The 72,089-nt window shown below is 45.5% G+C and overlaps 1 protein-coding gene and 2 pseudogenes across 5 annotated transcripts; 2 read left to right on the forward strand and 1 right to left on the reverse strand.

Moving 5' to 3' along the window:
- The first annotated feature begins 5,749 nt into the window (after positions 1-5,749).
- LOC123064962 (L-type lectin-domain containing receptor kinase SIT2-like) lies at positions 5,750-11,398 on the forward strand (annotated as a pseudogene).
- Positions 11,399-13,273: 1,875 nt separating this feature from the next.
- On the reverse strand, positions 13,274-42,250 carry LOC123068859 (uncharacterized). Of its 5 annotated transcripts, XR_006432078.1 has the most exons (10): positions 42,001-42,244; positions 36,498-36,598; positions 35,709-36,189; positions 18,493-18,669; positions 18,276-18,345; positions 15,592-15,845; positions 15,429-15,500; positions 14,983-15,351; positions 14,685-14,824; positions 13,274-14,436 (listed from the first exon to the last, which is right to left on the reverse strand). XR_006432078.1 is itself a non-coding variant. In XM_044491538.1 (6 exons), exons 3-6 carry the CDS (start codon positions 35,949-35,951, stop codon positions 14,402-14,404), a joined length of 525 nt encoding a protein of 174 aa, XP_044347473.1. In that variant the 5' UTR covers positions 35,952-36,189; positions 36,498-36,598; positions 42,001-42,250; the 3' UTR covers positions 13,274-14,401. The 5 variants fall into 5 exon arrangements, 2 of the variants coding, with proteins under 2 accessions (XP_044347473.1, XP_044347472.1); XR_006432077.1 differs by having other exon boundaries at positions 18,276-18,669; positions 42,001-42,245; XR_006432080.1 differs by lacking the exon at positions 18,276-18,345 and having other exon boundaries at positions 42,001-42,243.
- On the forward strand, positions 39,014-41,165 carry LOC123068858 (L-type lectin-domain containing receptor kinase SIT2-like; annotated as a pseudogene).
- Positions 42,251-72,089: the final 29,839 nt, after the last annotated feature.

Consider the following 72,089-nt stretch of genomic DNA (forward strand, 5'->3'; position numbering starts at 1 on the left):
ACCCTCCTCCTCTCCGGCGACCTCCTCCTCCTCTCCGGCGACCTCCTCCTCCCTCCTCTCCTCTCCTCCCCTCCCCTCCCCTCATGGTTTCTCCTCCCTCCTCTCCCGTGAGCTCCTCCTCCCTCCTCTCCGGTGAGCTCCTCCTCCCTCCTCTCCTCCCATCCCCTCATGGTTATTGTAGGGTACGAAACCACCTCAAAGTTATTCTTTCCGATCAATCCAGGGCTATTCCTATAAGTGTCACAAATAGCCCTAGAGTTCGTAGTAAAATAACACCTTAAGACACACATCAACCAAAACCCTAATGTCACCTAGATACTCCAATGTCACCTCAAGTATCCGCGGGTTTGATTATACGATATGCATCACACAATCTCATATTCATCTATTCAATCCAACACAAAGAACCTCAAAGAGTGCCCCAAAGTTTTTGCCGGAGAGTCAAGACGAAAACGTGTGCCAACCCCTATGCATAAGTTCGCAAGGTCACTAAACTCGCAAGTTGATCACCAAAACATACATCAAATAGATCACGTGAATATCCCGTTGTCACCACTGATAAACACATGCAAGACATACATCAAGCGTTCTCAAATCCTTAAAGACTCAATCCGATAAGATAACTTCAAAGGAAAAACTCAATCCATTACAGGAAGGTATAGGGGAGGAACATCATAAGATCCAACAATAGTAGCAAAGCTCGCGGTACATCAAGATCCTGCCATATCAAGAACACGAGAGAGAGAGAGAGAGAGAGGGAGAGAGAGAGAGAGAGATCAAACACATATCTACTGGTACATACCCTCAGCCCCGAGGGTGAACTACTCCCTCCTTGTCATGGAGAGCGTCGGGATGATGAAGATGGCCACCGGTGATGGATCCCCCCTCCGGCAGGGTGCTGGAACAGGGCCCCGATTGGTTTTTGTTAGCTACAGAGGCTTGCGGCGGCGGAACTCCCGATCTAGGTTTTGTTCTGGAAGTTTGGGGATTTATAGGAGGGGTTGGCGTCGGTTTCACGTCAGGGGGGCCGACAGGGAGTCTACGAGGCAGGGGGCGCGCCTAGGGGGGCGCCCTACACCCTCTTGGTGCCCTCGGGAGTCCCCTCCGGTAGCTTTTCTTTCCAGTATTTTTTATATTTTTCAAAAATATTCTCCGCTGATTTTCAACGCATTCCGAGAACTCTTATTTCTACACAAAACAACACCACAGTAGTTCTGCTGAAAACAGTGTCAGTCCATGTTAGTTCTAACCAAATCATACCAAAATCATGTAAAAATATTATAAACATGGCATGAATACATCAAAAATTATAGATACGTTGGAGACGTATCAGTCGGCATCGGGGAAAGTGCAGTTTGTCCGTCGGCTGCAGGGATACAAGGCCAAGTGCTTCGTGTTCGTACCCGATGATTTGTGGGGCTCGTCCGGCAGCGTCACCCTCACCGTGTTTCTCTTGCGCAAGTTCAGCTGACATTCGTCAGCCAATCTGTGTCGGTTTGTCTAGGGCGTGTTTGGTTGCAGTAGTGAACAGTAGCAGCATTGCATACACATCTCAACCCAGCCTGGCTTTGAAAAAACAGCCCCATATGCGACATCCGCAAGTTGTTTGGTTGCCTGCATATGGACTTCCTGCATTAGGGAATCAACTTTGGCACGTTATTTGGTTGCCTGCATTGTCTCGACACATACAACTACCCGCTGTTTGGTTGCCCACATGGGGTATGATTAAGAGCTCGCACTTGCACTTAGCACATAGTGTTAAGAGCTAGCAGAGGAAGGGGGAGAAGAAATTCAGTGTGCGCCGGACCATGGCAACCGCGGTGGATAGTGACCGTGGCGCCGTGTCCAACATGACGAGCACGAAGTCATGGGCGAGCGACCCCGTCAGCGAACTAGTTGGAGTGCTCGCGCAAAGACAGTGGACAGAAGAGGGAGAAATGCCGTGCTCACGCCATGGCATCATCAATGTAGTAGGATGAGAGAGAGGAGCTGAGATGATCGACGCCGAAAATGACTCCAATATAGTAGGACGAGAAAGAGGAGCCGGGAGGAGGCCAAGATGATCGACCCCGTCGGTGGCAGAGAATAGAGGAGAAGAACCCCATCAGTGTGCGCGCCATGGCGGCTTAACTACAGTAGGATCATGGAGAGAAGGCCCAGATGAACGACGGCGACGATGATGCTACCACAGCAGGACGCGGGAGAGGAGATGGAGAGAAACCACACTGGCTAGAGGAATAATTAAGCAGTGTCAAACAATCGATCGTGCGCGGCGAATCTGATAAAATTCGTCCAAAACAGCTCCAAACGGGAACAAGAAATTGAGCATGTACGGTCAATGAAACTACCAACCGATCGCCTCAGTGGTACTGTAGCATCGAGGTGCATCTTTTTCGTGTAGAACTTACCTCGAAACAAAGCGCCGTTGTGTAGATCAGAGGGAGGAGATTAGATAGAAGCTTACTGGAGGTTGAAGAAGACCTCACATAATCACCTCGCATCCCTCTCTTCTCCACTCGTGCAAGGGCCCGCTTGCTTGCCCTCGCTTCGGCCTGGCTCGCGAGAAACTGCCGATTTGAGCATTTCCAGCTTTAAGAAGCTTTAAGATGCAAGCCCAATGGTGAAACCAGACAACCAAACATGCCTCTTCCTTCTCGCGCGGGCCTGGGTGGGCTTGATGCGGGCAACCAAACACGCCCCTAGTGGGCGGTGGCCGATGTTTCCTTTCTGCTCGATCGAGAGGTTGAGTTGTGTTTCATTCTCTGACGTTAGTAAGTCTAGTACTCCTCGGGTATCTTTTGGTTTTCGCTGGACGGTCTATTGGTGTTGCCCTGTTATCTTCGAAGTCTGTAGTTGTATATGCAGTTGCCAATGTGGGATCATTCATTCATGCATGAATGGTCTCTTTTGCTTTGTGGCACCTACTTGCACACCTGTGATGGTATTATGTATGGTTGGATCATGCACCAATGTTTTCTCTTGCAGAAGTGCTTCAGCACTTAACACTGTTTGTAGTCTGGTAGTTATATATGGCCATGTTGTGACAATCTACTACCCTAGTATATCATCTCCGGTCTGCAACACGAAAATACAAAGGTGAACATATATGGTTTTACGGGGAGAAAAGGACACCTTGTAACTCTGAATATTCATTCAGCCAACTATGAACTCGATCGGGGCTTGAATAAAGTGGCACATCACAATGTATTTTCATGATACAACATGTCACACCATTTCTCCTCAAATTAAAGCCTTGATGCAGATGCCTGGCAACACTAATACAACACTAACTACTACTCCCTCCTTTCCGGTTTATAGGGTTTATTTCAACTTTTTTTGTTTTTCCAATTTAAAGGGTTCATCTCCGTCTCATTTTTAGTTTTTAAGGCGCGTTAAATCTTTGCATGCAAGAATTAAAAAGGAACACACTAATGCATGTAATGTTCCTACTCATCTAGTGGCCAAGCATGCGTGCACTGCAATTAATCCAAATTAATGCATGAGTTTAATTTAAGTAGTTTTGTAAAGTACGAGATACATTCCTCCACTCACAAAATGCCTTGGTTGATGAGATTTAAGAATTGAGCCCTATAAACCGGAAAGGAGGGAGTACCTCCTCAAAAGAAAACATTAACTACTAGTTTACTGCCAATGGTGTAGTACATATGTTATCATACTGCTAGTCATCTTCACCCCAGAAGAAAACATTAACTACTAGTTTACTACCAATGGTGTATGTTTTCCCACTGGTTCCAAATGAAAACAGAGCACCATTTCAACTTCTCTTACTAATTGGAAGAACCCATGTCCCTATGATTACAACTGCAAACCCAACACCAAATCCCAATCCAGAAAAGAGAAATAACACAATGTCCGCAGGGTTTTCCTTCGAACGATCAACCGTGGTATATGGTGTTGTCTCATTGCTGCATTTTTTGGATAATGGAGGTCCACATAACCCATCGTTCCTCAGAAACGAGTTGTTGGAAAATGACTGAAAATGAGGTGATCCTGGTATTCTTCCCTCCAGCTTATTGTTGGAGAAGTTTAGTGTCCCAAGGAAGTCCAAAGATGCTAGCTCTTGTGGAATCACTCCCGTAAGCTCGTTCGAGAATAAATCCAAAGACTCTACTTTCTTCAAACGACCAAGTTGGGGTGGAATTCCTTCAGTCAAGTAGTTGTGTGACATGTTGAGAATGTTGAGCAAAACAAGTTCCCCAATAGCTTGGGGGATGCTACCATGGAATGCATTGTTGGACACATCAATGTGTACAAGGGTCCTTGCGATCTTAGGAAGTGCGATGGAATACCCTTTGTAAGTGAGTGTAGTGGCGACTTGATATTCTTGTCGGAGCCTTTGTAGGTCAGATATGTATTTCATCAATGATATCCCGTTAGCAGTATCGACCATCATGGACTTTAGATTCATAAACCAGTCCTTTGTTAATGTACCGGAGAAGTTGTTGGAGGCGAGATCCAGAATTCACAGACTTGGAAATTGAAAATTGTTTTTATTATTAGCAATAGATGGCGCCACTTGTCCAAAGAATTCGTTAGAATTCAGGACAAGTACTTGAAGACCAGGAAGTCCACTCATCCAGCATGGAAAAGAATCATTGATCCGGTTATTTCCCACATCAAGAACCTCCAGCTTCTTGCAAGAAGAGAGAGATCTGGGCAATTGCCCTCAGATCCAATTTCCACTAAAGTCTAGCACCTCAAGCATGCAATTGTTGTTGACATCATGAGGCATCTCTCCTTGAAGTTGATTTTCTTTCAGATTTAGAACCTTCAATGCATTTGCATCCTCCATTAGGCACAAAGGGATTGTACCATGGAGGATATTGTTAGATAGATCAAGAAATTGTATCTTTGTACCACAAAAATATGGTAAAATATTCCCAAAGAGTTGGTTTCCCGATGCCTTGAAAATGGCAGTTTCTTCAAGTTTAGTAGAAATATTATGTGGCATGGATGAGAAATGGTTGCCTGAGTAATCTAGCACGCTGCCAAAGGATCTTGGTATGGGTGTAGGCCCCTCGAACTTGTTGAAACTGAGATCCAAAACGTCTAATGGGCCCAAAGGGAGAAAGGTGTGATAGCCAACACTATTAAATATATTGTGCGGCGGTCACGTACAGGAGCCCGCAGCGTGGCGTCGTTGCGGTGCAGCGGCCTCAAATCCGGCGTGGGGTTGGCCCTTTGCAGCGGCTTGCACGGCGGTAGTGGTGGTGGTGTCCTTGGGCGCGGTGGAGGTGGTGCGGGATCGATCAGGGCGAGACTGTGATTGCCCTGTTTTTGGATCGTTGGCTCGGTGTTGGCGCAGGTGGAGCTACTAGATGCCCTCCCTCCCACTGCCGTGGTCGGCTCGCTTGAGCATCTCCCACTGCGGTGTACCCGAGCAAAAGTCATGCAGTGAAGATGCAATGGAGGAAAAGAAGCAATGAGATATTGACAAATGTAGTTGCGAGATGTACATGCGGATCCTAAAGTTCTGTGTTTGAGATTATTAATATTAAACTATTAGAGTAAGTATACCTCCGTTGCAGCGCACGGGCAATTACGTATTCTAGAAACAAAAGAAAATCAGCACAAGGCGTGCCGCTCACGGTACAACGCGCGCCTCCACTATGGTTACAAAAAAAAAAAAAAAGCGCCTCCACTAGTGGGGAGGTCCCACACTGAACCATGTTTCCATCTATACTGAAACTGCTGCTCGCCCCCATACCTTTTACTTGGAAAAATCTTTGTGAGAGGAGCTCCTTCCTCCCGCTGGGCGCCTCACACTTGCCAACTAGGTGCACTGCACCAAACATCCAAAAACGTGCCATTTATCCGTAGCCAGTCCGTCCGGCCGGGTCCTCTACAACACATTAATTCCCCTCGTGTTCGTCTGCTAACCCGTACGTCCTCCACCATGGAGAAGAGTGTGTTCATGCTTCACCGGCTCCTCTTCCTAATTTGCCTTATTCTAGCAGCCCGCACCATCGGAGAGGGCAATGGCCAGCTCCTCTACTCCGGTTTCACCGGCGCCAACCTCACCCTGGACGGCGCGGCCACGGTGACCCCAGACGGCCTCCTGGAGCTCACCAACGGCACGGACCAGCAGAAGGGCCACGCCTTCTACCGGACTCCCCTCCGCTTCACCGGCTCTCCCGGCGCCGTCGTTCAGTCCTTCTCGGCCTCCTTCGTGTTCGCCATCCAGTCCATCTTCACCGACCTGAGCGCCCACGGCATGGCCTTCGTGGTGGCGTCGAGCACCAACTTCTCGTCCGCGCTGCCCGGCCAGCTCCTGGGCCTCACGGACGTCCAGAACAACGGCAACGGCAGCAACCACTTCTTCGCCGTGGAGCTGGACACCATCCAGAACAAGGAGTTCGGCGACCTCAACGCGAACCACGCCGGCGCCAACGTCAACGGCCTCAGATCGCTGCAGTCCTACTACGCCGGCTACTTCGACGACGAGGACGGTAGCTTCCGCAACCTGAGCCTTGTTAAACACGTTAGCTTCTGTATCAGGGTACGGTAGTTAGTATCTCTTATCTACCCGTAGTCATTATCCCTTGTAACAAACTTGTGTGTACCGGACTGCCGGCTATGCCCTAGGGCATCGATATATATAGACTCCGAGGCCACCCTTTGGGTTGTGCCGTTCCAATCTCTCAATCTCCAGTTTCACATGGTATCAGGCCATCTCGCTTCATAGCTCGATGGGTTCTCCTTCTGCCGGCGCCATGACCGACTCTGCCATGCCCTCGCTTACCCTGCCGGCATCTCTCTCGGCTCCCTCCACCTCCGTTGTGCCCCCTCCATCTGCTAGCCTCATTACGGCAAAACTCACCACCTCCAACTACCTTCTCTGGAAAGCCCAGATCCTTCCTCCCCTTCGCATCGCCAACGCCGCCGGCTATGTCGATGGCACCTCCCCTACACCTCCTCGGCTCCTTCCACCTGATGACAAAGGGGAACGCGCCGTCAATCCTGACTATGCCGTCTGGTACCGGCAGGACCAGATCGTGCTCAGCTATCTCCTCGCCTCTCTCACCGATGACGTGCTCATGCAAGTCATTCGTTTTGACACCTCACGTGCCATCTGGTCACACCTTGAGGAGATGTACTCTGCTCATTGCCGTGCTAGTGTCGTTCAGATCAAACTGGACATGGCAAATTTCCGCAAGGGCAATCTCTCCATGGTAGATTACTTCGCCAAGATTCGCTCCTATGCCGATCAGCTAGCGGCGGCCGGTCGTCCCATGCGCGACGACGACATCATCACTACCGTCATCACCGGGCTCGAGAGCGACTACGAGCCCCTCATCACCGCTGTTACCACTCGGATTGATGAGATGGCCCTTGGGGAGCTCTACTCGCACGCTCTCTCCTTCGAGCGTCGTCGGGAGTACCACGCTGCGCGTCTTCACCTCCACGCTGGTGGATCTTCTGTCAACTACGTCGCCCGCGACAAGTCCGGCACCAACAACAACAATCGCGGCGGCAAAGGCAACTACCGTGGCAAGGGCCGCGGTAACCAAGGCGACCGCGGTGACTACAACAACAATAACCGCGGTGGCAACCGCGGTGATCGCGGTGGCAATCGCCCGCAAAGTGACTACGGTGGCAACCGTGGTGGTGGTGACCGCGGTGACTACGGGGGTGGCAATCACACCCGTGTCCAATGCCAACTCTGTCGTGGCCCTGGGCACTATGCGTGGGAGTGTGCTCAACGCTACAATCATGCTTTTCAGCCACAACACTCCAAGATGGTGGGTCTCGCTGCTGCCTCACCTCCTTCCATCCTCGGTGACCCTGCGTGGTTCACGGACACGGGCGCCACCGACCACATCACCTCTGATCTGGACCGCCTCACCATACGGGAGAAGTACCCTGGACGGGACCGCATCCACACGGCTGATGGCTCGGGTTTGCACATAGCTCATCGTGGTCATGCAATCCTTCCCACACCCTCTGCTAATCTTCAACTTCGCAATATTCTTCATGTTCCCAACGCTGATAAAAACCTACTTTCTGTCAATCGTCTTGCTGTTGATAATCATGCCTATCTAAAATACTATCCTACTCATTTTCTCATGAAGGATTTGACCACCAAGAGGGTACTTCTTCAAGGCAGATGTGAAAACGGGCTCTACCCCATTCGGCCAATGCAGTCCCGTGCCTTGTCCTCTGTTTGGCTCTCCGCAGAAGACTGGCATGCCCGGTTTGGTCACCCGGCGTCTCAAGTTGTCCAACATATTTTGGCGTCCAATAAATTAGCATCGTCGAGTCGGTCTTTGACCAATGTGTGCCATGCATGTCAACAAGACAAAGCACATCAGCTTCCCTTTCCTAGATCCTCGAGTGTGTCTTCTTTTCCTTTGGAATTAGTGTTTTCAGATGTGTGGGGACCTGCTAAAACTTCATCTAGTGGGTTCCAATATTATGTTTCGTTCATTGATGATTATAGCAAATTTGTTTGGATTTATCTCCTCAAACGAAAATGTGATGTGTTTGATGTTTTTCGGGATTTCCTTGCACATGTTGAACGCCTCTTATCACGTAAAATTTTATGTGTACAGTCTGACTGGGGCGGGGAATACGAAAAACTTAGCAACACATTTTTTCGCCAACTTGGCATTGCTCATCATGTTTCTTGCTCACACACGCATCAACAGAACAGTTCCGCTGAAAGGAAACACCGCCATATCGTTGACATGGGGCTTTCACTTTTATCTCATGCGTCTATGCCTCTCCGGTTTTGGGATGAGGCGTATCTCTCTGCGTACTATCTTCATGTTGGTGTATGTTGATGATATCATCGTGGCAAGCTCCTCTCCGACTGCCACAACCAAGTTGCTTGCGGCTCTCCAAGTCTCTTTTGCTCTCAAGGATCTTGGTCCCTTGCATTATTTTCTTGGAGTTCAAGTGACGTCATCGCCAGGGGGCATTGTTCTGTCTCAACAGAAATATATTGGCGATATACTTCGGCGTGCCAACATGGAAAACTGCAAGATATCAACCACTCCCATGTCTTCAAGTGAAAAACTCAGTAAGGACAGTGGATCACCTCTTGGACATGATGATATCACCAAGTATCGAAGTCTGGTTGGGGCACTTCAATACTTGACTCACGAGACTGGATATCTCGTTTGCCGTTAACCGAGGTTGTCAATTCTTGCACACACCAACCATAGTACATTATTCAGCTGCTAAACACATTCTGAGATATTTGAAACACACACGTGATATGGGTCTTTCCATACGGAAGTCACCCTCTCTATTACTAAGTTGTTTCTCGGATGCGGATTGGGCTGGATGCAGTGATGATCGCAGATCCACAGGTGGCTTCGCAGTATTTCTTGGGCCAAATCTTGTGTCTTGGAGCTCAAGGAAGCAAGCCACCATTTCACGTTCAAGTACTGAGTCTGAGTACAAGGCTTTAGCAAATGGAACAGCTGAAGTAATCTGGATACAGTCTGTCCTTGGTGAGCTTGGTGTCTTCATGTCGCGACCTCCAGTTTTGTGGTGTGATAATTTAGGAGCTACGTACTTGTCAGCCAATCCAGTATTTCATGCCAGAACAAAACATATAGAGGTGGATTTTCACTTTGTGCGTGAAAGGGTTGCGGCTAAAGCACTTGATGTATGGTTCATCTCCTCCAAGGAACAGATTGCCGATATCTTCACGAAGCCATTAGCAGAAGCGGCGTTTGTCTCAAAGAGACACAATCTCAATCTTCTAGCACGAAGTTTGGATTGAGGGGGGATGTTAAACACGTTAGCTTCTGCATCAGGATACGGTAGTTAGTATCTCTTATCTACCCGTAGTCATTATCCCTTGTAACAAACTTGTATATACCGGACTGCCGACTATGCCCTAGGGCATCGATATATATAAACCCCGAGGCCACCCTTTGGGTTGTGCCATTCCAATCTCTCAATCTCTAGTTCCACAAGCCTGATCAGCCGTGAGGCCATGCGGGTGTGGGTGGATTACGACCACAGGGTTGCTCAAATCACCGTCACCATGGCTCCCCTCAAGGTAGGCCGACCAGTGAAGCCGTTGTTCACGGCCACCTACAACCTCACAACCGCGGTGACAAACGTCACGTACGTCGGCTTCTCCTCGGCGACCGGCACGATCAACGTGCGACACTATGTGCTCGGCTAGAGCTTCGCCATGAACGGCCCTGCTCCGGCCATCGACATCACAAAGCTACCAAAGCTTCCGCGCATGGGACCGAAGCCACGATCCAAGGTACTGGACATAGTTCTGCCAATAGCATCCGGAGCGTTCGTCCTCACCTTAGGTGCCATTGTTCTCCTAGTGCTTCGGAGACGTTTCCGGTACGCCGAGCTGCGAGAGGATTGGGAGGTCGAGTTTGGTCCACAGCGGTTCTCGTACAAGGATCTGTACCGTGCAACAGAAGGTTTCAGCGACACGCACCTGCTAGGAATTGGAGGATTTGGGAGGGTGCACAGGGGCATCCTTCCGGTGTCTAGAATGGAGGTTGCTGTGAAGAAGGTTGCACACGACCCCAAGCAGGGCATCAAGGAATTCATCTCGGAGGTCGTGAGCATAGGACGTCTTCAACACCGCAATCTTGCGCCATTGCTTGGCTACTGCCGACGAAGAGGCGAATTGTTTCTGGTGTACGAGTACATGCCAAATGGGAGCGTTGACAAGTACTTGCACGGCAGAGAAGACAAACCCATTTTGAATTGGGCTCAAAGGTGGCACATCATCAAAGGCATTGCATCATGCTTGGTCTACCTTCATGAAGAGTGGGAGAAAGTGGTTATCCACCGCGACATCAAAGCCAGTAACGTCCTCCTCGATGGTGGCATGAATGGAAGACTTGGTGACTTTGGCCTTGCAAGGTTGTACGACCACGATGCCGACCCGCAAACCACACACGTGGTGGGAACCATAGGATACCTAGCTCCTGAGCTAGGGCATACTAGCAAAGCGACACCTCTCACCGATGTGTTTGCCTTTGGAGTGTTTGTTCTTGAAGTTACTTGTAGGCAGAGGCCCGTCAACCCAAACTTAGAGGATAGACAAGTATTGTTGGTCGAATCGGTGCTCGACCAGTGGAACAAGGGATCGCTCCTTGATCCCGTGGATAAGCAGCTTGGGGGCAACTACAACGCCGACGAGGCATGTGTGGCTCTAAAGCTGGGCCTGCTATGCTCTCACCCATTCGCCAATGCAAGGCCTACTATGCGGCAGGTGATGCAGTACCTTGATGGCGACATGCCATTGCCAGAGATGTCACCAACATATTTAAGCTTTCAGATGATGACTATAATGCAGAATGAAGGATTCGGCCAATTCATCATGACGTATCCTTCATCAACAGCGAGTATTGACAGCACATCCGTCCTTAGAGTTGGGAGGTGAATTGCATGATCCTCACTGTGATATGTGACTGAGCCATTGTGTCTTCTTAGTGCCCGGTTAATTCGAGCTTTGTGTTCTTTTTGCTTGTCATTTTTGTACGATGTAATGGATGTTTGATACTCTAATATTAACAAATATGGATGTGTGCATCATCTGATGCAGAGGCGGGGTAATCCGTCATTAAAAAAAACGGCTCTATCCTTCACTACACTAACATATAGTTACAATGAAGGACATGTAGTAAAACTGCTTCCCCCCCCCCCCCCCCCCCCCCCTCCCTTCGAAAAAAAAATGTAGTAAAACTGCTAGCAAGTGTAATAACTGGTGCATACATACTATGAAGAAAAATATGTGCATATATAGAGTATACTTGTTGGCAAAATGCACGTATTCGTTGGCCAGAATTATATGGACAACACATACAATTACTGCCCTTGTGACTAATTCTAAAAACTCAATACTCGGTCATATTTTATTCAAAATAACTAGCTTAGTTTCCCTGTTGAAAGATGCAACAAATACTGGCTTTCTATAGATTGAGGAGATAATTTCTACGATAACGTGGATATATTAATAGCAAGAAGATGCAAATTATATCCAAGTGCTGCACCAACAATATGAAAAGCTAGTCAAGAGTCAAGACACTGGGAATGAAGAAAACCAAATCAATAAAAAATTGAAAAGAAAAATGCATGGCTCACGCATCAACACGCAACAAAACCAACCACGGACCTTGACCACACAGATATGGCATCTTGAGAGTTGAGACCACCCTAGCATCTCCCTGTAACCAAACACATCCTTACAAAGTTGATCTCATCCAATGCTACAGTCTCCTCAGTGGACCGACTCCTCCCTTCGCTTTCACATTTCTCTCATGCTTTTCCCGAAACTCCAGCCATGCAACCGGGTCGCCCTGGGTTAGCCACAGAAAAAAATGGCTGTCGCGGTAGACTTTTATCAGAGAATAGACAACCTCTTCTGGAGGCACCCATTTGACTCTACAAACAACACATCCATCAGTTTGGCGTTTGGGAGCATCCAACACGACATGGAGACGTACGTGAGGTAGGTGTCCACCGTGTAGCCATGGCCCGGTCCTTGGTGTTGTGCGGATGAGGATGCCCTTACGTAGAGGACGAGACTTGCCTGCTCCCTCCGCGTGCGCCCATCCGTACTCCCGCATACGTGGTTTAATTTGATTGGAACAAAATAAAGCTCGGCCCCACCCCCTTAAAATCAGGGGGAAAGATGATTAGATTAGAAAGGAAAAAAGAAAAAAAAAAACAGCCGTAGGATGAAGTGGGAGCACGGATAGAAGCATGGGAAGGGAGCAGGCAAGCCGGATCCAGCTCGAATGTCCTATTCTGAGCCCGAGCGCAGATACGCTCGTTATCTATTCCGTCGAATAGCTATGAGATTCCCACCTCAGTGTGTATAGGCGCATGTATTCTTTAAGTATCCCTATTTTCTTTCAGGGTCTGTGGCCCGCATCTGATTGGTTATAATTACTACGCCGTTACTTGCTCCTCTACCGGATCAGAGCATGGCTAATAGAAACGCCTGCTGCCGGCTATATAGCTGTTCCACGTCGCATAAAGTCTTTGCATACGTACGCTTGTATAATAAGCTGGCTATATGTGGACTACTAGACTGGTTATAGTATTCAATGCATGCAGGTTGGAAGAAAGAGAAACGAACAGTAATTGGCAGCGAGGAAAAAAGGAGCTGCATGCAGCCTCCTTTTTCTCGTACACTGTGCTGCAGCCCGGCGATAGCTGAAGAGCCGGCTGTACTCTCTCTCTTCCCTTCTCACTCATGTAGGATTTTGTTGACGTGGTGAATGTTATAGCCGGCTGACTAGGATCTACTATATTTGCTCTCAGATGTCCTTCCTCGATCTGTGCCGTGACATCACAAGATTCTGGACTAACGGCCTTAATTATATCCCATTTATTGCGGCCCATAGCTGCAGGTAGCTAGCAGCCTTACCCTACACGATTCTTCTCTTTCATCACCTGCTAAATCACAAACTTTTCTTTTACATGGGCTAAATCACAGCCTTGAAAATTAAGTACTAGTCAGCACTGTACCGTAAAAAAAAAGACCATGAATTTTCGTTTGTCTATGCCTTTCCAAATGTCTAGATGTGTCATGTGTTTGCAAAACATGCCCTTAGTTTTCCCGTCGCTATTCCATCAAAATACCAATTGTTCCAAATAGCATCTGTAGCAATTTCACAAGCATCTAGTCACAACTGAAAATCACAACCATGCTAATTTTGGCCGAACATCGTTCGAAACTCAAAAATCTCATGATGCACAGCAAAACCACACACCCCAGAGCGCATCATCAGCATAACCTTATAAGTACTTAAAACGCACCACGTATTGAAAGTTTCCAGTTTCCCTTTTTGCAAAACACGACATGAACTCATCAGAAGCCATTCTGGCAAAATACCAAGTCACCGTCCAGGTCTCCTAATTGAAAACCACAGCCATCCTTAGCTGGAGAGTAACTCCAAATGGTTCTGAACAACATTAATTGCAAAATGAACACCTTAAAGAGTTCTGCACTACAATCTTAACAGAGCACTCGCAAATCTTAAAAACCAACGATTCATCATCTGCTGGTTCAGTTACCACCTTCAACATGTGGCATATCAATCCTTACATGCAAATATAGTATAGCTAAGCACAGAGTGATCACAAGCACTTCCACGCCAGCTGACTAGGATGTAATCTAGCTTGCCATGTCTTGCTCAAAATACAGGTTAAGCTCAATGTGGCAAACACTGGGCTTAGAATCACTACCACACCACAAAATGAGATGGTAGCTAACATTCCCCTCCAATGTCTAATGTACACAACGTGTTTCATAATCAATCTCGCAGACACCGGATCTAAAATACTACATCCGTATAACTCATACCTCAGAAAGAGCACTTCAAGCATGAAATCTGGCAGCTCAACCCTGTCCCCCTCATCAAAATCACCTCATACACTATGGACCTCGTACATTGGCACCGGCAGCATCATCTACAAAATGTATCAACCATTCACTTGGTTATCAGTTGAACAATGACATGTCTTTTCAAATTGTCTTTGCATAAAATAATTTTGTCTACTGAAGCTTGTAGCCGAGCACTTCATAGCTCATAATCATATTCATAAGTTCGTAGTCCAGGCTATACGAGCTATACATCAGTGCCAGTTGTAAAACCCCGGATCGCTAGTGTAAACTTTGATTTGTACAAAAGACAGTAAGACATTTCTTGGTCAATCACCACAAACCGCAAGTCAAAGACGTGGTGCCACCTGATCTGTCAACTATCAAACATCCGACCTTCCTTGTAATGATCAGCCGCGACACACGAATCCACTGTCAACAGCCCGTTTGGTCCGAACTCCCTCACGAAGTCTTCTCCTGATAGGACCACAAGATTATTATTTTTTAGATCAGAGCGCCACTAGGACCACAAGATATAGACCTATATGCTCGAACCACTTCTTGCGCGTGTCGATGGTAGACACACAAGTTAACAATTGCAAACGCTGTACTAACAACACTCAAACTTAACTTACTTGCTAAGTTCTCTGGAAGTGTATGACAACATCCTGTCATAGAAAGTAGCATGTCTCTTGTGTTTGGCTCTTCATCCTTCAAACCAGCTTTTCCTCAGAACTTATCACCCATCTCACCCTTCACGATGTCCTGACCATGCCTATCTGCAACCTTAGGTTACTCCTCATCCAGCCTGACACCACGCACAATCCCCTACCCACTTCATCCTCATGCTCATGGATGTCGGCAAAGAACTATGTTAACTGAATGCAAAGATAACTCAATTTTTAGAACAAAGCGAAATGACAGATGATAACCTGATTGTCTAGCAACATCATTGCGGTCATATTGCATCAAGGCTTCAGGCACATCGCAAGGTGTCCCATCCCCTGCAAATTCAAAATGTTGCAGCAAAATTTCAATGATCTCACAACACTCGGTCAGTCCATCTGAATGATCTCACAACCTGTCACTGCATTGTTGACACAACAACTCTTTTTCTGCCCCCTCGTACCCCTCCCAGAGCCAGCATCAGCACCTGATTTGCACATAATATATTTAATATCCCAGAGACGTAAGCGGGCCTCCAACACATGGAAATGACCTGGGTACATTATTAGTGCCAATACCTCCACTAGTATGATTACTACCACGGGTTACTTGCCTCAAACTCTCTCCTGCTTCTCTAACTGTGGATTATCTCGCCAAATTCAGTGAAAGCGAATGATTATGACTCTCTCTATGCTTAATGTACTCCCTTTGTAAAGAAATAATATATTTCTTTACAGAGGAGTATCAAACATTGTCCTCTGCTTGTAAAAGTCTTTATCAGAGCCAGACATTCGCAATGGCAAGACCTTCTGCTCTGAACACCAGCTTTACCCTACAATATGTTTTCAATTCTTGAGAATGCAGGAAATAACAAGAACTGAGGACACGGCTAAAATATACCGGAGTAATTGCCAACTGTACAAAGCAAAATGTCTAAATCATACACCTTGCCAAGTGAGTCGAAAGTACTGCCAAGAACTGGAGCGGTCACACTATCAGCTGGCTTTTCTATAAAAACACCTGACAGCCTTCTCGAAGTCACTAATGCGAGATGGGCAGTGTCCTGCTGGGTGCGGCAGCACCAATTCTCAGCCAGCAAACACAAACACACCTGTCATGAATTATCTAAATACTGTTGACACACGGCAAGCATAGCAATTCGCCATCGCTGTATGATTCGCTCATCCATGTAAACCTAAAATTCAAAAATTCCACCATTCTTGATGGAATCAGTGAGCTTTCTCCTCACCTTTTATTTCAGCCGGGGCCTGGGGATTCATCTTCCCCGTGGAGAGCCTGGTGGTCGAAGGCAACTAGGCGAGTTATCCCTTTTGTTCGCCACCACCGCAGCAGGCCCGAAGATCCTGCCGTGGGATGCTGCTGCGGCACCTCCACCTGATTCGGCAGTCCCATTTGCAGCAAATCGCATGGCACCAAACTTTCCCTACTTTCTGAATAATATTGGATCTGGCATATGAAAAACTCAACCTTCAACTACCAAGCATCTAGCCTAAAAATCGATTCCAGACCGTCGGATAGCTACGGATCCACATACCTGCCGATTCCGATCCGCAGTTCAGCTGCCCGGTCTCGTTGCCACTGCAGACGCTAATGGCAGGATTTTATCCTTACAAACTTTGTTCTTACCTATAGAACTACGTTTCTTTGCTAACCATAAGATCAAATCCAGCACTAACCTACTCCATCCAAGCGCTCGGGGATTCATCTTCCAGTTGACAGCTCCGAGGTCGGTGGCAAGTTGTCCCTCATGTCAGCCGACGCTCCCTTGGCTGCCAAGATCTGGGCGTCCACGCTGCCCATCGGAGCCTCCTGCGCCGCCACCACCTGTTCCACCACCACCTGATGCTCCACCACCGTAGCCACCACAGTCGGCTCCGCCGGTACTGGTGGCGGCACCAAACTCACTCCCACCACCTCTAGGAAAGTGGATCTGATCCAGGCCAAACCAAATCTTTTCAAAGCACACATCTGGTCGCTAATAAACCGCAAGGACAGCGGGGGGAAGAAGTACCCGCGTATAGGCTGCATCAGAAACTCCATGGGGTCGTCGCCGCCGCCAGCCTCGAGCTCTGAAGTGAGGTCAGGAAGGAACCAGATCACCCGCACAATTTCCGCCTGGGCCCATCGAACGGAAAGCCAACTTCCTGGTCCACGGATCAGACGAGAACGCCGAAACTGATCCACGGCCCACCTCGTCAGCGACAAACGGACATCGCACCGCGCGTTAAAATAAGGCCAAGCACCAGCCCCTGTCCCACTAGTATTCAACTACAGTGTCCATTATCTAGCACACCGCCAGCGGGCGTATAAAGTAATGGCGCAGTTCCAGATGCTCTATTCAACGCCCAAGATAGCGAGCTCATTTGAGCCCGCGTGCAGTTACTCCACGCTCAGGCTAGCTACATTACTTGTGCGGTGCATACCTACCGCGGGCCACCTCAGGTTGAGCAGAAAAGTCCAACACATGCGCACTCGGGTGCTTGGCATATGCAGAGCCAGAGGACGCCGGGATTGACGATGACGAATCATGCATACCCAGTCGTTGAAGAGGACTATTCAGACTTATCACCAACAGAAGTGTGCAGAGGCTATTCTACTTTCTGGCTTGATATTCAGAAAGGGACTGTCTAGGTCTCAGTTGACTGAGACTTGGCGAAGTCTCAGTCGGCTGACGTCACCCCAGATTAGGCCTGTTTAGCATCCCTCCCATGATGGGCTTGTGGTGTGGGCTTTGCTTGTTTGTTTGTTTTTTGTTTTTGCTGTTTGCTTGGCCCGTTGTACCTATATCCCTGCCTACGGACGCAGCAAACACACAATAGAAAAGCTAAACGACTGGAAAACTTTTGCTTCTCTCCCAGTTGTCTCTGAGATAACTCCATGGCAGAAAACTCCAACTTTGTCTCAGCGTGTTGTTTAAGTTTCTCTGAAGAAAAAAAAGTGAAGAAAGAAAACTGTAGTATATTAGAAGCATGAGTTTCAGTAGTTGATGACAAAAAAGATAATAATTTTCATGCTGGTGCTAATTTTTGTATGTCCAGCACACATACTGTTCAGGACACGTACTGAACATGTAGTACACTTGTTGTGGACAGAGAAAAGGTTGTACACTTGTTGTGGGCAGGGAAAAGGTTGAAATTTTTTGTTGTTCTTGACACTTTCTGAATATGATAAACTAATGAACATGGTTCTTGGCATGAGACAAAAACAAGAAAAATATGTCATGGATTCAGATTGCACATACTGTCTTCTGCATTTCGTGTAGCAGCCGGTGAATACTTTGGCATAGAGATTTCCAAGCAGTCATGCTCCATCTCCACATAATTTGGTGACCCCAGTCCAAGTAAGATAAAATATGCGAAAACAAAAATTCCCTTAGATTGTAAATACATATGTTTGAGCTGTGTCACCATCCCAGAAACTGACATAAGCATGATTTTGTGTTTCCATGGTAGCCGTACCTTGGTGTCCAGTATGTGCAGCAACAACAGCCTGCGATGAATTTGGCATTCCAACCATCTCCAAGTGCATTTGCACCACATGTACGAGCTTTTCTTGAAAAAAAATATTTCTTGTGCCCTCTTTAAGTTCCCTGCTTCATGAATGACCTGCCGCTCTACTATCATGCCCTTGTAATTCTGTGAAAAAAAAGATTGAAAAAGAAAGAAACTTATACTGTTATGAAAAATGCAGGGGATGAATTTCCTTGGAGGTGGTAACATGACCTACACATAGTTGTTGTTTTGCTGCTGACCAAGAGGTACTATAAAGTGCTTTTCTTTTGTTGACTTTCACATGCATAGTTGAAAATAGTAAACTACATAACATGTTTGTGGTCACAGGCTGGTATTGGTGGATGTCAACATTTTGTTCAACAACAAGATTCTAGTGGCAGGGGGTTTTGTTCATTAACATGCAAGTGGGCCCCATGTCTTTCGACGCCGCCCCCTCCGACAAAACAGAGGCCCCACTAGTTACGATAAAACTAGAAGACATGAAGTTGCGTGCCCATTGTGGTACATGCAACTGGCGCCTGTCCCCGTACAACAAGAAATGGAAGTCGAGTTGCGACCAAGTTATAAGGCATGCAGTTGCGACCAAGTTAGAAGACATGCAGTTGCGTGTCTAGTGTGGGACCTACAACTGGGCCGCCCCCTCCGACAAAACAAAGGCCCCTCTAGTTGTGACCAAGCTAGAAGACATGCAGTTGCGTGCCCATTGTGGGACATGCAACTGGTGCCTCTCATACAAACAAGAAATGGAAGTCGAGTCGCAACCAAGTTATAAGGCATGCAGTTGCGACCAAGTTAGAAAGACATGCAGTTGCGTGCCTAGTGTGGAACATGCAACTCGGCCCCATGTCTCTCGATGCCGCCCCCTTCGACAAAATAAAGATCCCCCTAGTAGCGAACAAACTAGAAGACATGAAGTTGTGTGCCTAGTGTGGGGCATACAGCTGGGCCCCTCTTTCTCGGTGCTGCCCCATCCGACCAAACAAGAGGTCCCCCCTTCCCCCGAGTTGCGACCAAGTCAGAAGACATGCAATTGCATGCCTAGTGTGGGATGCAACTGGGTCCCATGTCTCTCGACGTGGTCTCCTCTGACAAAACAAATACCCCCCTAGTTGCGACCAAACTAGAAGACATGCAGTTGCAAGCCCATTGTGGGACATGCAACTGGTGCCTCTTTCTCGTACAACAAGAAATGGAAGTCGAGTTTCAACCAAGTTACAACGCATGCAATTGCGACCAAGTTAGAAGACATGCAGTTGCGTGCCTAGTGTGGGACATGCAACTCGGCCACCTCTCCCTAGTTGTCGCACCCTCCGACAAAACAGAGGCCCCAATAGTTGCGACCAAACTAGAAGACATGCAGTTGAGTGCCCATTGTGGGACATGCCACTGGCGCCTCTCCCCGTACAAACAAGAAATGGAAGTCGAGTTGCAACCAAGTTATAACACCTGCAGTTGCGACCAAACCAGAAGACATGCAGTTGTGTGCCTAGTGTGGGACATGCAACTAAGCCACCTATCTCCCCTCGTTGTCGCCCCCTCCGACAAAACAAAGGCCCTCCCAGTTGCAACCAAGCTAGAAGAGATGCAGTTGCGTGCCCATTGTGGGACATGCAACTGGCGCCTGTCCTCGTGAAACAAGAAATGGAAGTCGAGTTGGCATGCAGTTGCGACCAAGTTAGAAGACATGCAGTTGTGTGCTTAGTGTGGGACATGCAACTGGGCCACCTCTCTCCCTCGTTGTCGGCCTCTCCGACAAAATAAAGGCCCCTCCAGTTGCGACCAAGCTAGAAGACATGCAGTTGCGTACCCATTGTGGGGCATGCAACTAGTGCCTCTCCCCGTACAAAAAGAAATGGAAGTTGAGTTGCAACCAAGTTGTAACACATGCAGTTGCGACCAAACCAGAAGACATGCAGTTGCGTGCCTAGTGTGGGACATGCAACTGGGCCACCTCTCTTCCTCTTTGTCGCCCCTCTGACAAAAGAAAGCCCCCTCCATTTGCGACCAAGCTAGAAGACATGCAGTTGCGTGCCCATTATGGGACATGCAACTGGCGCCTGTCCCCGTACAACAAGAAATCGAAGTCGAGTTGGCATGTAGTTGTGACCAAATTAGAAGAAATGCAATTGCAGCCTAATGTGGGACATGCAACTGGACCCCATCTCTCTCAACATCGCCCCCTCTGACAAACATAAAGATACCCCGTAGTTGCAACCAAACTAGCAGACATGCAGCTGCGTACCTAGTGTGGGGCATGCAATTGGCGCCTATCCCTAGACAACAAAAACGGAAGTAGAGTTGCAACCAAGTTATAAGACATGCAATTGCGACCAAGCTAGAAGACATGGAGTTATAAAGACATGCAGTTGCATGCCTACCGTGGGACATGCAACTGGGCCCCTCTCTCTCGATGCCGCCCTCTTCGACAAAACAAAGACCACCCCCCCCCCCGCGGTAGTTGCGACCAAGTTAGGAGACATGCAGTTGCATGCCTGTTGTGGGACATGCAACTGGCCCCCTATCTCTCAATGCCGACCCCTCCAACAAAACAAAGGCCCCCCCAAGTTGCGACCAAGTTGGAGTTCATGCAGTTGCATGCCCAGTTTACGACATGCAACTTGGCCCCATTCTTCTCGACGCTGTCCCCTTCAACAAAACAAAGCACCCCCCCCCCAAGTTGCGACCAAGTTAGAAGACTTGTAATTGCGTGCCCATTGTAGGACATGCAAAAAACTGGCGCCTCTCCCCGTATAACAAAAATGGAAGTGGAGTTGCAAACCAAGTTATAAGACATGTAGTTGCAACCATGCTAAAAAAACATGCGGTTGCATACCTGGTGTGGGCATGCAACTGGGCCCCTCTCTCTCTCTCTCGACGTTGCCCCCTCCGACAAAACAAAGCCCCCCCCCCCTAGTTGCGACCAAGTTAGAAAGACATAAGGTTGCATGCCTAGTGTGGGGCATGCAACTAGGCCCCTCTCTCTCGATGCCGCCCCCTCCAATAAAACAAAGTCCCCCCCTTAGTTTCAACCAAGTTAGAAAGACATGCAGTTGCCTGCCTGCTGTGAGGACATGCAACTAGCCCCCTCTCTCTCGACGCCCCCCCCCCCCAACAAAACAAAGGTCCCCCCTTAGTTGCGACCAAGTTAGAAAGACATGCAGTTGCCTACCTGTTGTGCGACATGCAACTAGCACCCTCTCTCTCGACGCCGCCCCCTCCGACAAAACAAAGGTCCCCCAGTTGCGACCAAGGTAGAAGACATGCAATTGCATGCCTAGTGGGCCCCTGTCTCTCTCGACGCCACCCCCTCCGACAAAACAAAGGTCCCCCTAGTTGGGACCAAGGTAGAAGACATACAGTTGCGTGCCCATTGTGGGACGTGCAAAAACTAATGCCTCTCCCTGTACAACAAAATTAGAAGTTGAGTTGCAACCAAGTTATAAACACACACACATCATACTACGAGAAAAGAGGATAGTGTAGTGGATGCAAACAAAAAGACTAAAGAAAAAAGAAGAAAAAAAGGCTTGTAATTTGTCGTGGAATTATCATGTCAGATGTCCTCGTGAAAGGACTTAGTCGTGGAGCCATCGTGACGGGTTAGCTTAGAGAGGTTAAACCGGACAAAGGACACGAGAGTTTTATACTAGTTCGGCCCCTTACAATGAAGGTAAAAGCCTACGTCTAGTTGTGATGGAATTACTGGGGTTTCGATTGCCAGGGAGCAAACACGCTATGCCTGGCTCTCGAGTTGTTGTTTCTTGTCCCTGAACCGCCGTCGGGTCGTCCCTATATATGCACAGGTTGACGCCCGGCCAGTTTACAGAGTCCCGAGACCGGCTCATACAAGTGTCCGGCTCGGTCTCTCCCTCCCTAACTTACAACACAAGTTTATACAACTATGGCGGTTTACAACTATGGGCCCTAATCCGCCTTTGGGCTCTGGGCCTCTAAGCTTTATCAGTAAAGCGCCATCTTCTTTGTCTTCATGGGCTTCAGTATAGTTGAGCGTGAACCGGCCCCTCCTGGGCGGTTTACACTCAGTAGTTATATCCCCAGCATTAGGCCCCAGGTTGATTTGAATAAGTTCATGTCAATCTTCAGGACTTTGAAAAATTCTGTGAACATGTTCTTACGGTTCTCGTAAACCGCCATGCTATCTTCTCCCTGTAAACTTTGGTAAACCGCCATGACATCATCTTCTAAAATTGTAGTAAATCATCATGACGTCATCTCTGTATGAAAAGATTATAAAGATTCCCTTCATTAATTATCTTCCGAAGATCGAGGTGACAGCTGCGCCCCATTTTACCGCTTCGGCTCCTTGATTCTCGCGCTCGCCTACTTTATCCATTCAGGTTATAAATAGGCTCCGGGGTCTTTCACTTTTCCCCTTCCGCGCTTCTTCTTCTTCCTCTCACCGCTCAAGCCCGACAGCTCCGCCGTCATCGTCGACCTTGAAGCTCTGCCTCATCCCTAGCCGCTGCATCAACCTGAACGCACCAGAGATCCACGATTCTCCTCCGCCACTCCTGTGAATACAGTAAGCTTTCTTCTCCCTCAACCCTAGATCTGCATTAAGGTTTCAGTACTCGGCCATGTTTGTCAGTGTTCGTCCGTGCTCTTTACTTTTCCCTTGCTACCTTATTGAATCTAGATCAAACTTGACCTGTTTCTTCTGCGGCCGAGATTTTTAGTTTATTTCGCCTCCGCATAGTATCTTTTAAGATCACCAACAAATCTCATCTGGCTCCTTGTTGTTCCACTGTCGCCATTGTTAGGGCTTCAGCAAATTTTCTTTACTGAACCACGGTAGATCCAAAATTATTTTACCATCTTGTGAAACCTATTTCTGCAACACTTAGTAGATTTCAGATCTGATTCCTCTGTTATAGGCGCTTTAACCTTTCAAATTTGATAACCCGCCAGGTACCATTAGCCCTCACTTAAACCGCCAATATTACCTGAACATGAATTTCTGGTTTAACATGTATATAATCTTTGTTGAAATCTCCCGGTTTGATACCGGTTTATGTATGTCAATCTTGAACCGTAAACCGTCATGTGAACTTCCTTTACAGTTTGTCAGCAACAAATGGCCAAACAATTTTCTTCTTGCAATTGGGTTCCTTCCCGGATCAAAGAAGAACAGCTTACTGGGTATGTTCTGACTGGCGCTTTAGCCAAGAAGGATGTCATTCATTGGCGAGTCCCTGGTCCGGAGTGCCTCCTGAACCTCAAGATGGAGAAGTGGTTGTGTTCATGCAGCATCTAGACCGAGGTTTTAGTCCTCCCAGATCAAAGTTTTTCCGGGATGTACTTGCTAGTTTCCAGCTCCACCCTCAAGATATTGGGCCAAACTCTGTGTCCAATATTTGCAAATTTCCAAGTGTTCTGTGAAGTTTATCTGCAAGAAGAACCGTCCATTGATCTTTTCAGAGATCTCTTCCACTTAAACCGCCGTACAGAATTCACCGATGGCCCCAATACCGAGCTTGGCGGGGTGTCGATTCAAAAGAGGAAAGAAGTATATTTTCCTCATGCCAAACATCACAGCCACCCCAAAGACTGGAATCAAACATGGTTCTATTGCCGTAACATCGCTCCTGATGATAAAAATCATCTGCCGGATTACCGCCCTCACCGACTCAGCAATGGACATCCGCTACCTCAGCGGCTTACTGCCAAGGAACGACAAACTTATGCACCACAGCTTGCTAAGCTCCGGGCTCTTCTAGCAAATGGTTTAACTGGCATTGATCTTGTCCGTTGCTGGGTCTCTTGGGGTATCCTGCCCTTAAGCCGCCGCACCAGTTTAATGCATGAATATATCGGAAATGTCAACGATCCTCAATGGCACACTGACATACCAATGACTGACGAGGAAGTCGCTGAGTCTGTAAAGAAGATGCTAGACGAACCGATCTCGGAATGTTGCAAGACTGGATTGGCCCCCTTTTTCGCTTCCAACAAACTACCAGTCGTAAGAATTTATCCTTCTGTTTTTGTAATCTGTATACTCTTTAACTTTTTCCTGACAATCTTTTATTTATTTTTACAGGCCAGAGACCCATTCTGGAAGAGAAAAACTCAAGACAAACCGGCCAAGGCTCAAGACAAACCGGCGAGGGCTCTTCGTGACAAGAGCAAGGTCACAAAGAGGCCAGCCAAGAAGAGAACCACGTAGTCCTCTGATCCGCTCGAAGATGTTGATGAGTCGGAACAAGAGGTAGAACTTGACTCCCTTGGTTCATTTTTCGTACACCTTATTGACAATGACTATTACCAGGATGATGCGGAAGCCAGCCATGCTGATCATGTAGAGGTAATCTTCCTTTCCTCCGATTCAGATCATGTTCCGGTTCAAAAACTTCGCCGTGTAGTTCGGAAAGTAAAACAGTCACGTCCTCTTGCTCATTTGGATCCAGAATTTTCTTTGAAGACACAGCAACACGAAGGTTGTCGCACAACCCGGCATAGTGGCCAACAGGTCACTTCCTCCGGTTTACCGGATACACCAACCCGGAAGTGTCGTTCAGAGGTTTCTTGTTCTTCCAATAAATCTTATCCTTTGGCGGGTTGCTTCCGATATCCACTTAATCCATCTGACTCGAATTATCAGGTAACTTCCAACTCATCTTCTGGCGACTCATCAGCCACACAAATGCCTCCTCTCAAGACTGTACCTGGGTGAGTGATGTTTTTAGCTTATCCTTCTTGCGCCTGGTATATCATACTAACCTTTGTTATTTTGCAGCGCCAAAGGCCGGCTCAGCAAGAAGGCAAGAACAGATGCTTCTGCAGAAGATGTTGAACCGGAGAAGATCCCAGAAGGTGTTGATGGAGATGCTGACATTGCTGTGGACGGTCCTGTACCCCAAGAGCAGGATAGTTATGTTGACCCGCCGGAAGTTAACCCGGCCAGTCCTCATGCAAATCTGCCCAGGCCAATTGCTAATCCTCCAAATGTTGCTGCTGATCCGGCAAGCCCCGCCAAAACCTCAGACAAACCAACTAGTCCAAGCAAAGCAACTGATGATGTTCTGATCACCGGATTTGGCCATACTTGACCTGGCCGCCCTGTTGCTTTGTCAAAACACAGTGCCAAAGAGGAATTTGCTGCTGTGGACAAAGGTAAATGGAAGACTGATCTGTCAAGCTATGCTCATCTCAACGCTCAAGATCTTCACTCTGGATACCTGAACCGCCTATATACAAGCCGTGATTGTGAGGCCGATTTAGTGAACTTGATGAAGGAGCGATATGAGGTAATTTCTGCAAATCTTGCTTTGTACTTTTGTCAATCTCATTGTAGCCCCCAAGGGCCGGTTTATCTCTTGAAGATGGACCGGAACTTTAGATAAAAAGGACTTCAACTGTGTAGTCACCAAGGACCGGTTTACCTCTTCAAGATGAACCGGGACTTTCTGTTAAACATTTTGTCCTTATTGACTTTCTTCACCTTTGATTTGACTGATCAATTAGGCATTAGCCCCCAAGTGCCAAGCTTAATACTTGTATTGAGGCTTGGGACTTTAAAATATCCGTTTTAAGAAGCAATCCACATTAGCCCCCAAGTGCCAAGTGTATAACTTGTTATGTGCTTGGGACTTTGAAGAATATATGACCAACCTATCATTTTGTCTGTTGCAAGCTGACTTGAACAGTAAGGATTCCCAAATTGCTGATCTTCAAGAAAACATTAAATCCCAGCAAGCAGAAACTACCAAGGCCAAGGAGGAACTGAAAGGCACTTTGGCAGCCATGGAGCAATTGAAAGAGGGCTTCAAGAATGAACGAGCAAACTGGGACACCAAGAAGGCTGCTCTGTTAAAACGGGCTGAAGACGCTGAAGCAGCTCTTAAACCGGTGGCAGAAGAGCTAACTGGGCTGAAGCATGAAGTGAATGCTATGACTTCTGCAATATTTGGTAAGTACTTTGTAATAACCTGTCTGAAGCATCTTCGAATTTGCCGATTTAACCTTAAATTCTTAAACCGTTGCAGGCAGTCGTATTGCTCATCTGGGCGCGGATATGCGGATGAAGTTGAAGGCAGCCTATACGTTGATTGAGCAATTGTATACTGGTGCACAACGAGTCATCTATGCGGCTTCGTACAACAAACCGGCACCAATTCTGATCAAGGATACTTTGGTCAGGCTATCGATGACACCTGCTCAAATAGAGGAGGTAAAGCGATCTGCTGCCAGTGTTGGCGCTTTGTCCGCACTGACGCGGGCCAAAGCGTGGATCGCGGATCTTGATCCAGTAGATATTGCAAAGGGCTATCCTAGTGAATAGGCAGACGGGTCAGCATTTGATAATGAAGCCCTTAAAGCTCTGACAAAGGAGATGCGCCCACTGGCAAGCCAATTGGCTGAAGAAGCTAACTTGTCCACTCATCGGTCCTTCTATGATGCAGATAACAGACGGGTTGATGCCGCTGTTAAAGAAGTGCAGAATCTCATCCCGCTAATCCGTAAGCACACATATGCCCCTGACGTTGAACCGTCCAATCTTATAAGTGAAGAAGCTGTCTTCCAGGCTTTAACCCGGATTGACTGGACCACCATTGACTTCTAGCCACTGGGTGGAGAGGAGGAGGTTGAACCGACGCCAGAGGATCCATCAACTTCACGTCAACCTAGTGACGAGTCTTAATCCGGCCATGGGCTTGATTTTCACAGACTGTGTTCTGTGTAAAAAGCAATCATCATTCCGGGCCTCAGGGTGCCTTGTAATAGGCTAGTTGAGATACTTTGATCTGTTGCCATTGTGCACTGCTACATGATGCTGTTTGATCCGCCATTATATCTGTTGTGCTTGCTTATATATCTTGATAATGTCATGCGATCCTTATGTCTGCATAAACAGGATTGTCCTGGCGGTTTACCGCCGGACAGGTCATAATGCCCAATACAAAGCCTGGTTGATTACCAAGGCTGAATAAATATCAAAATATGAAATAGATCATACCTGTGATATTAAATCACTTAGTTGGTTTACCAACATTGATTGTAGTAAGGGTAAGAACCCAAATCATGAGTATTGATAACTCCCACCATGCAGTGCTGGTGCATATGATAAGTCATACCGGGTTGTGATGAACACCGGATGATCATGCTGGTGACATGTAGTCAAAGCCAGACCGGGTTATAAAAACACCGGTTTAATAATGAATATGGTCTGACAACTTGTAGATGAAAGCCAAGCCGGGTTAAGAAACACCGGATTATTATGATGACTGATAGCCATACCGGGTTAAAAAACACCGGTTTAACATGAAATCCAAAGAAAAACTCTTTGACAAAAAACACATAAAACCGTGTAGTCGAGACTTTTCAAGAGCTGCCATGCCCAAATTCGAGGCTTTTCATGGGCTGCTAGGCCGCTGAGTTACACCATTTTACAAAGCCTTTCAAGATGGGCCTCCAACTAACCAATCGTCGTTTTAACTTTGACAAGTTCAGGGTTTGTATAAGATTGACTTGTCAAACGTTCGGCGGGTCGTGACAGGATTACCTAGATAGGAGTGGCTTACTTGATAAAGGCAGGTTAACCCGGGGTTTTAGGTGAATACACCAGGCTTCCAAGCCGCGCTTGATAGCATATTACAAGGGTCCTTTCAAACTCTTTGTTGCATTGCACAAAGAGCCCCCAAGTAACTTTGTGAGCTATGCTCAATGAGTGCCTATGTTTGAGCTGTGCATATCATCCAGGCTCTCTTTGGCCCCTTGGGTGTGAAGCTCCCAAGCTGTATTGTGGCATGATAGCCGGTTTAACAGGCAGAACTCCGCTTTGTCAGCTGAAGCCCCCATGTAATCAAAAGATATTTGAAGAAAAACGGCAGAGGTCCTGCTTATAGCAAGGATGCCGGTTTATTATATCGATCATAATATATACATGGTCAAAATATGTACATAAGAGAAGCCTATGGCTCATGTGTAGTAAGGCCGAAGGAGAGCTATGTTCCAGGGCCGCCGGGTCTCCTCCTCAGATTTGCGTGAGTCTGCGTGCTCTCGAACATCAATGAGGTAGTATGATCCGTTGTGCAGATTCTTGCTGACCACAAAGGGTCCTTCCCAAGGGGGGATAACTTGTGCATATCGGTCTGATCCTGGATGAGCCGAAGCACCAAGTCGCCTTCTTGAAAGGTTCTTGTCTTGACTCAGCGGCTGTGATAACGCCGCAGGTCTTGCTGATAAACCGCCGAACGAGCCAAAGCCATGTCCCGTTTTTCATCTAACAGGTCCAATGCATCCTGGCGTGCTTGGTCGTTGTCTGCTTCAACATAATTGGCAACCTGGGGCGAGTCATGACGAATATCACTTGGGAGGACCGCCTCTGCCCCGTAAACCATGAAGAAAGGTGTGTAACCCGTTGATCTATTGGGGGTGGTGTTGATGCTCCATAACACAGAAGGTAATTCTTCCACCCAACAACCCGGCGTCCACTTCAAAGGAATCATAAGCCGGGGTTTGATACCCTTTAAGATTTCCTGATTTGCTCTCTCGGCTTGTCCGTTGGATTGGGGGTGTGCTACTGACGACACATCAAGCCGGATATGCTCTCTTTGACAGAAATCCTCCATCTCACCTTTAGAAAGGTTTGTGCCATTATCCGTGATGATGTTGTGTGGAAAACCAAAGCGGAAGATCACTTTCTTGATAAACTGAACCGTCGTGGCTGCGTCACACTTGCTTACGGGCTCCGCTTCAACCCATTTAGTGAATTTGTCAATCGCCACCAACAGGTGGGTCTTCTTATCCTTGGATTGCTTAAAAGGTCCCACCATATCAAGCCCCCAAGTAGCAAACGGCCAAGTGATTGGAATCATCCGTAGCTCTTAAGCCGGAACATGAGCTCGGCGTGAAAACTTTTGACAAGCGTCACACCGCTTTACCAGATTCTCAGCATCAGCATGAGCTGTCAACCAGTAGAAACCATGACGAAAAGCTTTAGCCACCAGGGACTTTGAACCGACATGGTGACCACAATCCCCTTCATGGATCTCACGCAGAATCTCTTGGCCCTCTTCAGGAGAGACACAACGCTGGAATACGCCTGAAACACTGCAGTGGTGTTACTCGCCATTGTGAATAACCATGGACTTTGATCGCCGGACTATCTGTCTGGCTAGAACTTCATCTTCTGGTAGCTCGCCCCGGTTCATATACGCCAAATATGGAACCGTCCAATCCGGAATGACATGTAAAGCGGCTACCAGTTGGGCCTCCGGATCAGGAACAGCTAAATCCTCCTCTGTAGGCATCTTAACAGACGGGTTATGCAAGATATCTAAAAAGGGATTGGCTGGTACCGGTTTACGCTGAGATCCCAACCGGCTTAAAGCATCTGCTGCTTTGTTTTTGCACCGATCAATATGCTCAACCTGATAACCCTTGAAGTGACCCACCACAATATCCATCTTGCGTCTGTAAGCCGTCATGAGTGGATCCTTAGAATCCCAAGTGCCAGAAACTTGCTGAGCCACCAGATCAGAGTCTCCAAAACATCGTACCCGGCTTAAATTCATTTCCTTGGCCACGCGGAGACCGTGGAGTAAGGCCTCGTACTCAGCTGTATTGTTAATACAAGGAAACATTAAGCGGAGAACATATCGAATTTTATCACCTCGAGGGGAAGTAAGGACAACTCCAGCCCCCGAGCCCTCCAATTGCCTGGATCCGTCAAAGTGGATAGTCTAGTATGTGTTATCCGGTTTATCTTCTGGTGCCTGTAACTCGGTCCAATCATTGATGAAGTCAACAAGCGCCTGAGACTTGATGGCTGTCCGAGGCATATATTTTAACCCGTGTGGACCAAGCTCAATTGTCCACTTTGCCACCCGGCCAGTTGCCTCCCTGTTCTGAATTATATCGCCCAAAGGAGCTGAACTGACCACTGTAATGGGATGGCCTTGAAAGTATTGCTTAACTTCCGACTCGCCATAAAAACCCCATACACCAGCTTCTGCCAATGCGGATATCTTTGCTTTGACTCAATGAGTACTTCACTGATATAGTAAACCGGCCTTTGAACTGGATATTCCTTCCCAGCTTCCTTGCGCTCAACCACAATTGCCACGCTGACAGCACGGACATTAGCAGCCACATACAACAATAAGGGTTCATTGTCCACCGGAGCAGCAAGGACCGGCGGTTCAACCAACTGCCGCTTCAGGTACTCAAACGCCGCATCAGCTGCGTCACTCCAAACAAAAGTGTCTGTTTTCTTCAACATTTGATACAGAGGAATTGCCTTCTCTCCCAAACGGCTGATAAACCGGCTCAAGGCTGCAATTCGACCCGCCAGACACTGAACATCATTGATACACGCTGGTTTTGCCAAGGATGTAATCGCTTTGATCTTTTCCGGATTAGCTTCAATGCCTCTGTTTGACACCAAAAAGCCTAAGAGCTTGCCTGCCGGAACACCAAAAACACACTTGTCCGGATTGAGCATCATCTTATAAACCCGAAGATTGTCAAAGGTCTCTTTGAGATCATCTATCAATGTCTCCTTCCTGGATTTTACTACAATGCCATCCACATATGCATGAACATTGCGCCCAATCTGAGTGTGAAGACAATTCTGCACACAGCGTTGATAAGTCGCCTGGGAGTGTGCTCAGCGAGTTCCCTCGGTACACCTGGCATGTCAGAAGGCTTCCATGCAAAAATGTCCCTATCCTCACGGATGAACTCGATGAGCGCGCTTTCCTATTTTGGATCCAGTGCTGATACTAAATTGTTTGGATGAATCGCCAGGAACAAAATCAACAAGTTTAGTCTCATCAGCCGGTTTGAACTTCAGGGTCGGGTCATGCTCAGTGGTGGGCTTCTTTAGAGGGGTCATGTCTGTCGGATCAACATTGTCTTTGTAGAACTTCAACTCTTCTGTGGCACAAACCGACTCAGCATAGGCCGCATCACCCTCCTCGCAATCCAAAGCGATCTTACAACTTCCGTGTACTGTGATGGTCCCCTTATGACCCGGCAGTTTGAGCTGTAAATAAATATAGCAGGGCCTCGCCATGAACTTCGCATAAACCGGTCGTCCAAACAGGGCGTGATATGGGCTTTGGATTTTCACCGCTTCAAAGGTCAATGTTTCAGACCTGGAGTCATGCTCACCACCAAACACAACCTCCAAAACTATCTTGCCAACAGGATATGCCGATTTACCTGGTACTACACCGTGAAAGACAGTGTTCGACGGTTTAAGATTCTTGTCTGTCAATCCCATGCGACGAAAGGTTTCATAATACAGGATGTTGATACTGCTCCCTCCATCCATGAGTACTTTGGTGAATTTATAGCCTCCCACCTGAGGTGCCACCACTAAAGCTAGATGACCCGGATTATCAACCCGGGGCGGATGATCCTCCCTGCTCCACACAATGGGCTACTCGGACCACCGCAAGTAACAGGGTACTGCCGGTTCAACAGCATTAACTGCCCTCTTGTGAAGCTTCTGATCGCGCTTACACAAACTAGTAGTAAAAACATGATACTGCCCGCCATTCAACTGCTTTGGGTGACTCTGAAAACCTGATTGCTGCTGATTCCCCTGATTGTTCTGCTAGTTGTTACCACCCTGGTTGCTCTGATTGCCCTAATTATTCTGAAATCCAGAGTTTGAACCGCCGCCACCGTAACTCGGCCCGTGGAAACCTGGACCTGAACCGTCGGGCGGACCCTGATCATACCGGAAGAGATCAGAGTTTTTGAACTCCTTCATAATGAAACAATCCTTCCAAAGGTGTGTTGCTGGAACCTCCTTTGTCCCGTGCTTTGGGTAGGGCTGGTTTAACAAACGCTCCAGATTCATGCCTCCACCACGCTGCGGCGGTTTAACCTTACGACGCTGCGCGTTGCCCTGCACATTGGTGTTAGCCACAAAATCTGAATTATCCGCTTTACGCTTACCATTGTTCCCGTGGCTTGTCTGATTATTCTGTCCCTTTGAACCGGCATTCTTCTTTCCCTTCTCCTGCTTCTCTTCGTCAGTATCGGGATCTTTGGTATTATCCGAGTCAGCATATTTAACCAGAGCTGCCATGAGCGTGCCCATATCATTGCAGTGACGCTTGAGCCGTCCCAACTTCATCTTCAGTGACTTAAACCGGCAATTACGCTCCAACGTCACAATTGCTGTGTCAGCATTGATGCGGTCCGATGAATGTAGGACTTCTGAAACCCGGCGCACCCAATTAGTTGTCGACTCGTTTTCTCCTTGAACACAGGCATCTAGATCCACAATGGACATGGGTTGTTTGCACGTATCTTTGAAATTTGCTATGAACCAGGCCTTCAACTGGCCCCATGATCCGGTGAAGTTAGCCGGCAGGCTCTTCAACCAAGTGCGAGCGGTTCCTTCCAACATCATGGTGAAATATTTTGCACATGCCGCTTCATCCAGCTCTAGCATCTCCATGGCCATCTCGTAGCTCTCCACCCATGCCTCGAGGGGCAAATCGGCGGTGTAATTTGGCACCTTCCGCGGGCCCTTGAAATCCTTGGGTAACCGTACATTGCACAGATCTGAGGTAAGACACGGTACTCCCCATGAATTGAAAGCAAGCCCGGTACCTCGTTCCACTGACGCCGTTGGTTGAACCGGAGCGGGTTGATGATGACCCGCATACTGTGCCGCTAATGCGGCCTCCCTCCGAGCTCTGCCATTATCCACCACGTGTTGAGCATTTGCACCACCGCGCGCCGGATTAGGCCCTTGAGGGGCATTACGGCGCTGCGCACTGCTCGACACCTCCAGTTCATCCATATGCCTGCTGTAGCTCCTGCTTGGGCGAGGGATCGAGTGAATCCTGTCGCGGTTGTATGAATAAGCCTGCTGCTGCACCATAGCAGTCTGAAGAAGATCCCTGGCCCGCCGCGTCTCAACCGCCGCTAGCGACTCACCCTCCATCGGAATAGCTGTCAGCCGGGATGCTGCAGCTATCATGTTGTCCAAAGGAGTAGAGAAGTGACCCGGCGGGGGTGTTATGTATTGCGGCGGGTTGTCTGTTCGTCGAGGTGGGCCCATCACCTGTGGTTGATCTGGCACTTCGGTCCTTGGCACGGTAGTCCGGTTTACTGCTGCCGGGTTGCTGGTTCCTGCCCCTGGTGTATTAAAGAGATTCATCGCATTGTAATCCGCCGGCAAGCGAGACTGATGTCTCCTCCTCAATACGTCATTCGAAGCGTTCTGATCCAGCAAAAGTCGATAGTTCTCGGCCTGAATCCTCTGTGACTGGGCATCTAAAGCGGCTCATTCCTCAGCCATCCTGGTTTACTCAGCCGCCAAGTCCTCCTTGGCTTGAGTTATTTGATCACGTAGCTTTGTGACTTCCGCATTATGCCGATCTTGAGTCTCCGGGGTAACTGTTGTGGCCAATAACGTCGTCCAGGCGTCCAACAAACCGGACAGAACTTGAGCAGGCCGGCGCGCGGGGCCTCCTGCCCCGGCTAGTTGATCCGGAACCCAATGCCGCTGCAGTTGAGTTTTGCAAAGCTGGCTGTGTACCGGCCATGAAGATTGCGACCTGATTTGGCGGTTCAAGAAATTCCGGAATACTGCTGCCGTCGAAATACCCTTCGAACAAGCCGTCTTGAACTTGGTACAAGGACTCGGTTTCACCGGTGGATGACTCGCCATCGGAATAAACGGTCGTCTCACCTTCGGACACCGGTTCAGATCCGATCCCATGGACACATCCTACGAACGCACGCTTCATGGCGGGCTGAATCCGGGCAGGACTCGCACGCTGAGCCGTTTCGACGAGGTCGGTGCAGATGTCCGGCTCAGGGCCCGGTTCGCCGATCTTGCCGATGAAGACGTGAATTCCGCCGAAGGGGACCCGGTACCCGTACTCGATTGAGCCGGCGTCAGGGCCCCAGCCTGCATCGTCGATGTAGAGCTTGCCGCGATGACTCTTGGTCATCCGGCGCACTGTGTACCCCTTAAGCCCTTCGAACTTGCCCTCTAAGAACTTGAAACCATCGTGCGATAGCCCCACGGTGGGCACCAACTGTCGTGGAATTATTACGTCAGATGCCCTCGTGAAAGGACTTAGTCGTGGAGCCATCGCGACGGGTTAGCTTAGAGAGGTTAAACCGGACAAAGGACACGAGAGTTTTATACTAGTTCGGCCCCTTACGATGAAGGTAAAAGCCTACGTCTAGTTGTGATGGAATTACTGGGGTTTCGATTGCCAGGGAGCAAACACGCTATGCCTGGCTCTCGAGTTGTTGTTTCTTGTCCCTGAACCGCCGTCGGGTCGTCCCTATATATACACAGATTGACGCCCGGCCGGTTTACAGAGTCTCGAGACCGGCTCATACAAGTGTCCGGCTCGGTCTCTCCCTGCCTAACTTACAACACAAGTTTATACAACTATGGCGGTTTACCACCATGGGCCCTAATCCGTCTTTGGGCTCTGGGCCTCTAAGCTTTATCAGTAAAGCTCCATCTTCTTTGTCTTCATGGGCTTCAGTATGGTTGAGCGTGAACCGGCCCCTCCTGGGCGGTTTACACTCAGTAGTTATATCCCCAACATAATTCTTAAACTAATGATTTCTGCAAAAAGATCTAAGTGATTTGCCCAACAATTCTTACGATCAACTACAATAGGGGAAAATCCCTACTGAACCTCCAAAAAAATGAACACACATATGGATTGTTATTTTTCATTTTTCAAATCATCTGTGGAAAAAAATGTTTCTCTCATTCATGGGGGCATTCCGAAAACTAATAATCTACAAAAGACAATAAGAAAATGCACATTAAAAAAAGATATACAAAAAAGAGAGATATAAAGACAGCTTGAAACATATCTGCTTCATCATTGGGAAAAATAGAAAAAAGGATTTCAAACATTCTGTTAATAAAAACAAAAGTTTACACAAAAAAGATAAATTAAAAAGTAGTTTCAGATTTAAAACTAGCAAAAATAAAAAGAAAAAAACCATTTCAACATTTAATAGATTTCAAAAATGGTTTTAACTTATAGTTAAACTAATAAAACAAAAGTAAAACAATTTCAAAATTAACAGTTTCACTAATGCAAAAAATTCCAACGAAAGTGCTTGCACCTTTTACTTAAAAACTAAACATGCAAAAAGAAAAACTGAAAAAACAGTGAGAAATGGATACATACCATGCTTCCCAAAAGAACATGAGTCCTCATGAGGCGGTGCACAAATGCCAACCCTATGAACCCGTTGTTGAGCGGAAGCGGCCCATCTAGATCTGACTCCTCTTCCTGAGTCAACTCAAGCCCCCCTAGCGCGAACAATATCATCACCGTCATCACTGTTGTCAGCTTGCCTATCCTCGTCTTCTTCATCTGAGACTTCCATGTAGTCATTCTCACCCTCATATCCTTCACCTTCGGCACCATCCCCGAATTGAATCACACAGATAACTGCCCTTGGGGAAGGCTGGTCCAAGTAGAAGAGAACCAGCTGGCCCTTCCCCAACTTGTTGTCTGCAACAAATTTCCTCTATCCACTACCATACATTGTGCTCTTTCTGGGCCCCTTGTGACACTTCACGGTGTATGTCCATTTGTTTGCCTTAAACTTCAGTGTATCCCCTCTCAGGTCGTTGAAACGAACTCTTTTGTTGCATGGCACAACCTGTTGTGTGTTGAACACAAAAAAAAAGAACAACAAAAAACGATCATCAAAACTGCCTGAGAAAATGAACTGAGCACTGATATAAAAGTCAAAAAGATGCAAAACAACCTAAAAAAATCAGTCTAGAACTAGCATAGGTTACTACACATGACATAAACGCCCATCTAGTTCAAAACTCTGGGAGAAAAACAAATATCAACCTTCAACAACAACAAATAATTCTGTGATGATAAGTATCTAAAAAATAAAGATCAGGACAATGGAATAAACAAAAAAATAAAATAAAAATATATAGGTTGTGAAGTTACCCCTGCGTTTTTGAACTCCTTCCAGACAAACATGCTCATCCCGCTTGCCCTGCTCTCGCGGTAGCAAGGGCTCAAACAAACTCTGCACACCATCTCCTGTGCTGCATAAAAAAGTGATAAATTTGTGCTAGTGAGACGCATACATATTCAGCTAAAAAATGATTTTTAGAGGAACAAACTTGTATCCTTCCGAAGAGAAAGATTTCGAGATAATGATGAGATATCATTGGCGTAGCCACTAATGACCCAAAAAAGGAAAAAAAATGCGATGTGGGGATCCATCAAAAAGACCATATTATCTTGATTTCATATACAAAAAGGAATGAACATCATACTCATTCACATGGGTTTTCGGCGGAAAAAGAAAAAAGAAACTAAAATAAAACATGCTGTTGCTGGATACTTACTTTCATTAATCATTCCTTTTTAAAATCGATAAAAGTATCAGCAAAAATATAAAAATAAAACAAGGCCACTCCCATTCAGCAGTAATATGTACTATTTTACATAGAAAAGTTTCAGAAACAACAAGCTACTGATTATATAGGGGCTATCAAAAACAAATGAACATACCTACTCCTGCTGATGCATTCAGTGAATCGGTAGTAAAATCTTCTCTTGTTTCGATATATTTTTTTTTCAAAAACATGCTACTGATTTAGCAAAAAGAGCCTAACACGGCATCTATATTGTCATCCACACTGATGTACAAAAAGGGTGTAAAAAAATGAACTATACACTATGTACAGAGGATGTAGATAAAACCTACTACCTACAAGCATAAAGAAGAAAAAGCGGTCTTGATAATCCTACTTCTAGTACAATCCAAAAGAAATAGAACACTTCATCTCAGTCTATTGGGCTACCAAAAAAAACAAAATTAGTACTGCTAGTTGTAAAACTAAACTTTACTGGATAGTTCAAAAAACATAGGAAAAAAAGCAAAATCTGGATTAGATAAGTGAATCTAGCTGTAACAAAAAAGAAACCAGCATCATACTCACATCCGCCACACCGACATTGCCGATCGACGCGTGTGAGCGAGAGACACTATTGTGCATTTCAACACGGAAAAAAAACCTAAAAAAAGTATCAACTATGGACGCAATTCTCTGCTTGAAACTACTAATCAGATATTTAATACAAACAAAAAAAAAGAACGGTACCTCATCTTGCGGGGGTAAGTATAGACATACAAAAATCCTATCTACTCTACTGGATTCATGGGCACAGTAACAAAACTCCTACAGTGCAGCAGACATGCACTTAGCTTGGGCGAGGACCTCATGTTGCTGACTCACAACAAGCCCCTGGACTAAAATCTATTTTCAGACTAAGAAGCTAACAAAAAAAGTGAAATCAAAAAGACTAAAAAGTGAGGTCCCTTTGAGACACTACAAAAATGGCCTAGCAGCTGCTCACTCTGGCCGGCCCCTTTGAGACACTACAAAAAATACAACTTGATCTTGACCGTACAAACTACCACCTCCAAATCAATCCTCCAATCTATTGATTGCTTGAACAAATAAGGATACAAAAAAAATGCCTATAAATCCTGGAATCCATTATAGATTTGGATCTACTATTCTACACTTGATCCACAAACAAAACTACCCCCAATCCCCTACATATCTACGGTGAAGCATCAACAAGAAACAAGACAAAAAAAAGGATGGAGGAAGAAAAACTAGGGGGGAACTCACTCCAACAGCAGCTCGGCCATCCCCTCTCTCTCGTCCTCTGGTTCGTTGAAGAGAACCTTGCAGCTCGCCCTCTCTTCTCCCCCTCCGGATTTCTTCTGATTTGAGATTGGGGAATGGAGAGAGACGATGTGGAATGAGCTCTGACTCCCTGTTCCCCTCTTCTTAATCACCACGGGGGTGGCCGCTTCCCCTTCCTCTCTTTAATGCGGCTCAAAAAACAAAACGCAAAAAAAAAGCCCGCATGGAAACACAGCCCAGCCCACAAAACGCTCGCGCGGGATCGCGGTTCGACAGAAAAACAAAGGGCCGGTCCACGCCTTAGATAGGCCGAATCGAGGGACAACCCGCCCCAGCGCGAATCTACACGCTGCACAATATCGGACGGCTAAGCAGTCGACTGAGACTTTGCTGATTTTTAGCAGCGCCGATTCAGAAAAGGCTCTCCCCTCATCTCGGAGGGAGAATTGTAACCTCGTGTTGCCTAGTGGTTGCCGTCTAAATCAGTATGATTTAGACAATTCCGGAAAGATGTTCAGACTTCAGCGTCGATGGGGACACAGATTTTCAATATCTGGGAAGAAAATTGAACCTGTTGGAGCACTTTCTCTTTGATTGCACCCGTAGATGGTGATGTATCTCTTGCTTGCGACTTAGCAAAATTACTACATACTATAAATTTTACTCAGTAGTAAATCATGGGCACTTGTTTGTCACTGTCGGGCGCACATAGTACTACTTAGATAGGCACACCGGTAGTTGTTTATCAGAAACAAAATATCTTAATCTTTTCCTTGCCAGAGCTGAGCTTGAGACATGGCCCCGAGGGAGCACATCTTCTTCTTCCTACACGCCATCCCACTCCTCGTCCTTCTTCCCCTTGCTGTATCCACCACAACCAGCAACGACAGTTTCAGCTTCGTATACGATGGCTTCTCCGGTGTCAACCTCACCCTCGACGGCAACGCCAAGGTCACGCCGGACGGGCTCCTCGAGCTCACCAACGACACATCAACCTTGGCCACGCCTTCTACCCGACCCCGCTGAGCCTGCGCGGGTCGCCCAACAGCACGGTGCGGTCCTTCTCCCTCAGCTTCGCGTTCGCCATCCTCTCTGTCCACGACGGCATCAGCGCCGACGGCATGGCCTTCTTCGTCGCTCCCACCAAGAACCTCTCCAACACGTGGGCGCAGTACATGGGCCTCCTCAACAGCGGCAACAACGGCAACACCAGCAACCACATGTTTGCCGTCGAGCTCGACACAACCCAGAATGAGGAGTTCCAGGACATGGACAACAACCACGTCGGCATCGACATCAACAGCCTTGACTCCTTGCAGGCCTACCACACTGGGTACTACGACGACGGGAGGGGATCCTTCAACAACATGACCCTTATCAGCGGCAAGGCGATGCAGGTATGGGCTGACTACGATGGCGTGTCCACGCAGATCAACGTCTTCTTGGCTCCTCTCGGATTCGCTAAGCCGGTGAGGCCACTGCTTTCATCTCCCTACAACCTCTCCACAGTTCTGAGAGAACCATCCTACATCGGCTTCGCAGCCACAACCGGCGCAATCAGCACGATCCACTGTGTTCTCGGCTGGAGCTTCGCCATGAATGGCCCTGCTCCTGCCATTGACACATCCAAGCTCCCAAAGCTACCACGTCTTGGTCCAGAGCCGCGCTCCAAGGTCCTGGAGATCACCCTGCCTATTGCCACGGCAACATTCGTCCTCGTCATGGGAACTGTCATCATTCTGTTTCTTCGCAAGAGATTCAGGTACAGGGAGCTACGGGAAGATTGGGAGGTCGATTTCAGGCCGCACCGGTTCTCCTTCAAGGACCTGTACCATGCAACGGAAGGGTTCAAGGAAAAGAACCTGCTTGGTGTGGGTGGGTTCGGCAAGGTGTACAAAGGGACGCTCCCAAAGTCCAAACTGAAAGTAGCGGTGAAGAGGGTGTCGCACGAGTCAAGGCAAGGGATGAAGGAGTTCATCGCGGAGGTTGTCAGCATCGGCCAGCTCAGACACCGCAACCTTGTGCCCCTGCTTGGCTATTGCCGAAGAAAAGGTGAACTTCTTTTGGTTTATGACTACATGTCAAATCGAAGCCTCAATCAGTATCTATACTCTGAAGATGGCAAGCCATCAGTGAATTGGGAGGAGAGGTTACATATTATCAAGGGTGTCGCCTTTGGATTGTTTTACCTTCGAGAAAGTTGTCATACACCGAGACGTTAAGCCGAGCAACGTGCTTCTGGACAGTGAAATGAATGCAAGACTAGGTGACTTTGGTCTCTCAAGGTTGTACGATCATGGCACTGATCTGCAAACCACACATATGGTTGGGACCATGGGATACCTGGCGCCTGAGTTCGTACGCACGGGCAAGGCATCCGCTCTTACGGATGTGTTTGCATTCGGTATATTTCTCCTTGAGGTCACTTCTGGGCAGAGGCCTATCAAGCAGAACCCATTTGGCAACAAACACACATTGGTCGACTGGGTTATAGAGCGCTGGCACAACGGATCGCTCATGAACACCGTGGATCCGAGACTGCAGGGCCACTACGACATTGATGATGCATCTTTGGTACTGAAGCTAGGACTTCTGTGCTTGAACCCTTTTACTAGCGCAAGGCCCACAATGCGGCAAGTCATGCAGTACCTCGAAGGTGATACACCACTCCCAGAGCTAACACCAGCACACTTCAGCTTCACTATGCAGGCCTTGACGCAAAACAGAGGATTGGAATCACCAAACTTGCAATATCCTCAGTTATCGACGAGTTTTGCCACTTTTTCCGACCTTTCAGGAGGAAGATAACATATACATATACGGTGTTTAGCGTATCGTGTCTCTTAGATGTTAAAACATCTATTTTCTTGTGCATTTCGTCTGGATAGATACTATATTCTAATGTATTCAAACACTAGCTAGGGATCGTATATTAAACATTTACTTCACTTCAGATGTTACTCTGGATGTCTATGTTCAACTTAATTACTCAGAGTTAATTAATCAATCTTCTGTATGTTCTACATGGTTCCAGTCTGAAACTACTTGGTGTATGTAAGCACCTAGCATGTACATGTGAACTCATGAATTTTACACGAAGTTCCTGTTTGTGCTTGTTTGGAATTCCTTTGAGAAACAATGAGAGTTCACTAACTGAATGGATTACATCGGCTCGTAAGTTGTCTGTAACATCATGGCCTTTGGGTCAGTTTGAGTGATATATATAGGTGGCAGTCGCAGAGCTTGAAAGAAATCTTAGGAGGGGCGAAGCTACAATTTTTTAGTACTACCCCAAATCATACGGGTTGAATCAACTGTACTTGCAGTGTCGACCTTGTGTACCATAAATTTGCAATTCTACAAAAGGGTCTGCATAAGGCCTGCTTTAAATCTGCTCTCCACACATCATCGCTTCGATTAGGTGGATATTACCAAATATGTGGACACAATGCTGGATCCCGTTCCAAGAATTCAATCCCTCAGAATAAGACTTCAACTGCTTGACTTTGCTGCCATTGTTCATTTGTTCTTTATGGCTTTCATGTTCAAACTGGAGTAAGAAGAGAGGAGGCCGAGCATTCATTACCTTCACATTCACCTATATTTCTTTTGTATAAAATGAATCAGCAGTATATTGGCACTCCACCTAATCCCTAGCTTCGGTTCTTTATGCTGTATAAACAACAAACTTGTCTAGTGCAAAATCTCTGACCTAGTTAGGATCCCCCACCCCCACTAATTAAGATGCAGTGGAAACTAGGAATGAAACTGGATAAAATTACCGACTGGAGAGGGAGAGTAGACTGCTCTTGTTGCTCACCGCGCGCAGAGCCGGGGTCGCCCTGATGCTGAGCGCGGCCGCGACGAGGCGTCTCCATCTGACGGACTGGAGAACGGACGCCCGCCGCGGGTTCCCCCCTACGCCCGAACGCATCTGGCCCTATCCGGTCCCGTTTCGCCAAAGCAAGTCCCCGCGAGAGAGGCGACACGAGAAGCAGAGTGCTTTTTTTTAGATGGAAGAAGAACAGAGCTTTTTTTTTTTTGAGACATTGGAGAAGAACAGATCGCTGCTGGCTGCCTGGCTGATGAAATCCTATTCGGCACCTATGGCGCACAACACACTCCGTGACGCGAATTCAAAATCCGTTCATGAATTGCAAAAATCGTTCGTGAATTATAAAATATTTGCAGGTTCAAAAAATGTTCACAAATTTATAAACAATCTTATCAAATATAGAAATAAAAAAGATAAAAGATAAAGGAAAGAAGGAAAAGAAAGGAAAAAGAGAAAAAGAGAAAATAGAAAAAATAGACAAATAAAAACAGGGCGAAAAACCGAAAGAACAAGAAAAACATTGGGAGAAATCAGTATAGGTCGATCCGTACTGAGGACGTGGGGCATAGGGAGGGTATGGTTGGGTTGATATCCAGCGACCCATGCGGCATATATGAGTTGCCCCTATAGTGCCCGCTGCAAACCATATGTGGTGGACACCCCGTCGTGGTTGACCCATAAACGTTGAATTATTTCTTATTTTGCGTGGAGCGTCTAGCCGGTTTTTCGTTTGTTCTTTGTTGTTTTTCTTTTTTATTTTCTCGTTTTCTATTTATTTTGAATTTTTATTTTCCCATCTTAAATTCCCACATCTTTTTTTCAAACTCGTGACATTTTTTAAAATATGTGAACAATGGCTTCTCTAGTGTTAGCCTCAACCTCGACGGCAGTGCCATAGTCACACCGGACGGGCTCCTCAAGCTCACCAATGATACCATCAATCTCAGCCATGCCTTCTACCCCACCTCATTCTGTTTCTTCGCAAGAGATTCAGGTACAAGGAGCTGCAGGAAGATTGGGAGGTCGATTTTAGGCCGCACCGGTTCTCCTTCAAGGACCTGTTCCGTGCAACCGAAGGGTTCAAGGAAAAGAATATTCTTGTTGTCGGCGGGTTCGACAAGGTGTACAAAGGGACGCTCCCAAAGTCCAAACTGAAAGTGGCAATGAAGAGAGTGTCTCATGAGTTAAAGCAAGGGATGAAGGAGTTCATTGCATAGGTAATTAGTATCCGTGCAATTGGAGGGAGAAAAAACCCATCGATAGAAAGTGGTGGGAGGTGAGGCGAATTAAAACCGTGAAGGCGAAGCTACCAAGTCCACCTTTAGGAGTAGAGATACCCGAGATGCAGTTCTTGATCCCGCTGCTCACAGGACATTCCAAAGCCTCCGATCCAATTCCTACTGGCATGAAGCTAATGCCTTTTCAGGTAGAGGCCGGAAGAGTAGAGGTGTGGTGGAAGGAAATCCGAGGGAGCTGCGGGAGGGAGAAGGGACTACGGTCACGAGGAAGGAACATGAGAGCTAAGGAAGGATATTATGCGTTTTGTTGGATAACACGACTTGTTTCCTTTTTGGTTTGTTGAGGATATAATCTTAAGATATTTGTTTTGGTAGTGAATTGATTACGTATCGATTTGTAGCAATAAATACATGCAATAGCAAGGAAAGGAGTGAACGGGCCTGTAGCCTAGTGGTTGCAACGACCTTACTAGCACCCCAGGTCCTAGGTTCGACTCCCGGTGGGAGCGGATTTAAACAGGCCTGGGCAAAATTTTCTGGAATAAAAAGGTGGTGGGAGGTGAGGCCAAAAAACAAGATGAGATAAAACCATGCAGGCAAAGCTACCAAGTCCCCCTTTAGGAGTAGAGAGTTGTTCACCGTACACATAATATAGTGTGTGTGCATGCATGAATATCCGCTGCCCTCCTCATCATGACTTGTCCATCTTGTATGACCAGGCGTGAAACAATTTGACATCAAGTGTTTATGCAACATGCTGAGTCGTGTGTTTGCATAATATCATTCTTGCAATCAACACACAGACAACATATTTTGCTTCCAATAGCCCTTCTACTCATAGAACATGCATCCAACTTTAAGAGTGGTGCTAACCTTAGAGATTCAATATTGGAACAAAAGCGAATAACCATAATACCTTCAAAGCACACAAATACTTACAGTATCATATGACATGACATTATGGATGGAATACAAAAATTTGACGCCGACCTAAATCGATGTATTACACAGAGCATACAACTCAATTTACTGACACAACATATGCGCAATGCAAACAATCATTGTATAATCATATCCAAAAATGAGACTAGTAATTTCAAAATTTCTATGTTTCTTTTTTTGATTTTTTTTGTTTTAATTTTTCAGTTTTTTGTCTGTCAAGAGTGTGCTTCACGTGAAAATACGATATTGCTTCCGCGTGAAGCACAATAGTGCTTCCACGAGAAAAGGGAAGCATGGTTGTGCTTCGCGTGAAGCACATTAGTGCTTTCTGTGAAGAAAAGTAGTGCTTCAGAAGCAAAATTTACTTTGTGCTGGGAAAACAGTTTGGTTCACACTGGAGCACAAGTTGCTATTAGCTGGAAGCACAATTTTGCCCTGAAAAAGTCATAGAAATCTATCATATCTCTACTCCTAAAGGGGGATTTGGTAGCTTCACCTCCACGGTTTTATTTCGTCTGTTTTTTTTTTTTGCCTCATTTCTCCAAATTATTTCGTGGATTGGATTTCACTTGCCTGTCTACGGTTCCCTTGCGTGTGCTCGGGATAGGTGTTTTGTATAAATGTTTCGCCGTATTATTAAGTATTCTCCTTTAGTTCACCACCATCTAATGATGGGTTTTTTCTTTCTCCCATTAAAAAACTAAATCTCTACTTCTAAAACGCTCTTCCCTCTCACCGGTTTCTTTCTAGCCCATCCTTTCCTTGCTAATTCATGTAAATCGATACGTAATCAACCCTCTACCAAATCAAATATCTTAAAGAGTATATCCTCAACAAACACAAAACAAAACAAGTCGTGTTATCCAACAAAACGCAGAGTATCCTTCCTCGGTTCTTTTATTCCTTCTCTGTGATCGTAGTCCCTTCTCCATCCCGCAGCTCCCTCAGATTTCCTTCCACCACACCTGTGCTCTTTCGGCCTCTACCTGAAGGCATCAACTTCATGCCAGTAGGAATTGTTGAAAATAAATTTGTGGTCTACCCCCTATATCCTCTGCGCTTATCCGTGGTGCCGCTCACAATTCGCGTCCCTGAGGCTAGGGGGTAGGGACCTTCTTATACTGTCTTTCCAAAGAGTCCACCTCTTATACAGATATAAGATTCCTAGTCTTTTCCACTAGTTTCCGGGATAGAGTCCAGATCAAATTACCAACCACGATCATATTTGTCTATTAACGGATTCTACCCGTTATGTCCCCGGAGCACGCGCTTGTGAGCAACGCGTCATAATAAAGTGTAAATTTCTCTAATTATGTAGATCAACATTAGGGCTGTAATCTAACTATATGATCTAGCTCCTTTCAATCATCAGTGTACCCGGGTAGTCATTCCAATATAAATAGTATATTGTATTCCACTGATAATCGACCAGCTTCCTTAAGCATATATTACTTAAGTACATTCCAGCAAGTAACAATTCCATGCTAAACATGTAAATCAATTCCACGTATAAATACATGTACAGTTCCATAATGAGGTATTCCGAATATTAACAATTCCAAGCAATTTGAATATAGTTGCAGGACACATAATTCCAACATCTCCCACTTGTCCAAAACGATCATTCAAATATTCGTAAACCCGTAGCCATAAAATGCTTACCAAATACCTCGTGACTAATAGGCTTAGTCAAGGGGTCAGCAACCAGATTAACACTACATTGAAAATCCAAAGAAATATATAGTGATACCTTCCCTCAGTATGTTTCCTTGTTGTGATACTTAAGGACACCAGAGACCTTTAGTTTCCGCCTAATTATTCCAGCATAACTATTCTTGGCACCTCGAGTATTATTTCCTCGAGTGTAATTCCACCTCTATAGGCACCTTGAGTATTTTGTTTCCTCAAGTGAAATTCCGCATCAATTATTTTCCATCACATGTATAATAATATGATTAATTCCACATCGAGTCAAGTATAAGATAACCATGTTGAATAAATTTTCAAAACCACATAAATATCAAATCCAGTCAGTAAATGAAGTTCCATAATTAACCATATGTTGAAAGAAATTCCTGACTTCGGTCAGTGAACCTACACCATTTTAGTACTACAAAAAAATGAATATGCGTACCTGGACTTATTTCTCATCTTGTAGATAGAGTAATAGTTTCCTCAATGTATTTACCTTTAATATAAATTTCAAAACAAGTGACACGTTGTGGTGCACTTTCCACAATCTTAAATGATGTGTGAGATTCCCTCGGCTGCTCGTCTTATTTCTTTCCACTGCTTGAATGCAGCATAAATTCCGGTAGCTAAGGTATGATAATATAATGAAGATACATACGAATTCCAATACCATTTATTATCCATTTTCCCTCAGGAGTTCAAATGTAATTCCTCAATGAGTATGATTCCCTTTATAAAAGGTATTTTGAACATATTTGCAATTTTCCATAGAGAAACACTTCAAAATATTTTCTATGTATTTTCACTCCCGAAACATTGGAAGATCCGCAAATTCCTTTCATATGAAAGTTAGAAAATGACCAAGCTTACACTTCCATCAATGTGACTTATGAATGCACAAACAACCAAAGAATGTTAATGTATACAATAATAATGTAAACTATTTTACACTTACATTTGTAGATGACCGCCTTGCTTCATTTAGAAAGCCATATGACCTGCTATTCCATTGATGTGAAGCTTGTTATAAGACCATACATTAATATACTCAATTAGCAAACCATGTCTTTAGTTCCTCTTTCCCAAAATTCCAGGAGAGAGAGTTTCCACAAAGTATATGTTCCTTTTGTGTAAAGAACTGAATAGCAAGAGTGATATTATAATATTCCAATGAGCCAAATTTCCTTACAAAAAAACGCTTACAAATAATGGGCTTTGCGGTTGTTTGGTCTGATAATAACTTCCAAACAATATATTTCCTCATTGAGTTTTATTCCTTCCCGCATTTCTTCCACTCATAGTTGACATTGATGAAAAATTCAAGCCTTCTTAGGAGTTTTCCTCTAGTATTTAGAGTGACTTGCCCCAAAATCACATAACAATTATCCAGATATTACATTTCAAGTTAATTCCTCCCACTTATCCTAAGCATGTCATATTGGGAGTGTCATTCCTTGGGGTCAAGATTATATTCCAGTATGATTGTCAATAATTCCACCCTTAATCATAAAAATGATTGTGTTCCTACTTTCCACCAGTATTCCTTTTCCAGATAACTAAGTAAACAACCTTTGATCCACTATAATAACCATGAAAAATTCCTGGTGCGCACTTTGTAATAACTGAGAATTTTATGCTAAAATGGAAGATTTCCTTCCAGTCAAGTGACTGTTCTAGATGGATAATGATATCAACAAATGACAGTATGCAATGCTTCCTTCCAAAGAAACAAGGGAGTATACAAGATAGTCAATTCCTCAATTCAATTGTGGAGTGTACGGTATATTACAATGGTGAACAGTTCCATGCTCTTTACATACAAACGATATATTCCTGAAGTGTAATTCCCCCACCATCAGTGGTTAAAACTATGATATTATTTAATCAACTGATTTTCCACTTCAGTATAACATGTGACCAGCACAATAAAACCTTCCGACTTGTATAATAAAATATAAGCATAACCATATAAAAGTGTAATCATCGAAGAGTGAGATGAAATACATAATCTGACCTCTAGTGGGGATGTCCAAAGAAATACCATAAGCATGTCAAAAAAATGATGTGAAGCCCTTTCATCTCCTTCCACCTTAATAAACAAGGTGTATTAAAAATCATATATGCTTCACATGTTCCAGTCCTCCCACTAAAGTTTAAAATTCCAGAATCAATAAGCCTCTTGATCCAGTTCCAAGATATGTGACCAAGACATTGATGACATAGATAATAAGATTCCAAGCATGTGTTTCCATTGTCGATATTCCTCCATATGGAGTTATCTTCGCCAAATATAAAAATAATTTTGGTTTCCAACTTCCAATGGACATCAAGAAAGATAGATCATTGTGTGAAAATCCATAATGCACTAGTTTAACCATTGAGCAATATTTTCACTCTTCCTTTTCCAAACAGTATGTCATAATCAATAGATTCCAAGATATATCAATAAAGCAAATCCGTTCTCACTGAGTTGCATAGAGTGTCCTATAACAATAATATTTTCCTCCACAACGGAGTTTCATGGCATAATTTAAAAATGCAAAGTACATCAATTTTCCTTTGAAATTGTTGCATGCCAATAAAGTAGTGACAAATGAAGGTCAGATTTCCTTGTCCTTGGAGTGCCCCCTACCTTCCTCCATAAACAAGTGATGCTCAACAAAAGACACTTCAATGAATTCCTTTTATGCAAAGTTGGTATAACAACATATTCATCAATAACTATTTTCCTCCACAACGGAGTTTGAGGGCATAATTCCAATTCCAAGTTTATTAACTTTAGCATTTTCTTGAAATTGTTTGCATGGAAGTAAAACCTTGCTACTAATATTTGATATATATAACCAGAATGCGCAACACAACTATTTTGAATAAAAATAGTGGTAAATGCAAAATTCCATGCTGACAAATTATAGACATACCTTCCTCTTTGCCAATTGCATTGATAAAATATTATATCTTCCTCTCTGAGGTGCAACCAATAATATTTGGTCATATCCTTCCCTCGGTGAGTTTCTTTCATCCTCCATAGAGCAAACAACATCCCATATCACGTATGAAACGAAGTTAAATTGGAAATTCAATTATTTCAGTCAATTGGGCACAGAGTTAAAAATAACCAATATATAGCCAGCAATATGTATTTCCTGAAAGATGTCGCAAAAAATATGTTCCAGATTGCACTAATTTTCCATGCAATTTGTTCACTAAGATTTTCACAGCACCCCCTCAAAAAAATGATCCTGGCATAAGTACGCAAAGCCATTTGATATCCATGTCCAAGTCCAATATACTTCAATATATCTTTCCTTTTCTTCAAAGATAACATTTTAATTTGGCCTGTTCCGGTTTGTTTTAACCAATAATCAATGTTGTTCGTAGGGGAATACTACTGTAATTTCCAAATTTCCAAACCGTGATAATAAATCCATCCAATCTATTGATTCTAAATAACCCAGAAAAAAATTGTTTAATGTCACCGGAAGAAAAGTGTCACCGATCAATTAGTAGAATTTGGCGATGCAGCGAAAACTGGAGTAGACTTTGACGTGTACATCCGTATGCAAAGAAAATATATTAATTCCTCATCACTGGCATCATTATCTGACAAATCTGACGCGCCTAAGAAATTCGGGACATCAAGAAATTCCTCTGGTCCTTCGGCGATCCAAGTGCTTGATGTTTGACAGCAGAATTACTTAGCCAAGTGAATAGTAATTTACCTGTAGTCTTTCTCCTTGATCAACGTGAGTTGCTAGTAGTACTTAAATCCATCAGACCTCATATCGAGACAACCGATCTAGCAAAAAGACCAGTACTCGTTGCTTTTCCAGATAATTTTGTACTATAGTCTGCCCCGATCCATGTGCTTGTAGATAAAATAACCACGCTCGCTAATCAAATTTCAGCGGGCAGATGTTGTACTCGACCGGACAGATCAAAACAATGCAGCAGAGGTGCACGTAGTATAGAAAATCAGCAGAATCATAGAGCAGATCCAAGTGCACACGGGCCGACTGCAAGCGTGCGACGCGGCGTCTAGCATAGCAGGACGGATCCACCTGATGATGAAGGCGAGTACGCAGCGGAATCAATGGGATCGACGGCCACCAGGACGGCGGAGTGGGACTAGGGTTAGAGCATGACCGAACCTTGCGTTGATGCCAATGTTGAAAATATATCCGTGGTGCCGCTCACAATTCGCATCCCTAAGGCTAGGGGGCAGGAACTTATACTGTCTTTCCAAAGAGTCCACATCTTATACAGATATAAGATTCCTAGTCTTTTCCACTAGTTTCCAGGATAAAGTCCAGATCAAATTACCAACCACGATCATATTTGTCTATTAACGAATTCTACCCGTTATGTCCCCGGAGCACGCGCTTGTGAGCAACGCGTCATAATAAAGTGTAAATTCTTCTAATTATGTAGATCAACATTAAGGCTGTAATCTAACTATATGATCTAGCTCCTTTCAATCATCAGTGTACCCGGGTAGTCATTCCAATATAAATAGTATATTGTATTCCACTGATAATCGACCAGCTTCCTTAAGCATATATTACTTAAGTACATTCCAGCAAGTAACAATTCCATGCTAAACATGTAAATCAATTCCATGTATAAATACATATACAGTTCCATAATGAGGTATCCCGAATATTAACAATTCCAAGCAATTTGAATATAGTTGCAGGACACGTAATTCCAACAGGAATTGGATTGGAGGCGATGGAATGTGCGGCGAGCGGCGGGATCAAGAACTGGTTCTCATATATCTCTTCTACCACCTCAACTAAATTTACCACGAGAGATGCCCTTATATGTTGGTGCAAATCATTGTCCATTGACGGTATGAGACTAAACTTGCACATGCTATGCCACCCCTTGTCTTCTCTTATGTTCTGAACTTTAGATAGGCCTCTACACGTGCGTAGAGTGTGGATTGACGAGCGGTCCTAGGCCAGGCATAGGAGTACAAGAATCAAACGGGCTAAGCCTTTTTCACAACTTTCCATCTAGGTGGGTATATGCACGTGCACCTTTTTCGGTGTAGTGTTGTTGTACGTGTGGAAACGATATGTCAACGGTCAGCGGTCAATCCGTCAATGGTCGATCGGTCAACCCTTGACTAAGGCCAACTTCACCGCGACCCCAAACGGACGTCCGTTTTGCCCGGGTTCTGTCCGTTTGGGTAGGGCGATGGGTCGTGTCCGGGCCTGTCCTGGGATGCGGTGGCCGTGCGCACAGTGCGCGGCCGCATCCTTTGGCTTCATCTTGTCCGCCTTCAAAGAAAACAATGTTTCAAATACCAGCGTCCTAGTTCACGTCAACGGCCCTAGTTCACGCCGGCAACAAAGCCAGTTGCCTACACGTCCTCGCCGGCAACACAACCAACGGCCGGTAACACAACTGGCCTCCAAAATGAATAGTTTTGTTCGCCGGCAACACAACCAGCGGCCAGCAACACAGCCTCTAAAATGAATCAGTTTCTCGCCACACACAGCCAGTGGCCCAGCGGGCGGCACCCATGCCATCCTCCAAAAAGAACGGCCACGGCCGATCGGACGACCTAGTTCAAGCCGTCGGCGTCGAACATCTCCTTCTGCCTGGCCTCGAACCAGCTCCTTGTCTTCTCGCTCATCTTGGTCAAGTCCACGCTCATGATCGCAAGGGCCACCTCCTTCGCTTTGGTTGCGGCATTGGTGGCCTCAATGTCGAGCTGCCTCTGCCTGGCCTTGACGTTGGCGGCCTCGATGTCGAGCTGCCTTTGCCGGGCCACCTCCTCCATGTCGATCTTCCGTCTCTTGGCCGCCTCCTCCATCTCAAGCTTCTTCCTTTGAAGCTCTAGGTATTGCTTCATTTGCTCGTCCTTGCTTTGCCGCTTCTTCTCGTCCCTCACATCCTTTTGAGACATCATGCCATGCAACGTCTCATGCAAGGTCATGGATGAGGCATCATGTATGTCGTCCACCTTGGAGTTGGTCTTGCCCCTCGGCCTCTTCAACGCCTCGCCATCTCCACCTTCGGCGAACTTGGTCGTCTTCTTGCCTCTCTTCCTTTGAAGTTCACGGTATTGATCCTTGAACTTAGGGAAATTGTTGATGATCGTCCAACAATGCGTAAGAGTGAATGGCTTGTCATTGTGTCGGGCCTTGAATGCTTTCAAAGATTGAAATGCCTACACCACATTATCAACAAGAATTGGACATGCAAACATATACAAGGCCGAAGTCTTATGGCCGTAGCAAGGAAAGGTGAAAGTGCGTTATGTCGACTAGAGGGGGGGTGAATAGGCGATTTTTATGAATTTTTCACTGAGGAATTTGCCGGTGAGGAAATTCCTAAGCGAAGAACTATTAGCAGCGGAATAAGTACTCAGAAGTAAGCATAACATAATACAAGCATGGTCATCATGATAAAATGAAGACTAGCATAGAGTACAGAAAGCGTAATCACAGGATAACACAAGATGAAGACAAACAGACTGAAGAAATTAAACTGAGGAAATTGAGAAAGTCTTCAGTCAAAGTCTTCAAACACAGATATGAACAAACACTCAACACAGTAATGAGGAAATGAAAGGGTTGAGGAAATAGAACCAGTTAGGTTGGTGAAGACAATGATTTGGTAGACCAGTTCCAACTGCTGTCTCAGTTGTACGTCTGGTTGGAGCGGCTGAGTATTTAAACTCGAGGACACGCAGTCCCGAACACCCAGTCTCTGAGCACGCAGCTCAGGACACCCAGTCCTCATCGTATTCTCCTTGAACTAAGATCACGCAGATCTTGTCCAATCACTCGTGGTAAGTCTTCAGGCGACTTCCAAACCTTCACAGACTTGGTCACTCGGCAATCCACAATTCCTCTTGGATGCTCTAGACCTTGACGCCTAACCGTCTGGAAGAAGCACAGTCATCAAAGGTAACAAGCGTCGGATCCACGTAGGATCAATTTCTTCAGTGATGCTCAATCACTTTGGGTTTGGAGGTGTTTGGGTTTTGTGATTTTCCTCACTCGATGATTTTCGCTCAAAGTCCTCGGAGGATGGGTTGCTCTCAAATGACAAGTGTCAAGTTCTCTCGGAGCAGCCAACCAGCTAGTGGTTGTAGGGGGCGGCTATTTATAGCCTAGGGAGCAGCCCGACATGATAAGACATAAACGACCCTCAATGATATGACCGTTAGGTGGATAAGATATTTTGGGACAGCTGGCGCGCAGCACAGCAACGGTCGGAAATTTGACTCTCAAATTCCTCAGGGCTATCATGTTCCTCACTGTGTAGGCAATCCGCACTGGCGAATTCCTAACTCCTCAGTCAGAGCAAATTCATCAGCGACCAGAAGAACTTCGTCTCTGTCACTGAAGAAAGTGACTGAACTGTAGGAGATTTCCAAAGGCTTCTCGAAGGGATTGGTAGGTGTAGGATTTTGAGTTGAGCATCACATGGAAATTTTTCCTTAGTATTTCCTCGACCCCTTTTAACAGTATGGTGTTTCCTATGACTCAAGAAAGAGAAAAACAAAACTATGAAAACGAAAGTCTTCAAGCTTCATATTCCTCGCATGAATATCAAGTCTTCACGGATACACCAATTTCTTCACTTTCAAAGTCTTCAGAAAGTCTTCAGAATATCAAACTCCTCATAGACTTATAGACCTGTGTATACTCACAAACGCATTAGTCCCTTAACCTATAAGTCTTCAATACACCAAAATCACTAAGGGGCACTAGATGCACTTACAATCTCCCCCTTTTTGGTGATTGATGACAACATAGGTTAAGTTTTCAATGGGGATAAACATATGAAGTGTATACACTGATATTAAGGAATTTGATTACAAGATATAGTAGAACTCCCCCTAAAGATGTGCATAGTGAGGAATTTGCTTTTGAAGCAATGCACACTTGAAGAGTTAAATCATGGAGATCTTCCCCTATATCTTGTAATTCATACACGCATTTGATATATAATATGAAGAATTTGAAATGCATGATGAAATATGGTGCCTGATGAGATTCAGCATGCGTGCAATGTCATTAACGAGGAATAAGCATGCAAAGCATAATGCAACAAAAGTATCAGCGCACCATCGGGTTTAAGATTACAACTCGATCCAAATAAAAGTTTCTGAAGAACGAGAGTTGTAACTTAAAAAATGCCCTTAATATAAACCCGCTTGAAGACTAACTCAGATTTCTCCCCCTTTGTCATCAAATGACCAAAAGGATTGAAACTGAGGACTAACGCCCCTGAAGAATATCAAGTTGATGAAGGAGCGCCAGCGTTGTTGGGGTCGGTTGTTGTAGTAGGGCCTGCCGCAGTGTCGTCCAAATCTTCATACTCATCAGTCTCGCGTGATGAAGAATAGGAGCTGGCCACCAAGGAAGGAACTTTGACCTTCTTGAATTTCTTCGGTGGAGGTGCAGACCAGTCAAATTCCTCCTTGAGACCCATTTTCTTCAGATCTACAGCGCTGTAGACATGAGAGAGAACAGCCCAGGTACGGTTGAAGGTTTCATGGAGGTAGTATTGGTTTTTCTTCACTGCATTATGTGTTGAGGTCATGTTGTGAAGAATTGAACCAAACTGACGCTTTACCCAGTTATGATTGCGATCAACCTTCTGATGAAGACTGAGGAGTAACTCACAATCAGTCATCACCCTGGGAGCTGTGGCTTGAGGATTTTGCTTGGCTGAGGTATTTGCGGCAGAGTCATGTGTGTCAGAATCGTCATTGGTAGAGTAAGATGCAGCCTTGCAAAATTGACCATCCAATGGACGAATGCCTTCATCGATCACAGCAGCGGCCTTGCCTTTATCATCAGCTGATGAAACTGTCCGTTTGAGGACTTCAATGGGAGGCAAGTAGCTACCGTGGTTCAGAGTGTCAGCTTTGTAATTCAGTGAAGATCTTGCCCTGATGAATCTCATAATCCAAGGAGCATAGGGCTTCAGCTCGAATGGTGACATAGCAATATTGGCCAGAGTCCTCATGAAGAAATCATGGAAGTTGACTGGAACGCCATGAATGATGTTGAAGAGCATATTCTTCATGATGCCAACGACTTCTTCATCATTTGAGTCGTGGCCTTTGATAGGACTCATTGTGTTCGTCAGAATTTGATAGACAGTCCGAGGCACATAGAGTAATTCCTTGATGAGGAATTTGGTTCGTGGGGCCTGCCTTGGCTTCAAAGGCTTCATCAGTACTTGCATATAGTGATCTGACAGTTCTGGTTCATTGTAGATGTAACGAGCACCATCAAGTGGAGGACTGAGAGGAAGGACACGAAGCAATTCAGTTGCTGGTGCCTTGTAGTGAGTGTTTTCAGACATCCAGTCCAACACCCATGAGTTCACGTCATCAGCGTCTCCGGTGATGTGCAAAGTTGCATAGAATTGAAGAATGAGTTCTTCATTCCAGTCACAGATATCAATGCAGAAATTCAGAAGTCCTGCATCGTGAAGAACACTGAGGACTGGCTCAAAGTCGGGCAGAGATTCCATGTCCACATGAGGAATATGTGCATGATCGAAGACTTTGTCTTTGGCGAAAAGCATTGAGGAATAGAAATTGGCTTGGCTGGCAGTCCAGAAACGCCTCTTCCTTATGCGAGCAGAATCATATGGATTATAGTCTATGAAGAATACGTGCTCGGCAAAGAAATCTTCAGCCTTGAACTTTTGTTTGCTTGAGAACGGATCCTTTGGCTTTGGCAGAGGGGTGTCAGTGAATTGCATTACTACCTCAGGAATCGCGAGCTCAGGTTCTTCAGGCTGAGGAATTTCTTGTTCCTCAACAGGTGCAGTCCGAGGATCAGCAGCAGCAGGTTCATCAGCACTAGTGGCTGGAATTTCTTCATGGACAGATGTCGTGGGATGAGTTTCTTCAGAGCCCATTTGAACTGTTGGTGCAGGGGACTGAGGTATCTGTTAGAGTGGGGTGAAGAGTGGAGAATTTGGATGCTGACTTTCCCAAAAGTCATCGTTCATCACAGGTGTGGTGCAGCCAATATCCACATCTTCATCTTCAATTTCCTCAACACCAGCCTCTTCAGCTGTGAACTGGGGCATAGGTGAGGAAATGATTGGCGTTGAAGGGATTGCGTCCACTTCAATTTCTTCATCAATCTGCTCTGACGAAGCAGCAGAATGATTTCCTTCATCAGATCCGCTTGGGATCTTATAGTCTTCTCCAAAAGGAACAAGGTCCTTTGATGGCATGGAGGAAATCGGAACAGCATCAATTGGATTTTCGAGTGAGCTGGTCATTGGCTTCATTTTCTTTGCAGCCGAAGAATTTGACGCAGCTGATGCCTTCCTTTTCTTCACTGTAGCTCGCTCTGCAGCCTTGGTCTTCTTCACATCGAATGCACATGGAAGAATTGTAGTTGGTGTAGGTGCAGATGGAGCTGAGGAATCTGGTTGATTTTCTTCAGGCGCAACTGATGCAGTTGCCCTAACAACTTCAGTTTCTTCAGGCGCACCACTAGTGGATGCCCTGGCAATTTCTTCAGCGGCTGGAATTTCTTCACCAGCCCTGGAACGAGCATGTTCATCAGCAGGCTAAAAGTCATCAGTGGTGCTGGCATGTTCTTCAGCAAGCTGAGCAGAGTCTGCAGCCTGAAGATTTTCTTGTTGCGATGGGGCTGCAACATTTGTGAATTTCTTCGTCAGATTGACGAATCTTACTTTAGGTCCTTGCCAATCAGCATAGTAGGCATCAAAGTCTTTGCTGAGGGCTCGAATTTCAGACTGAGCCTGGAGAAGTTCCTCAGGTGTCATTCTGACAACGTTTTTCTTCAGGAGCTTCTACTTTCTGTATTGAGTTTTCTTGATCTCTTTTGCCTTTTCAAACTTCCATTTCTCTTCAGTGATGAAATGGGTCAACATATGAATTTGTCCAGTGGTCAGAGGAAAATCAGGCATTGGGGTGTTTGGATCCTTGTGCCAGAGATCAATGTAATTGAGGATTTTCCTCGGATCCAACAGCAGTGGCACAGATGTGCCTTTGGCTCTAGCGGCCTTCACCTGTCTGTCTCTGATGATTTCTGCAAGTTTTTCATCAGAAGCTTCATCATCAGAAGGCACATGGAATACGACCTGATTCTTCTTTGGACTTGGCCGAGGACCTCGTCCAGCTGTTGCTTTGGTCTTCATCAGTATGGGGCCAGATGATGAAATTGGTGCAGCTGAGGAACTTGCGGAAACACCAGAGGCAATCGAGAAACCAGAAGTCCTTTGACATGTAGCCAGATGCACAGGAGCTGAGGACTTTGAAGGAGCTGTTGAGGACTTTGGTGGAGCTGTGGTAGTGTGAGGAATTTGCCGTGAGGGCATTGCTGAGAAATTGGGCCATGAGGGCGCTGTTGGTGAAGCACTTGGCTTATGAACAGGCTTCTTTGGCATGTATTTCCTCGGTTTGACCGAGGCCTCAGTAGCAGTAGCAGTGGCAGAATCCTCATTGAATTTCTTCACTGTCTCCTTGGCCTGTCTTGCCAATTTTGCTTGGCGGTTAGCCCATTCTTCAGGAAAGTCCTCACCACGTTTGATGCTTGTGGGGTCAGCTACTTGGCTAGGTGCCAATGGAGCTCTTGGGCATGGAGGATTGAGGGCGAATTTCTTCATGTACTTTGGAGTCACATATCTGTATTCCCTCCATTCCCTTGCCCATCTCTGTTCAATCTTCTGAATGCGCACCTTGCGCTGATTTTTGTTTTCTTTGCCAAATTTTGCTTCATCAGGTGTGCAATAGTCAGCATAAATTTCCTCAGGGATTTCAAAAGCAGTCATAACCTCAGGTTTCTTTCCTCCTTTCTGCGGCTTCTTACCATCTGCCATATTCTTCAGTTGAGGAATTTGAACAATCGAGTTTTCTGAAGAAGTATGCAGTTTTTCTTCGAGGAATGCTGCAAATGAGTTAAGTTGATGAGAACCTAGTGATTCAGCAGCAGACATGAGTACCTGTGAACAGAGTACAGGTGCGAGGAATTTGGAGAGGTCATATGCGTTCTCAGAAGGTTTTTCGAAAAGAACAAGTTTTGAGGAATTTGACCAGATGAGCCTTGAGGAATTTCACTAAGCGTTCTTTGTCTTAGGTTCCAGAGTTGTACAGATTGAAAATCCACACAATTGAGGAATCTTGAAGAAAAATGATACTTAGAGAAACTAATCAAGAACATATAACGTGTGAGGTGTTCATATGTGTGAAGATTTGAAGAATAAACACCTTTGAAGATTTTAGGAAAGCTTGAGAATCAAAGCGAGTAATAAAAGTGACTTTTAATTACCCGAAGTGAAGAACACGATGAACTGAGAAGAACAGATGGGAAGTTCGTCAGGTTAGATCTTACTTGCCCTAACTCGGCGGAGGAAGACAGCTACGGCGGCGGCGGAGTGAGGATTTCCGCGGTCGGCGCGAGTACGACGGTGACGAGGTCGAGGCAGTGAAGCTCTTCCTCACCGGCGACGATGGAGTAGCAGCGGCGCTAGGGTTTGAGGAGCTCGAGCGAGAGATAGAACGGTCGAGCGGAGTAAATGAAGTGAGGAAGGGGAGAGGGGTATTTATAGACACTATGAAAAACTGTTCGCCCAAAGATTTAGGACGAACGTGCCCCTGCCCTTTCTCCTTCACGCGACAGGTGTCACCCATGTACTGTGTAGTGGAGATCGTGTACGATCGTGGGTGAATAGAATAATGCATCGTGAGATGCGGAACAGTTTGAGCGGCAACACCAAAAATCTGGATAAGATTTGTTTTAAAGTTTCGTTAGCAATTTCTTCAGCTGACAAGGACTCAGTGAAGATTTTGAACGAGTTTCAAATAAAACGCACATGAAGAATTTGTGAATAGATTGGGTTGAGTATAGCATAGAGGGGGAAGGGTCCGATCACATTCACTTAGCAAAAGAAGCAACTTGAAGAAATAGCTATAAGTGAATGCTGTAGAGGACATAAACTCATAGATATATATATAGTCAATGAAGACAAACGAAGGAAACAGTGAAGATTTTGAAAAGTTGAAGAATTTGAAAAAAAAACTGAAGAATTTCAAAACTGAGGAAAAACTCAAATTGAAGATTTTCAACTTTTTGTGATGGCGTGACCCACCGTATAAGAATGATGATTTCAGACACCGCGTACAATTGTCGTAGGGTTCTGAGAATCAAATTCTTCATTAATTTCTTCACACTTAGAGTGTTATTCTTCATTGATTGAAGAAAAATGTTTCTTCATGTGTTGCACATCTAAGTCATTAATTTTGCACAAGTGTTAGGATGAGTGTCCTTTTCAAAGAACATTTGAAGATTCTAAGATATTTAGCTCACACCCCAACTTGCTAAATCTCTTCTCATCCAAGGGCTTAGTGAAGATATCAGCTAGCTGTTCTTCAGTCTTCACGTGCTCGATGGAGATGTCGCCCTTCAACACATGATCACGAAGAAAATGATGACGAATCTGAATGTGCTTAGTCTTCGAGTGCTGAACTGGGTTGTGAGCAATCTTGATGGCACTCTCATTGTCGCAGAGGAGAAGCACATTCTTCACGTTGATGCCATAGTCCTTGAGTGTTTGCTTCATCCAAATCAGTTGAGCACAGTAAGAGCCAGCAGCAATGTATTCAGCTTCCGCAGTGGACAGTGATACGCAGTTCTGTTTCTTCGAGGACCAACAGACCAAAGATCGTCCGAGGAAATGACAAGTGCTAGAAGTTGACTTGCGGTCCACACGATCACCAGCATAGTCAGAGTCAGAATATCCAATAAGATCAAAAGCAAACACTAAGCATTATATCTGGCCTAGATGCACATAAGTACAGTAAAGAACCAATCATGGAGAGGTATACCTTGTGATCGAAGTCAATACCATTTTCATCAGTGCATAGATGGCCATTTGTGGGCATAGGAATTTTGACGCCTTTGCAATCTTGCATGCCAAATTTCCTCAGCACATCTTTGAGGTATTTCTCCTGAGATATGAATATGCCATTGCGCTGTTGACGAATTTGAAGACCTAAGAAGAATTTCAACTCTCCCATCATAGACATTTGATATTCTTCACTCATCATATATGCAAATTCATCACTATAACGTTGGTTAGTACATCCAAAGATAATATCATCAACATATATTTGGCACACAAACAGTTCACCATCATAAGATTTAGTAAAGAGAGTAGGGTCAAGTGAACCGAGTGTGAAGCCATTCTTCATGAAGAATTCCTTCAATGTATCATACCACGCCCGAGGGGCTTGCTTGAGGCCATAGAGGGCCTTATTAAGTCTGAAGACTTTGTCAGGATTCTTTGGATCTTCAAAACCTGGGGGTTGAGCAACATATACTTCTTCCTCAAGCTTACCATTGAGGAATGCACTTTTCACATCCATTTGATATAAGATGATATTATGATGGTTAGCATAAGCAAGTAATATGTGAATAGCCTCAAGTCTAGCAACAGGTGCAAAAGTTTCATCAAAATCAATTCCTTCAACCTGTGTGTAGCCTTGAGCTACCAGTCGTGCCTTATTCCTCACCACAAGGCCATTTTCATCTTGCTTGTTGCGGTAGATCCACTTTGTGCCAATGATATTATGCTTGCAAGGATCTGGACGTTTGACCAGTTCCCAGACATTGTTGAGCTCGAACTGATGTAATTCTTCTTGCATAGCCTGAATCCACTCCGGCTCCAGAAATGCTTCATCTACCTTAGTGGGCTCTGTGATAGAGACAAAAGCATAGTGCCCACAAAAGTTAGATAAATGTGAAGCTTTTGAGCGTGTGAGAGGACCTGACGCTTCAATGTCATCGATGATCTTGTCAACTTGTAATTCTTTTGCAACGCAGAGATGAGCTGGCTGTCGCTGAGGAATTTGATCAGCATTTTCTTCAGCATTATCTTCAGGTGCATCAGCTCAACGTTCTTCACGTACTGGAACGAATTCTTCAGCAAATTCTTTAGTAGGAATGACATCCTCAGTTGCCTTGAACTTGATAGAATCCTCAGATGCTGGTTCATCTAACACAGAAGGTAGGTGCTCTCTTTGCGAGCCATTAGTTTCATCGAACTGCACATCTACAGTTTCAACAACCTTGTGAAGCGCATTGTTGAAGACTTTGTAGGTGTGCGAGTCCTTCCCGTAACCAAGCATAAAACCTTCATGTGCTTTCGATGCAAATTTAGAATTGTGGTGAGGATCTCTAATCCAACATTTTGCACCGAAGACTTTGAAATAAATCACATTGGGTTTCTTGTCAGTGAGGAGTTCATAGGCCGTCTTCTTGAAGAATTTGTGAAGATATACTCTGTTGATGATGTGGCATGCAGTATCAATTGCATCAATCTAAAAATGATGAGGCGTTTTGTATTCATCAAGCATAGTGCGAGCCATCTCAACAAGAGTTTTGTTCTTGCGCTCCACGACGCCATTCTGCTGAGGAGTATAGGGAGCAGATAACTCATGAATAATACCAAGTTCATCAAGATAGTCATCAAGACTGGAATTCTTGAACTCAGTTCCATTGTCACTCCTGATGTGCTTGATCTTCACACCAAAGTTGGTTGAAGCCCTCGAGGAAAATCGTTTGAAGACTTCCTGCACTTCATGTTTGTAAGTAACAATGTGTACCCATGTATATCGAGAGTAATCATCAACAATGACAAAACCATATAGAGATGCAGCATTAGTGACTGCTGAGTAATGATTAGGTCCGAAGAGGTCCATGTGAAGCAATTCAAATGGACAAGTAGTGGTCATGATAGTCTTCGCTGGATGCTTGGCCTTGGTCATTTTTCCAGCTTCACAGGCTCCGCATAAGTGATCCTTGAGGAATTTGACATTCTCAATGCCAATGACATGCTTCTTCTTCGCAAGCGTGTGCAAATTCCTCATGCCTGCGTGACCAAGTCGTCGATGCCATAGCCAGCCTTCTGAAGCTTTTGCAAGTAGACACACGGCTGGTTGTGGTCCTGTAGAGAAATCAACAATATACAAGTCTCCTCTCCTAAAGCCTTCTAAGACTTTGGAATTGTCAGCTTCCATAATCACAACACAACAATACTTGCCAAAGACAACAACCATATCAAGATCACAAAGCATTGAGACTGACATGAGGTTGTATCCTAAGGACTCAACAAGCATGACTTTGTCCATGTGTTTATCCTTAGAGATCGCAACCTTACCAAGACCCAATACCTGACTTTTGCCTTTGTCAGCAAAGATGATGTGCTTCAGATATGACGGTGATAAGGGAGCATCCATCAAAAGATTCTTGTCACCAGTCATGTGATTTGTACATCCATTATCGAGGACCCACTCAGTGGTTTTGGGTTGATCATCCTGCAGATGAATTAGTGTAACTTACAATCTCATATGCTTCATCAATGAAGAATATGATACCAAGTTCATCAGATGAATTTCATCAAGCAGTAAACAGATATAGCAGTATGAGGACGTGTGAAATGAAAGTTCATTTCATCATGATTATCCTGCGTCCTTTCAGGCAACTTTGTCAGGTCCCCAGCAAATTCTTCAGAAGTTAAGGCACTTCTGGAGACCTGACCCTGCAGAAAAGATTAGTTCTTTTTCTTCACCACCCACATCTGAAGGGGTGGCAAAGAGTCCATCACTCTGCGAGCACCATATGAGAAAGGTGGCATAGAGGCCAAACCATTTCATTTCAGATAAGAGGGGTTAGGGTAAGCATATGAATAAGCAGAGAAATTCTTCGAGGACTTATGAACATAATTATTTGAAGAATAATGTGCATATTCATAGCCCTTAGCTCTACCCTGCGAAACAGAAAGGTTAGCACGATGATTATCATATGAGGACTTTGATCCATTTGAGGAATTTGATCCACATGAGGAATTTGGTCCATATGAGGATTTGGATCCATATGAAGAATTAGGTCCATATGAAGAGTTTGATCTGGGGTTCCTATTCTTCACAGGTGGTGTCATGAGGACATTCACCTGAAGACTTTCAACATAACTTTTGGGAACCCAGATTTTCTTCATAGGGGAACCGTTCCTGCAGTTAGTCCCAACATATCTAGCAAATACTTCACCATTCTGATTTTTGAACAGTTTATAGTTGGAGTCAAATGACTCATCAGATGAATGAGAAGATTCACATGTAAAGCCAGATAAGTTAGATGGATCAACTGGAGGTCCCTTTGCAGCAACCCATGAGGTTTTGGGGTACTGCTCAGGCTTCCAATATGTTCCATCAGCATTGAGTTTCCTCTCAAAAGCAATACCCTCTTTCCTAGGGTTTCTGTTGAGGATCTGCTTTTTGAGTACATCACAAAGAATCTGATGCCCTTTGAGGCTTTTGTACATGCCTGTTGTGTACAATTCCTTCAGCCCTGCATCGTCAATGATACTAGCAATGTCCTCAGATGAGGAATTGGTGATAGCAGAGGCAGGTGAAGAATTTGTAACAGTTGAAGCATTTGAACATTCAGGTGAGGAATTAGTAGATTCATGTTCAATGCACTTTAAGCATGGAGGAACAAATTCTTCCTGAGAAGCGCTGATTTGTTGAGCTAGTAATGAATCGCGCTCCTTCTGAAGATCTTTATAACTCACTCTTAGCTTCTCAAGGTCTTGCTTTCTTTGAAGAAAATATTCATAAGAAAGTTTCTCATGATCAGATAAGAGAGTGTTATGATGACTTTAAAGGTTATCAAACCTAGACTGAAGTCTCTGAAGATTTTCAGTCAGGGCTTTAGTGCGATCCATTTCTTCACCCAACATATCATCACTTTTGTCTAGCATGTTTTGAACCTTTTCAAAAGCCCTTTGTTGTTTTACAGCGATCTTAGCAAGTTTAGAGTAGCTGGGCTTGAGATTATCATCAGATTCATTTTCACTAGATTCAGAGGAGGTGTATTTGAGTACCTTTGCACCTTTTGCCATGAAGCAATAGGTGGGAGCGTAATCATCATTATCTTCATCAGGCTTGTCGGTGGGGTCAGTTTCTTCAGTGTTGAAGATGGACTTGCTAACGAAAGCAGTAGCGAAGGCCAGACTCGCCACACCGGATTCAGATTCTTCAGACTCCTCCTCTTCCTCATTTTCCTCAGATTCAGCTTCAGAGTCCATTTCCTTGCCAATGAATGCCCGAGCCTTCTTGGAGCTGCTCTTCTTGTGAGATGAAGACTTCGAGGATTTTGATGATGAAGATTTTGACGATTTCTTCTTCTTCTTCGCATCATCAGAACTGTAATCCTTGTATTTCTTCTTCTTCAATTCCTTTTCCCACTGAGGACAATCTGAATATAATGACCAGGTTTCTTGCATTTGTGGCACAACCTTCTCTTATAGTCACTTGATGAGGAATCACTGCTTCTTGAGGATTTTCCAAAGCGACCACGCCTTGAGAACTTCTGGAATTTCTTCACGAGCAGTGCTAGCTCCTGGCTCAATTCTTCAGGATCACCAAGGCTACTACCAGAATCCTCACATTCAGACTCAGACACAGCCTTGGCCTTCAGGGCACGTGGTTTGCCATAGCACGAACCATAGAGATCTCTCTTTTCAGCAAGCTGGAACTCGTGAGTATTTAGCCTTTCGAGGATATCGGCAGGATCAAGAGACTTGTAGTCAGCCCGTTCTTGTATCATCAGACCCAGAGTATCAAATGAGGAATCAAGTGATCTCAACAGTTTCTTCACCACCTCATGGTCAGTGATGTCAGTGGCACCGAGGGCTTGAAGCTCATTTGAGATGTCAGTGAGGCGATCAAAGGTTTGTTGGACATTCTCATTGTCGAGTCTTTTGAAGCGGTTGAAGAGATTCCGAAGAACATCAACTCGAGAGTCGCGCTGAGTTGAGACTCCTTCATTCACTTTGGACAGCCTATCCCAGATAAGCTTAGCAGTTTCCAAAGCACTCACTCTTCCATACTGTCCTTTACTCAGATGGCCACATATGATATTCTTCGCTTGAGAATCGAGTTGCTTGAATCTCTTCACATTGGTAGCGTTCAGTGAGGGTGTGACAGAGGGAACACCATTTTCCACAACATACCAGAGATCATTGTCAATTGCCTCGAGATGCATTCGCATCTTGTTTTTCCAGTAGGGGTAGTCCGTCCCGTCAAAGGTAGGACACCCAGCCGAGACCTTGATCATACCTGCGGTTGACATAACTGAAACTCCAGGCGGTTAAACCAAAATCACACAGAACAAGGGAGTACCTTGCTCTGATACCAATTGAAAGTGCGTTATGTCGACTAGAGGGGGGGTGAATAGGCTATTTTTATGAATTTTTCACTGAGGAATTCGCCGGTGAGGAAATTCCTAAGCGAAGAACTATTAGCAGCGGAATAAGTACTTAGAAGTAAGCATAACAGAATACAAGCATGGTCATCATGATGAAATGAAGACTAGCACAGAGTACAGAAAGCGTAATCACAGGATAACACAAGATGAAGACAAACAGACTGAAGAAATTGAACTGAGGAAATTGAGAAAGTCTTCAGTCAAAGTCTTCAAACACAGATATGAACAAACACTCAACACAGTAATGAGGAAATGAAAGGGTTGAGGAAATAGAACCAGTTAGGTTGGTGAAGACAATGATTTGGTAGACCAGTTCCAACTGCTGTCTCAGTTGTACGTCTGGTTGGAGCGGCTGAGTATTTAAACTCGAGGACACGCAGTCCCGGACACCCAGTCTCTGAGCACGCAGCTCAGGACACCCAGTCCTCACCGTATTCTCCTTGAACTAAGATCACGCAGATCTCGTCCAATCACTCGTGGTAAGTCTTCAGGCGACTTCCAAACCTTCACAGACTTGGTCACTCGGCAATCCACAATTCCTCTTGGATGCTCTAGACCTTGACGCCTAACCGTCTGGAAGAAGCACAGTCTTCAAAGGTAACAAGCGTCGGATCCACGCAGGATCAATTTCTTCAGTGATGCTCAATCACTTTGGGTTTGGAGGTGTTTGGGTTTTTGGGATTTTCCTCACTCGATGATTTTCGCTCAAAGTCCTCGGAGGATGGGTTGCTCTCAAATGACAAGTGTCAAGTTCTCTCGGAGCAGCCAACCAGCTAGTGGTTGTAGGGGGCGGCTATTTATAGCCTAGGGAGCAGCCCGACATGATAAGACATAAATGCCCCTCAATGATATGACCGTTAGGTGGATAAGATATTTTGGGACAGCTGGCGCGCAGCACAGCAACGGTCGGAAATTTGACTCTCAAATTCCTCAGGGCTATCATGTTCCTCACTGTGTAGGCAATCCGCACTGGCGAATTCCTAACTCCTCAGTCAGAGCAAATTCATCAGCGACCAGAAGAACTTCGTCTCTGTCACTGAAGAAAGTGACTGAACTGTATGAGATTTCCAAAGGCTTCACTCGAAGGGATTGGTAGGTGTAGGATTTTGAGTTGAGCATCACATGGAAATTTTTCCTTAGTATTTCCTCGACCCCCTTTAACAGTACGGTGTTTCCTATGACTCAAGAAAGAGAAAATGAAACTATGAAAACAAAAGTCTTCAAGCTTCATGTTCCACAATGAATACCAAGTCTTCAAGGTCACACCAATTTCTTCACTTTCAAAGTCTTCAGAAAGTCTTCAGAATATCAAAGTCTTCAGTTGAAGAACTTCATTTTTAGGGGTCGACTTTCTCTGTAAATATCAAACTCCTCATAGACTTATAGACCTGTGTATACTCACAGACACATTAGTCCCTTAACCTATAAGTCTTCAATACACCAAAATCACTAAGGGGGACTAGATGCACTTACAAAAAGACTAGGATGAGGAGAGCATACCATGTCCCCAACGCCGAGACCACTCACGGGTTGTGCTTGAACGCTCTCAAATGCGGCGCAATACTTGTTGCACTCTTGTTGGATGAACAACCACCTCTTTTGAACAGAGGTGATGCCACAGTTGCTTGTGATTTGGTAGGGTTCAAACATCTTCCTTTCATGGAAAGTTTTGTGGACTCTCGTCCAAAAAACTAGGCCCTTTTGTTGCGCGCCTGTCCTCGGATCTTGGCTAATCTCCATCCAACATTGGCAAATCAACTTGTCCTCCTCTTGTGTATATGAACCCGTGTGAATGCTCTTCCTCCTCTTTTGTGCTTCCGCTCTTTGGGTGAGCTCGTCGATGAACAATGGCTTGCCACTAATATCAATGTCATTGCCTGCTTCTTCATCACCGTCACCTTCGACATAGATGTCATCATCTTCATGCCACGAGTCACCATGGTCGTAGTCAGCACGGTCGTCGGCCTCTTCATCGGCAATGAACTGGGCGCGGCCATCCTGACTTTGGGTCTCCTCGGGATCATAGGCAGGGACATGCCCACCCTCGTAGATCACATCCTCCATGAACTAGTTGTAGTAGGGGTCGTCGACCGGTGGCGTTGGTGTTGGCATTCCGTCGAACAAGACGCGAGGGGATGACATGGTGCCCATAAACGGCGGTCGTGCTTGCTTTCTTTGCATCTCGACGGACGGCCGCCGCTGCTGGACCCAGGGGTGACGTTGAGGTCGATGACGGCCGACGGGTGCGGGGTGGACGGCGCGATCACACTAGTAGAAAAAGGGCCAATTGTCCCGGTTCGTAAGGGCCTTTTGTCCCGGTTTAGGAACCGGGACTGAAAGGTCGTTTCTAATGCCCTTGACTTTTAGTCCCGGTTCTTACACAAACCGGGACAGATGGGCCTCCACGTGGCCGGTGCGGCGAGCCCAGGCAGGAGGCCCTTTGGTCCCGGTTGGTGGCACCAACCGGGACCAATAGGCATCCACGCGTCAGCATTTCAGGTGCTGGTTTTTTTTGTTTTTTTGAAGGGGGGGGTTAGGGGGTTTTGGAGGGTTAATTTAGGTGTTTCATATATTGTGTTAGCTAGCTAATTAATAGAGAGAAGTGTCCTCTCTTATCTCTGTGCTTGGTCGAGCTACGTACTATACGTATAGAGAGGACTAGACACGCTAGCTAGTAAGCAAATGAAGAAAACAGAAGATCGTCATGAACATATGCATACAAAGAGAAGTGATATCGACCACCTCTCCTTCTCTGAGAGATTGGTCGAACAACAAATGCCCTCCCCTCGCCGGTCAGAAAAAACAGAGCACTGTGGAGTGCTCTGCTGTGGCGATGGGGTATATATAGGCAACTCATTTGTCCCGGTTCATGGTAGAAACCAGGACTAAAGCCCGGCAATCTGTCCCGGTTCAAGCCATGAACCGGGACCAATGGTTGTGGGCCAGGAGCGAGGACCATTGGTCCCGGTTCGTGCCAGGAACCGGGACAAATGGGTCCATACGAACCGGGACCAATGCCCACGAGGCCCCGGACGCCCCCCTGGGCTGACGAACCGGGACGAATGCCCCCATGGGTCCCGGTTCTTGACTGAACCGGGACTAATGGGCTGGCCAGAACCGAACGAAAGCCTTGTTTTCTACTAGTGTCACGCTCATGTCCGGCGACCCCGAGAAACGGGTCTGGCCGTCGTGCCTTGGCGGGGGGAAGACGGGCGACATAGGCGTGGTCCGCGATGTCGACGACTGGTAGTGCGGAGGCCGGGCAACTGACGAGCCTGTGCTCGCCGGACCGACAGCCGCTGTAGAGAAACCGGTCGGACGACAAATGCCCAGCATGGGGAGGTTGTACGCTTTGTTGATGATGGGCTCCTTCTCCTCGACCTCGGGCTTGCGCCGTGCGGCCTCCATCACAGCGTGCTGGCGGCGAACTTGGTCGTGGCGGCGTTGCCCTTGACGACCACCCTCCGGTTCCTCCTCTTCGTTGATTTCGCGTCCAACTTGGCAATCTCCTCCGGCTTGCACTACGACCGCGACTTCCTTGGCGCTTTGGCCTTCTTATTCTTGGCCATTCCGGGCGGGTCGACGGCCAGGCCGTCGGGGCTCGGCTGGGCATCGGCCATGGACGGGGGAGGGGGGGGGGACGGCGGGACGTGGGAGGGTTTGGGGGGAAATGGCGTCAAAGGGGGCGGGGGGTTGCTTTGTGTCACCGATAGGCGGGTCAGGAGCGGACAAGCACGCGTGTCCCGCCCGTCTGCGTGCTGTCCGTTTCACCCCAAAATTGGCGCAAACTTGGGCCGGGGATGGGTCAAAAGCGGACACAAAACGGACAAAAGTCTGTTTGCTCCCGCGCGCTGGGCCGATGGTTCGTCCGTTTTACCCCAAACGGACGCGCATGGACAGGATGGGGTCACGCGGTGGAGTTGGCCTAAGTGAACCAAGCAGGGTGGCGGCCACAAAGCTAGCGAGCATGTTAGCATGCTGTGTTGATGGGACAGACCACGCGCAGTGTGTGAACGTTGATTCGCTCGTGTAAAGCGCTGAGTAGGAGCTCTCGCCTGGTTGGCCGCCTTAGTAGCATTTTTAGTAGACAAATGAGTCTTATGTTACCTCTACAGTGAGGAGTAACATATGTGTGATATCATGCAATACTTTATTTATTTTGTTATAGACTCATCTTGTCTTGGTATGTGTGATGTTACTCATAGTATGAATAACTAGCTATGTTACTCAATTTGCCTCTCTTCTCATTAATTAGCTGCCACATCATCTATTTTACATAGACATGTGTGATGTTATCACTCATGTTATTCCCACTGCGGGTAGTCTAGAAAAGATCCGGGCGGATAGCCTAAGTGCCCCTGTGAAGCTCCGTCACCGGTAGGTGGGAGTGGGACACCCCCCCCCCCCCCCACACACACAAAATACATAGGAATATCGAAATTACTAGTCTCATCTTTTGATATGATTTTACAATGACTATGTTTGCATTTCACATATGTTGTGTCGGTAAATTGAGTTGTATGTTATGTGTAATACATTGATTCAGGTCGGTTTCGAATTTCTATGTTCACTAGTAATGTCATGTCATATGATATTGTCGGTATTTGTGTGCTTTGAAGGTATTATGATTATTCGCTTTTGTTCCAATATTATAGAAGTCTTTAATTTGGTGGAAATTTATCTTGACTGGCATTCAACTATTATACATGTCTATATACGCTTGCTTTCTATTGTGCAGCACCTATATACAAATCAATAATCTTATAAATGCGGGAGTTTTTAGTTACACTTAGCCATCCAATGCAATCTCTCCAGTGAATTATTTTTTCTTGATAAAATAATAAGAATGACGCATAATGCATAATATAACCATACCGCTCTTTTCTCCAAATATACAGTTTGTAGTGTAGTCTGCATCCAACTACCTTGTTTCGTATGCAACATAAGATTGAGAAAGAATTGGAGTCCATTTACTGGATAGTTAGCAGATAAGTTAAGATTGGACATGTAAGTACAATTTTGGTGAAATATATTTTTCTCTCTCTATTTTTTACTCTCCAAGCATAGGATTCATATAATTTCAATGTTGTAGAGCGTTTGAATTTTAGTTAGATTGAAGACTAAAATATAATTAGTTTGATGTCCATTACATTTGGCTCCTTTGTTGCTCAAGTTATGGAATGCTTAGAGAGCTAATGAAGGAGATGAAGAATGCCACCAAATATCTCTTATATATAAAAAGGGACCCCTTTAGCTCGCAGTCAATCGCTGTGAGGAGCCTCCCATCAAACGCATTCGTTCGCCGGGGGAGGTCCTCCCAGCGAACGTTTCCCTCGTTCACCAGCGGGAGGGCCATGGCGCCCCCCCAAAGGCCCATTAAAAAGGTTTTTTAATGCCATAAAAATTTAGAAAAATGAAAAAATGCCACAAAAGGTGCCATGTTCCTAGTCATCCAAAAATCTTGTGTGGAAAAAAGAGTGACAGCAAAAAATTGACACCTCAATATTAAAAAATGCCATCGTCTTAAATAAAAATATTCCATCCTCACAATAATAAAGATGGCATGCTTTTATAAATATATGTCATGCCATAAAACATAAAAAAAATATCATGATCTAATTACCCCCTCCATTCCTAAATATAAGTCTTTGTAGAGATTTCACTATGGACCACATATGAATGTATATAGATGCATTTTAGGGTGCCACTCATTTTGCTCCGTATGTAGTCCATAATGAAATCTCTACAAAGACTTGTATTTAGAAACAGAGGGAGTAATAAAAACTGTCATGCCATTAAAAATAAAAAATGTCATCCTCTCACTGCTAAAAATGTCATCCTATTATCAATAAAATGACATGCTCTTGTTAATAAAACTGCCATGTCATTTAAAAACGGTCATCCTCTCAATAATAAAAATGGCATCCTCTTATAATAAAACTGCTCGGTGAGAAAGTTTTCGTGGGACAAAATAAAAAAACTTCAAAAATGCCATGTTGTATACAAATATAAGTTTTAAATCAAGTGTTCCCAAGCTTGCTCTCCAGCCTAGTGGTAAGAGTCCCACGCTCGACGTGAGAGGACGCGAGTTTGAATCCTCACAGCTACGTTCACACCCAAACATTAGTTTGAAAATAGCTAATTCTCTCGGTTGCTATCGGAACAATAATAAACAGGGTTTTAACTAGACTACATACTAGGGCATAAAATATACTAAACTAGAACACATAGTAAAAGGGGTTGTATTTGTAGGACTGAATTGAGTAAAATGTTGTATCTAGGTTTTCAGTCTCACTGGTACTAAAGGTGCGTCTTAGTAGCACACTGGTATTATAGACTACTAATCATTCTCCTTTGTTTTGCATCCGCGGTCTCTCACTCCTAGATGTACTAGACATAACATCGCGTCATGGTCAAACGCGCCTATCAATAATACACAATGGAATCAAAGGATCATAAAGTTCATCTATCTACTTGATGTACGTGCAAGAGTTATACATGCAACGCAAAAGAGTACGTACTAAACGAAGCCATGAAGACTAGTTGTGCGGAATGATTCATTGATGCCACCAACATATTCGATATTACAAAATACAAGTGCGAGGATGGATATGGGATGGTGATGGGCACAGGCTCGCTCGATGCCCAGATATGGTGGCGGCGCCTCCTTCTCCTCCTCTTGCGTGACTTTCGTGGTGATGGCTGATATGAAGGAAATATGCCCAGAGGCAATAATAAAGTTATTATATATTTTTCCTATATCATGATAAATATTTATTATTCATGCTAGAATTGTATTAACCGAAACATAACACAAGTGTGAATACATAGACAAACATAGTGTCACTAGTATGCCTCTACTTGACTAGCTCGTT

The sequence above is a fragment of the Triticum aestivum genome, chromosome 3B (assembly GCF_018294505.1).
Source record: "Triticum aestivum cultivar Chinese Spring chromosome 3B, IWGSC CS RefSeq v2.1, whole genome shotgun sequence".
NCBI lineage: Eukaryota > Viridiplantae > Streptophyta > Magnoliopsida > Poales > Poaceae > Triticum > Triticum aestivum.

Bases quoted from the DNA above. Each gene is read 5' to 3' on its own strand.
- LOC123068859 (XM_044491537.1), bottom strand. From the start codon at position 35,951: ATGGTGCCGAAGGTGAAGGATATGAGGGTGAGAATGACTACATGGAAG. The intron at 18,670-35,708 runs GTATGTATCCAT...TTTTTTTCACAG, and splicing joins ATGTTCTTTTGGGAAGCATG to AATTACAAGGGCATGATAGT. The intron at 14,437-18,275 runs GTATGTGCAATC...TACATTTTGTAG, and splicing joins TACACGAAATGCAGAAGACA to ATGATGCTGCCGGTGCCAAT.